This window comes from Ruditapes philippinarum, unplaced genomic scaffold (genome assembly GCF_026571515.1).
Source record: "Ruditapes philippinarum isolate M1 unplaced genomic scaffold, ASM2657151v2 ctg9178_1_1_1_1, whole genome shotgun sequence".
Classification (NCBI taxonomy): Eukaryota; Metazoa; Mollusca; class Bivalvia; order Venerida; family Veneridae; genus Ruditapes; species Ruditapes philippinarum.
In genome coordinates, this window is record NW_026853810.1 from 27,987 (window position 1) to 94,514 (window position 66,528).

Genomic DNA, 66,528 nt, shown 5'->3' on the forward strand with positions numbered 1-66,528 from the left:
GAGGTGTATTGTTTTTTGTATGAATGGTTTTAAAGCAATTCAGCAAAAAGTATATTGATCTCTCAATAAATCAATTAACAATAGCTTTTTATATATCACCAATGTCAAGTAACTCTTATTTCTTTGACTCGCACGAACATGATGTTAGTGAATTTTCTCATACCTGCCTAAAATTCAGGTAACAGTCTTCTATCAGTATTGAAAGAAACCATTTTTTTAAAATTTGACATGAAAAAAAAAATGCATGTAATATTACTATATTAAAATATTAGTCCCTTTTGTTACTATTTGTATATTTGTAACAATTATAATAATAAAAAAAAAACAGACTTTGATATTTTTATCATCTTATGTTACTGACTACAGTAGTGACACAAACAGAACACAGTACAGTCATGTCACATAACATTTACAAGTCTTGTAAGTCTTGTTTGTATTCAATGGAATTACTTTCCTTACCAGGTAGGCATCAGTGAAAGCATTTTTTCAAATTAAATATCTGGCCCCTCTTATTAATTATGGACAATGCATAAGATAAGTCTAATTATGCAAATAATGGTTTACAAAACATTCGGAAAAAATCTACAATACAAGTAGTATTTTATCTGAATATAACATGACCTTTGCGTAGGAATAATTTGGTACGGTATCTGTAATGAGCACATATTTTGCGCGGAGCTTCTCAGTTGCTGCATTGCAGCAACATTTGTACTTGTTTTGTAACACAGTTTCGTGACAAAACACTGCAGTACAGCGTGCGCTTTTAAAGGCCAATTATGCCCCAAAAATATTATTATGTTTGTTTTCGAAAAGGTCCTTTACGGTTTTGACGTTCTGTTATAGTTTTCAAAAAGTAACTTATTGGCCAAATACCCGAACCATATTTTGCCTTTGTTATCTTCTGGCCATTAGTATATTTACTGTGATTAAGTATTACATGTATATCAAAATACTAAGTTGTTTAAAGTTTGCTACATTTATGACAAATAATGTCATATTCAGCGCTACTTTCTTCCAGTGATAAACATTTAACATGCTCTAAACCATTATATAAACGTAAAATAAAAACAATCTTTGCCCTTTCCATAGAAGAATTCTTATTTCAGTTTTGAGGCATAATATGTACCTCTTATGGTCAAGAAGGCAGCGCTAAATCCCATCTCCTCTTTTATTGGCTTGAAAATAAAATGTTCAAAAATGTTAGTTAACCCAATGAATTTGTGTATTTGCATTCTGATTAAGAACTACTGTATAAGAGTGAATTAGAATCTTAATGGATTTAAATTAAATAAAATAAAACTGAGCAGGCATTACTGTATTGAATTGGTTCAGACTGCTGGAAGGTGCAGACTAGCCCATGGCTTTGTACTAGTGATGTGATTATTAAACATCTTCTTGTAGATTTTATTAGATGCGTATATTAATGCGTATATTAATTTTTTGTAACCCGGTTCCGCCCTAGGAAAATTTAGCGCCGGAATCCGAGTTTTGGATTACCAAACACGGCTGAATGTCCCCGCATTGCATCCATGTTGAACATATCTCCGTCTATTTTTTCACCAAAACAAATAAACATCTTATCAATATGGCAGTTGGCGGTGAAATAAACGTTAGAAAGTCTAATTTGTCCCTCGTTAACCTCGCACTGACTAAGGGTTGGGTGAAGCCGTGTTTCAATTGACTGGTGCATATAAGAACAAAGAAGAATAAGAAATTCTTAAAATGTAGACATTGACATGCATGTAAAACAATACTATATTTCAAATTGTCACCATCCTTGAATAAACGAAAGTATATTATCAGTTGTGAAACTATATCGCGGTCATAACCTCATTAAAGTGGGGTCATCAAGTATCCATTGATTTGTGTTTCCTGTGTCAAACATGCCTCTTTCAATTTAATGTATATTCAGTTATTATTTCCAAAACATAAATGAAATTGTGAGTTTGTGGGTTGACATGTGAGTGAGTAAGATATATAATTCGAAACAAGAGGTTGTTAAACGCTGACCGGATCTGCAGTGTCAGCTGCACAGGCAATGGCACCATGCAAAACATGACAAATCTTTCTAGTCAATAATTATGTGTATTTTCAATTTATCAAATTAAAAGGATTTCAGTTTTTACTGTTAATATCAGTAATAAAAGTATACATTTTCCTTTCAGAATTAGCTTGACAATTCATTAAAAATCTATCGCGTTTATTATACGTAAATATATCGTTATTTATTACATCGTTATTTATTACGTAAATCTATCGCGTTTATTATTTATATCGCGTTCGTCACATGCTTTTTTCACTATATACTCATGCAGTGAATGGTTTAGTAAATTATCGCGTTTATTACCTAAATCTATGGCGTTTATTTCGAAAATCAATCGCGTTTATTACATAAATATCTACCGCTTTCTCTACGTTTCTTTGTTATTAACAAATATACTGATCACAGATAATATTCATATATTGTTTGCCGTATATTAATTAGCTAAAACAACCTGTTATATATACATTTAAATGCTATAATTCTTTTTATTTTTCAAGCGTCATAGGAAAAAAATCCAATTATCAAATACATCAAATACTAAGAAATAAGTTGGTGTGTGTTAACAATTACTATTAAATACATTTTAAAAATGCTTAAAAACGATTTCATTGTTGAAATGGTAAAACTTTATGTAATGTATTCAAAATGTTCATGCCTGTGAAAAGTTAACAAGGGGAAATACAATTGTTTTTTCCGACCATTTCGGATGCTTATAGAAGTAAGTCTTATCAACGAAGCCCTCCACCTCTACTCCTCGTCCTTCCCAGCCCGACTCAACCAATTACCAAACTACTTATTAAAGATACAATGTATATGCAAGATTTCATTTCTCTGAAAGAAAGTATAAACTTCGGTGATTAGTTATCTTCTTAAAGTAGCAAACACTTTAAACAGGCAGATACAATTTATCTGTACTATTATTTTAATTAAGATTTCACTCTAAAGCCAATTCCTGTTGCTTTAATGAATATTGGTACCGACCAAAAGGGCTGTCTTTGCATGTTTTGACCTTCATTTGGTCATTTTCTTGGTCTGAGCAATGTGTAAATTACATTCTTTGTTCACTTGACAATATTTTACTTTTAAAAACACTTTCAAAATTTTCATGAAAATTAGCATACATCTGGAGGCGTGCTTCTTTTTAAATAAAACATCAAACAGAAGCGATGTTTGTAAGTTGATGAAGCACATGATGTTTAAGCATGCTTTGGCCATTTTGGCTATACACTACGAGTAATAAGTCTGTTTGATTATACCAAATTATCCCCGGATTGCCGCACACAGCACTTAAAAGTTATGTGGTATTTGCATCTATAATTATCAATTATCAGAATTTTAACTGCTAAAGTTATAATACATTTAATTATTCAGATTTATTCAAAGTATTGAAATTATTGACATGGGCTTTCATTATTTTTAATTTTGTTTAAAATAAGATTGTCACTCATGAGCAACTTCGGCTTTTGAAATTCGATCCGATTGACGAATACCCTACAATAGTTACGAATATAATACAGAAATATGTCGTGGAAAAGTATGTATATTTAGTTCTGTTACCAATAATTTTTATTCCATAGAGAATTGTGTCATAACACATAAAGCAATACAATAACCCAACCATTTATTGCTGTCAATAATGGCATGTTATGTGAGGTATAGCTACAAAAAAAGCTACAATAAGGTTAACAGGTTTGCATAACCTATAACCATTGCCATGCAAAACAGGTTCTTCTCTTGCGAGCAGATTTTTTTTCCGAACAATTTTCCAATCACCAAATCCTCTGACTTAATTAAAAAGCATACCTTACATAACATGTTTCAGGATTATGACAAATACTCTTTTTTATATCAATATTCATAATGCTAAAACTTGTTTTAAATATGTTAATATATTATATCTTATCATCTACTTTGTCACAAGATAAACTTGAATTATAAATTATAGTTATTTAGTTTATTTTAGACTCTCACATAAATTTCAACACATTATTTATATGAATATACAGTTCATTTTGCAAGTACAAAACTTTTGCTCCTCTAAAATCGAAATGAAGTTGGAAATTCCAATTAATACACAAAACTGCACGCATGTTTTATTCAAAGATTCAGAAACGTTTCTATGTATTTCATTCTATAATGATAAAGAAATGTTGTAATCAAATGATGTACAAAATCTTCAAAGAACAATTTTAATAGCAATTTGTAGCTGTATAACTGTTAGCTTAACCAATTCCGTAAAGTAATGAATGATGTTTCTGAAATTTCATCAGCGCCAGAACAGTTAGCTGCATGCAATACAACTGTTTCAAATGAATGAGGCTTTTCACTTAAAATCAAATACTTTTAAAAAAAAAAAAAAAAAAAAAAAAAAAAAAAAAAAAAAAAAAAATTATCCGTCTCTTGAAAACGTTTGCGATTTCATTCCTTTTAATCGTATAAGTCACAATTGGGTATAACTTACTTATGAACATGTCATATGAAAAGTCTAGTTGAAATTTTCAAAAGTGATTACAATTCTATAAAATTCAATTACTTCAAAACATATGCCATCTATTTGAATATCAATGACTTTCATGTTAAAATGTTGAATTCTGCTTAAACCGGTGCTGGGGGGGGGGTGTGGACGGTAGTTTGCACTTTACAGTATCGTCCATGAACAGGCTCAATCAAACCGTTTAGGACTTTCTATAGGGATTCTTATTACCACATCAGCGTTCTTTCTACCGTGTAAATAGTCGCCCATAGATGTTATACATTGTATTTCCGATACTTTAAGGTCGTTCAACACGACACTATTGTTTTGTTCGACTATTTGGTTCATTCAATTTGGGTGGTTCGAATATTCCTACTTAAATAATGTTGAAACACCCTAAGGATATGTTGCCTTCTTTTTTAAACTTGTTTTTGACGTATTTCTGTGATATGCAGGCTTCATTACTTCTGATCCCCTTTCAAAATTCCATTTTATTTAGTTCTGCATATTGTTTTCACCTTTTCGGGCACACGCTTTCTATTACTTGGGGACCATACGCCGTTTTTCATGGAATAGCGCGGAAGTGTTCCATGCTAACCGCCGTATGAACACATCTGCGGATGTTTCTAAATTGAAAATTTTGCCATTTCAGGTTTTAAAGTTGAATCCTGCTTAAGTCGGGGCTAGGGGGTGTGGACGGTAGTTTGCACTTGACAGTACCGTCCACCAACAGGCTCAATCAAACCGAGCCTGCAACATTTTCAATTTAGCTGTTTTGGACTTTTTTTAGGGATTCTTATTTTCTTCATTTTATACCTGTTGTTAAAATGTTTATGAGAGTTTCTTTAAAAATATAATATTCAGCAGTTAAATGATTATTTAATGAAAAATACATAGAAATGGCTCTTCTCGTAAGAAATTAACTTCCTATATAAAAATGGTGTCACCTTAATTAGTGATACGTTTACGTTAATTGTTGTGGTTGTTTCCGTCGTCGTTGTCGTTAATTTCATTGTTACTGAGTCAAATACAATTTTCTTTCTTGCATGTTTTCGAACCGCTTCTTAAATTCAATATTCATCAGACGTCATATGCGAAAATATGTAAGCAATATTGTGACTTTTTATGATACAAACATATTTATAAGATCTGGTTAATAAATAATGTATTATGTTTTACATTACTTTTGCTATATAAGATCTTACAATTATCGAATCTCTTGAGAATGATGATAAAAATTTACAGCTTGTATCCAATAAAGTTACATTCCTATAAGTATACTATAAAGATATCATAAGAAACGTACAATTAAATTTCGTACTAATTTTCCTGCAATACCATAAATTAAGTGATCTTTAAAAACTAATTAATACTGTTCACCTAAAGTGAATTAGAATCTTAATGGATTTAAATAAAATAAAATAAAACTAAGCAGGCATAACTTTTGAATAGTTCAGATGTTAGATGCGTATATTAATGCGTAGTCAATTTGTTTTTGTAACCAGGTTTCGCGCTAGGAAAATTTAGCGCGTGAATCAGAGTTTTTGATTTCGAAAGACAGTTACCAACCTGGCTGGATGTCCCCGTACTGCATCCGTGTCTCCGTCTATTTTGTCACCAAAACAAAAAGCGTCTTATCAATATGCCAGTCGACGGTCAACCAAACGTTAAAAAGTCTGATTTTCACCCGTTAACCTCGCATTTCCTAAGAGTGGGTGAAGCGGTGTTTAAATTGTCTTGTGCATTATTATGATAAGTGGTTTCTTAACTTTTAAATGCGTACATATTGAAAAGCATGAGAAAAGCTTAAAATGGAGAAATTGATATACATGTAAAACAATACTATATTTCCAAATAGTCATCATACTTAAATATACGAAAGTATATTATCTGTTGTGAAAGTATATTATCTGTTGTGAAACTATAACCTAATTAAAGTTGGGTCATCAAGTATCCATTGATTTGTTTTTCCTGTGTCAAAAGTCCCTTTACAATTTAATGTATATTCAGGTAGTGTTTCCAGTTAGATGATTTGTCGATATGATAAAATATTTTGACAGTATATATAGAAATGCACTATGGCTGAAAATGTATAAATTAGGAATAAAAGGTAAATTGCTGCGTACAATAAGAGACATGTTTCAAAAAGTTAAATCTTGTTCGAATTATTCTGATTATTTTTAATATGCTATTGGATAACGTCAAGGGAGGTAATTTATTCTCTCTTTGTAGAGGATTTAGAGTTATATTTGCAAACTGGTAATGAATCAGGACTGTCAATTGATGATGTTATTTTGATGTAATTGTTATTTGCTGACGATATGGCCATCTAAGGAAAGTCACCATTGGAACTTACATTCATATTGCTCTAGATGGGGATTAAAAGTAAATACAAGCAAAACAAAAGTAATGGTTTTTCGAAAACGAGGGGGGTTATTACAAAATGAGAACTGGACTTATGATGGCCAAATTTTAGAAGTTGTGAATGATTTTAATCATTAAGGTACTGTCTTTAATTATACAGGCATTTTTTCGCTTAACCAGGAACACTTGGTAGGAAAAGCTTTAAAAGCTCTTAATGTTTTGTTTTACAATTGTAAAAAGTTTTATCTTAAACCTAGTAAAATTTTAAAATGTTTGATCTTAAACCTAAGATATTATGTCAATTATTTGATGCTTTCATTGGGTCTGAATTTAAATTTGGGGTTACACGAAATCTAAAGAACTGAAAAGAATCCACTTACAAATTTGTAAACGTTTGCTTAATGTTAAATTCTGCTGCAGTATATGGTGAGTTAGGGCGTAATCCGTTGTATGTGACTCGTTACGTAAGAATTGTCAAGTTTTGGTGTAAGTTGAAAAACACTGATAATAGTGTTTTAAAAACTATGTATGAAGATGGTATATTTGATTTAATAAAGGACACCGCAATTGAGTTTCAAACGTTAAAAGCTACTCTGTAATTATGGTTTGCTGAAATTTTCAATGAAAATGCGTTGATGCACTTGTGTTCCCTATCATTTTTAAACGTAGAGTTATAGCCACTTTTAAACAAGATTGGGCAGCTACGTTAGAACGTCGCCCTGTTTTGTTTAATTACAAGAATTTTAAGCTTAATTTTGGTTATGAAAGTTACCTTGATATTCTGCCTCGTAAATATAGATATTAGTTTTGCAGATTAAGATTATCTGTACATCCTTTAAGAATACAGACGGGAGTTATGTTGCAACACATTTGACATAGAAGTTGAATGTCATTTTATATGTGTATGCCCTAGTTTTAATAGTCTTCGAATGCAGTATCTTAAAAAATGTTATTATGTTAGACCATCTGTGATTAATTTAATAGATTTCCTTTCAACACAAAATAAAACTGTTTTAATTAAGTTATCAAAATATATCCAAGAATCTTTATCGTTGAGAAACACAATCATTAAATCTTAACATAATTGAATTGTTATTATCGTCTTGCATAATGTCTGTCCTCTTTAATCATTGGCTTTTTTTTAATTTAAAATGTTGTTTATAATTTGTATGTTTTCGCATGCCATTTGACTAAGTTTAATCAAATCTTTTATTAACAAGACGATGCACTTATGTATAAGTCTGTAAATAAAATTCTGTTCTGTTCTTTTCTATGAAACGTCTATAACACAATGTGTGAGTTAGTGTGATGATATATATGTGAGTGACTAATACACTTTAAAAATAACTCAAAAGAATATGGTGTTAAACGCTGGTCTGATCTACAATGTCAACTGTACTCAAAAGCAATGACATTTGAATAAAATTAAAAATGTTCACCGCAATGAATGAGCGAGTTTGCATATTGCTACAATGTACAGTGGACTGAACCAACTTTAATTGATATATCTAATGTGTTCTGATGTTGTTATTTTTCAGACAAAATGAACAAGACAGAAAGGTCAGAGGAAGAACAAGCGGCAACTTTACAGGATTTGAACAATGACGAGCTTGACAAGCTTATTCCTGCTGTAATATTTCTCTCCGTCATTTCACTGACTGGCATAGTCGGAAATAGTTTAGTTATTCACATTTACAGAACGCGATTCAAGTTTTCTAACGTTCAGTGTTTTGTTCTAACTTTGGCAGCTATAGATTTGTGTTCATGTTGTGTAGCTATTCCTCTTGAGACAGTCACTCTTCTAGACAAGTTTACATTTAAGCCTGGATGGCTCTGTAAATTGGCCAGATTCATAAATGGCGTTTGCACAAATGCCTCAACGTTTATGCTGATAATGATAGCTGTCGAAAGATTCCTGAAAATTTTGAAACCATTTGAATGGCAAATCAAAGCATCCGTCGCAAAGATGTTATGCGTTGCATCTGTGATCCTCGCAACGATGGTTTCATGGCCTGCTATCGTCATTTACGGAAAAGATACTTTCGATATCCCGAAATTCAATCTCACCGGAAGTGCATGTAAGACTGATAATAATGTAAAAGATACGCCATTTCCGGTTGTGTACACACTTGCTCTTGCGATTTTGTTTATTTGCAGCGTAATCTTATTGGTTATATTGTATTGCATGATTGGAAACAACGTGAGAAGCCGCGTTCGTAACATGAAGGACGGTCTAGTAAAAGCTGGTTCACAAGCTTACATCCGAAGAACCACTTTCGTCATGTATCTGGTTACTATAGCGTTCATTTGCAGTTTCCTCCCACATCTTATTGTGAGGCAATTCAAAAGCAAGTTTTCCGCAGACGGTTCTTCCAGCGGAAGTGAAGGTGTTTACAAAATTTTGACAAGATCCTACTTCCTGAACTGCGCAGTAAATCCTATTATTTACAGCATTTTTGACTCGCATTTCCGGCGTGCGTGTAAGAGAAAAGCATCTGGAGACTCAACCACATGTACAAAGGCAGGGGCGTAACTGAGTTATTTTGTTCTGTACTACTTAACTAGGTGGGTTCGGGGCCATGCTCCCCCGAGAAAATTTTTGAAAGAGGAAGCGATATATATCCTGGCATTTCGTGACTATCTAGAGGCTATATATTGAAAACAGATTGGTGATGATTTCAAACTCTTTTTATCAATTTTAAAATATGTAAAATAAACAAGTACGTTACATATACCATAAAACTTCTTATATCTGTAATTGATTTTTTTGGCAGCACAAATTTGTTATTTTGCAACCTTCTAACTGATGTTATAGCAACAAATCTCCCGTATTCAGTAAATTTTAAATTAAAAAAACAACAACAACAACAAAAACAACAACGTTAAAACAAACACTAGACGTCTGTTTCGTTGGTATGCAAACTTGTCTACTCGGCATTTACTACCCTATCCCTATAAACATTTATGATACCTAGACTAAACATACGCTCAGTCTCCATGCATATAGTCAAAATATATAAAATTGACGCGCCAAATCTTGATTCTGAGATATTTTAGTTCTGGGACAGAATCTCGCTAGATATTGCCCAGACACGAAAATAGCACAATATCTCGTCGCGCAGTACAATAAGTTGGACTTTGTTTAAGTTCAGTTGTTGCCGTTGACACTGGCATGACCACCAAAAGGGTCAAACAATGCCTCACGTTTGCGTACAGAGCCTTGCTTCCTTCAGAAAAGCCGGGGCCGTTGGACGGCAATTGTCAAGTTTACGTTTATCCACCACATAAGCCACAGCTAACACTGAGACTCTCGGACAAAGATGGGTTTATTCACATTTAGGCTTGTTTTTTAAATGCGAGGTACAATGCCCCAATGCTTTCTCAGGAAAGACCGTCATTCTGCACCTTCATATGTTGCAACTGTTGTAACAATATATTAAGAATGATAATAGTGTGAAAATTTTGATTAAGTTCAGTGAATGTTTTGGCCTGTTAAATATTTCATTACATTCAAATACAATTCTCAACCAGTACGGTATATAAAAATACCGCGTTATATTACACGCAAAAATATTTTAAAATCTCCAGTAAGAAATGTCAGTAAATTAATTAAAAATCGTTGCATATAACATAGATTATGTGGAGTTAAATATAGAACTCACGAATACATAAAAGGATTCATTTAAGATCTTTCTGTGATAATGTAAATTCATTAACAGATATATGACTTTAATAATGATTTAACTGCGCATGGATCTTGCTTGATGCTTTGTTGACCACAAAGAAATATTTCTAGAATCTGGCGATTCTTTTAAATAAATGCATTAAATTGAAATGGAATTGTGCACTCTTTGTCTTTTCCTGCCTTTTCGGCACGGCCAAGTAATTCTCTGCAGCAATCAATTGGTTAATATGTCATGAGAACTTTGCATGTCTTTCAACCATCTTTGAGAATTTTCACCAATTTGTGTTTTCTGATTAAAAGATGAGAATTAAGAAATAATATCGGTGTTAGCGATGTTTATCGGCTATTTAACACCGGTTTGGAGTTTGATGCGTATGAATTGACCACGAAGGCCGTAGGCCTGAGTGGTTAATTTTTTCGCATCAAAACGACAAAACCGATAAACACCGCTCAGACCGACACTATTTCAATTCTAACACGATAGAATAAGGAAGATCACTAATATGTTATTTTTTCAAACGGAAATAACTTCCGGTGCCGATTTTCGTATAACGCTGTTCGATTTTTGCACCCTACTGTTGCGAAGATATAGAAATGATTAAACAAAAGAAATAATAAGAAAAAACGTTATTTTATCAACTTTTCAACGTCGTATTGTGTTTACATCAGTGTCCCATTTATCATTCGTGTATGTATGAAATAACGTCCGCTTGTTTATGAATGAGTTGTTTACTTAGGATGATGTCATTACGCTGCTTACGGATTGGCGCCGTTTTGTCAAAATATTTATAACTGATATGGATCAAATATGTGGCGTTAGTGTATGTGAGATATTATTTCTATATTGTATGAAAAGAAAACATTATAAGAACTGAAAATTTAAATAAAAATGCTTTTTATTGTTGTTTCAAAAGGCTCTGTAAACTATAATATCGAGGGTGAAAACATAACAGCCGCATATACAAGTAGTCCCTAACCAGTGTTTATTGGCAGTTTAACATCGGTTTTTTCCTTCTTTGTCTATAGTGACAAAATCACGTGGAGTGTTAGAATACAAATCAAACATACAAGGCGACGTTGACAGAACGCAACCCCCTACACAATCCAATCCAGCCACACCAGCAGGGTACCCAGAAGGCAACCAACCAGAGACAAAAGTGGACACAAAAGGGCCAATACGTGAAATAAAAGGTTTTGGGGAAAAAACATAAGAAGCACGGTGTGCAAAACATATGCCGCCAATGCTTGGGGAATATCATGGCCAAGAATCGATGCTGAACCAGGCACCTTATATTAAGATTTTTGTAACTTTCCTCCTCCGAATCTGTATAAGATATCGCAATATAGATCATTTTAAAAGATATTGATTAAAACTGTATATGTTTTGAATTTTCTATATAATGATATATGTGCCCCGACCACACTACCCCTTCTGTTTTTATCACTTTTAAAGAACTTTTAGCGCATGTGATTTTTTGGAATACAGGATTGATTTGTATGCCCAGTATTAAATCATTTTCCGGCATAAAAAAAAATAAAATAAAAAAAAATTGGACGGTAGCGGTTTTCTGCCAAACATGAAAGTGGAATAAGACAACGGATTCTTGACAATATGTATAACAATAAGTTTATCACGTGATTATGTTAAGTTTAATTTTCAGAGCCAATATTTATGCAATGAATATAGAATTCTGTTAGAAATACCCTGAACGAAAGTATTTTTAGCTTTCCATAACTGTAATAAAATAAATGCCATTTTATCACTGCTATATTTAACACTAAATAGAAAAGCAGACCAGATTGTGTAGAAAGCTTAAATGTGTTATAATATGTTTCATTTAAGTATTCAAATGATGAAATGCTAAATGGTAAGGTCATACTTATGGTGAATTTTTAAGCTTTCTTAGTTCCACATCAGCATTCTTAACGACCTCATAGTTTGAACCACAATACACGTCATATTTTTAAAAACAAACGATTGAGTTGTTAATGATAAGCTAATCCGTCATTATCTAATACATCGTAAAAAAGCATGTCATAATTTTTAGAGTGAAGGGAGATCATGAAGATGACTGATAAATCATGAGTACATGTTCTTAAAGCCCTGATGTATTAATTGCAACCTTAGAGTGCATCATCACACTCAACATTTACGCAAGGTCTGATAACTCTGTGATTTACTTAAAGAACAGTTAATTGAAGGGTTACAACTCTTATAATATTATTGGTAAATAAATTTAGCTGCGGTCTCACTTACTCCCGGCAGAGCCCAGGACCATCCCGGTAAGTTACCGGGGTGATCCGGGGTGAAATTATTGTAACGGTCACACTTACCCCGGCAGCACTACGGTAGTTCCCAACTAACCACCCAGGATGCGCTCCGGATCATCCAAGCAGAGCCTATGTGAAGCTATGGTTCATGCCAGTGCTTCCCCGGTCGTTCCCGGATGATGCCAGAAAAGCCCCGGTTGACCCAGGCAGAGCCCCGGCCGATCCAGGCAGAGCCCCGGCAGAGCCCAAGACGATCCAGGCAGAGCCCCGGTAGAACCCCGATGGATTGAAAACGCCCGAAAATGATAACATTGATACATAAATTTTATTTAATATAATATCTATTGTTCCAAAATAGTAATTCATGTTGATTTTCTGAAAAATCATTATGCCATACTGGATAGAAGAGAAATGGGAAGGGTTTTAATACAAACAAGTGTTATCATCGCAAATTGTCGTTATTCTTTTGAAATGATCCGGGCTTTGCGGGGGCTCTACCGGGATTAACCGTAGCTCTATCTTTATCCTCCGGGGCTCTGCCTATAGTTACCGGGGCTCTGCCGGCATATACCGGGACTCTACCGTACGTAGCTCTACCGGCTATATCATACCCCGGATCATTCCCGATTTGTGCCGGCAGAGCTACGGTGCTTCCCCGGTCGTTCCCGGCAGAGCTAAGGATGAAGCCGGCAAACATTTACCTTCCCGGATCACCCCGGTGATATTTATATTTTATTCCATCCGGGGTCGAATGCCGGATGTTCCCGGATCATATCCCGGACGTTGCCGGCAGAGTTATGGATGTACTCCGGTTGTTCCCGGTCGTTCCCGGACGTCTACCATTGCTCTGCCGGGACGTGAGACTGTAGCTTTACAGAAACTTGATTCCAGATATGTAACACATCATCCAAAATAAACTTGTGCAATTGGGTGTCATTTACAAAAGAAACAATGCATATATAAAACGTAATGTGTGACCAGATGAAAACTGAAACTCTAGGTTATTGTTTTCCGACAGATCTCATTCAAATAAAACATTTATGTAACGCTTGACCACTACCTTTAGATTACTCAAGTAACTGTGTATGCCACAAGGCCTTCAAGACGGACGGACATGTTTTAGGATGAAAATAGTTTTCTGGGTGAACATAGCTTTAACCATGGACATGGCTTTCACGGTGGACATGTTATTTTAGGGTGGACATGATTTTCATGGTGGAAATACATCTTTTTGTCAGCGGACATGGTTTACTCGATGAACATTGTTTTCACGATGGACATGGTTTTCAGAGTGGACATTGTTTTCACGATGGACATGGTTTTCAGATTGGACTTGGTTTTAGGGTGGAGATGGTTTTCAGAGTGGACATGATTTTCTGGTTGAACATGTTTTTCAAGATGAACTTGGTTTTCAGGGTAGAGGTGGTTTTTAGGGGGGCATAATGGTTTTCAGATTGGACATTTTTTTCAGAGTGGACAAGGTTTTCAGGTTGAACCTGGTGTTCAGGGTAGACTTTATTTTCAGACTGGAGCAGCGTGGAAATGGTTTTTTAGGGTGAACATTGTTTTTAGGGTGGCGTGGTTTTCAGGATGGACTTGTTTTCAGATTGAACATGTTTTCCTGGGTGTCCATGGTTTTTAGGTTGAACATTGTTTAAGGGTGGAGATGGTTTTTAGTTGAACATGGTGGGCAACGATATTGAGGGTAAACATGGCTTTCAAGATGGACGATAGTTTTTTTAGGGAGGAAGGACGAAAGCAAATCTCTGTTGAATTAAGGAATTATTTATTTACAGTGAAGTTGTGTTTATTTGTAGTAAAACATGAATAATATATTATATAGTTCCATTAAATTTTGCTCACAAATTACGAACACTCAATTGAATAGTCTGACATTAAAAATTGGTGGTGATAGGAATTTTATGGATAGGAACTCATGTGAGTATTTCTGTGGGTGCAGTATTATTTTTTAATTTTATTGAGCATATCTACTCAACAACCTTAGCCTTTTTGCATCCTGGGTAAAAGTAGCCAAAAATACGGCCACATTGAATTCCCGGAGGTACATCAACAAAAAAGACTAAACATTTTTTACTTATGTAAGACCTTACAGATGTCATGCAGATTATTTAAGCAACGTCAAAGGTTAAACAAGCAAATTCGTTGAATTTATATCCCCCGCCGAGTACTGGTTATTATTAACACAACAACTGAAGACATAAGGCTTTATTTATATATTAATTATGGCATAAACAGTAATATTCTTTGAACTTGATAAATATTCAGGGCAATAACAGGGCCATAACTTTGTGTTAAATAGTAATATCTGGAAATGCCAATGAGATGTATGCATACTACATAACTAATCAAGGGCCATAAATCTGAGTTATAAGTATCTGACTGGAACAAGGCGACTATATGCATATCTCCTCTTAGTATCCCATAAAGTTTCATTGAATTCCAGCCAGTAGTAGCAGAGAAGTAGCGAGGAAACAAATATTTTTCTATATGGATACTGCATAACTAATTAAGGGCCATAACTCTGAGTTAAAGTGTCTGACCGGTACAAGCCGACGATATGTGCATCTCCTCTTGATATTGATGATTCCCATAAAGTTTCGTTGAATTCCAGCCAGTAGTTGCAGAGAAGTAGTGCGGAAACAATTTTTACTCTATATGCATACTACATAACTAATCAAGGGCCATAACTCTGAGTTAAAGGGTCTGACTGGAACAAGCCGACGATATGCGTATCTCCTCTTGATATTGATGATTCCCATAAAGTTTTGTTAAATTCCAGCCAGTAGTTGCAGAGAACTACACCGGAAACGATTTTTACTCCATATGCATATTGCATAACTAATCAAGGGCTATAACTCTGAGTTAAGGTGTCTGACCGGAACAAGCCGACGATATGCCCATCTCCTCTTGGTATTGTTTATTCCCATAAAGTTTCGTTGAATTCCAGCCAGTAGTTGCAGAGAACTACTCCGGAAACGATTTTTACTCTATATGCATACTACATAACTAAGCAAGGGCCATAACTCTGAGTTAAAGTGTCTGACCGGAACAAGCCGACAATATGGGCATCTCCTCTTGATATTGATGATTCCCCTAAAGTTTCGTTAAATTCCAGCCAGTAGTTGCAGAGAACTACACTGGAAACAAAATTTTACTCTATATGCATTCTACATAACTTATCAAGGGCCATAACTCTGAGTTAAAGGGTCTGACCGGAACAAGCTGACGATATGCGCATCTCCTCTTGATATTGATGATTCCCATAAAGTTTTGTTGAATTCCAGCCAGTAGTTGCAGAGAACTACTCCAGAAACGAAATTTGGACGGACGGACAGACGGACAGATGCGCATCTCCTCTTGATATTGATGATTCCCATAAAGTTTCGTTGAATTCCAGCCAGTAGTTGCAGAGAACTACTCCGGAATGAAATTCGGACGGACAACGCCAAAACTATATCCCCCTCCCGATTCCATCGGCGGGGGATAATACTTAAGACAATTGAAATCAATGGAAAACAAAACAAAATAAATATATCAATGTAACAATATTTTATTTTTTAATTAATAATGCATCACTGTAAACATTCCACTTTGATATGAAGCATGTAACTATCTAAAGCAAGGAAATAAAAAGAACACAAAATGCACTCGCTCCCGACAAAATCATCAGGATTATTTAGCAGGTATATGAATTACACATTACAGGAGGGCAATCAATACAAAAATTACCCTTTCAAAGTGATACAAAACAGAGTATTTGAATCGCGAGCTTCAACACTACCTAAAAATTAAATACAAGTTTTATTATAACATTAATATAATAAAATGCAATTCTGACTTCATATAATATACGTAAAAATGTTGAAATATAAGCATAATATGAGCTGCGCCATGACAAAACCAACATAGTGGGTTTGCGACCAGCATGGATCCAGACCATTCTGCGCCTCCGCGCAGTCTGATCAGGATCAATGCTGTTCGCTCACAAAGTAGAGAAACTGATAGCGAACAGCATGGATCCTGATCAGACAGCACGGATGCGCAGGCTGGTCTGGTTTCATGCTGGCCGCAAACCCATTATGTTGGTTTTGTCGTGACGCGGCTCATATGTTTTTCACAATCCTATATAAACAGGTAACATGTATAGCAAAACAACATCAAACAACATCGGCCAGTTGGACAGCACACACAACTATAATTATTTGCGCTTGTCAGTAACAAGAAGGCCATATATTTAAGACTTTCATAAAGGGGTGAATACCTTTTGTAGTCATGGGGATTATCATGCATACAAAAATCAATAATGCTCAACAATGAACATATTTTTTCTGACTTAACTTATTATAAGGTCTCAGAAATTGACCATCATATTCTATCTGGCAAAGACATGGGATAAGTTTTCATTTAACACCTTCACCTACTTTAATGCATAGATCCCTGATTTATCTTATTTTTAGTATCAGATTAGTGGATACAATAACAATTTCACCACAAACTATTTGTTAACAAAAGAGCACATGTCAATGTCTGTGGTTAAATCTGTTGTTATTCAAATAAAAGGTCTGAGTAGGGATCTATCAATAAGGAGGGCAGATTTAAGGTTGTGCTCTTGCGTACATCATGTGTCTTTGTCTTTTAGTTAATTTCTTAGTCATTTTTATCCATTGACGCTAATAAGTCTGTCTTCCTCTTTCAGTCATTTGTAGTCACGAATATCCCTTAACCCTATTTATGGCAACTTTTCTTGAGGGGGAAGACTTCAGATGCCATTCAATGCATTATTTCAGAGTGCCCCTATAGGTACACTAACCTGAATCGCTTTCTTACATGAAATAATCTAATGTAGAAACGCCAGCAGTCTCTAACTCAGGTATAACGATTCCTCACATGAAATAACTGAAATTTCTATAGTAGCAGTGAAGGGACAAATGGTTTTTGTCTGTAACTTTAACCACTGGTCACAATTTGCTTCAAAATTTGAGCTAGTCTAATAGTTTTTAAACGAAATTCTGACCAGATGTCTGGCACAATTTATCTCAAGCAATGAAAAAAAAACAGGGTTTGTCTGAGAAATAGAATATCATGAAAATATGTTTTATATACTTGGCTTATTTTTTTTCAAATTCACAAAACTCGAGGAAATAAAAAAAGAAAATAAATATTGACATTGAAAATAGTCCAACCTTGGCTTGTGATTTTATGGTAAATTCACAAATCTGATCAAATTTTGGCTGATCAATCTTTTGGCTTGTGGCTAACATCATGAATGGTATAGTATATAATGGAAGACTTGTTTATGCTAATATGATGGATAATTGGATATAACACATAAATCCAATATAACATATACATGCATTTATATAGTAGATAATAAATTATTCTAAAACAAAAAAAAATATTATTCATGTAAATGTTCATACTAAATCACATAGAACTTTATCAACAACTTTCTTAAGCAATATTTTATAAGAATATCCAAATGATACATTTCTATTGACAATATTTGTAATTCTTAAGGAAAACGTGCCCATTGTAGGCCAATCCACTTTCATACCATTTCACAAAATTTAACATACAACTTGTTCTTGTATCAGCATAAACTGACATTTACTTTCAGTTATATTTGCTAGGTCATTTAATATGTGTCCATTAACAAAATTCCATGCATGTTACTGATTTTATTACTTGCTGGTATTATATGCAACCACAATAAATATGATATTATTCCAAATGTTCGCTATAGCAATCAACAACGGAACGAGTTGACGCTCAGAAGTATATTAAGCTTGCAACATTTTAGGTTCAATCATTACAGTTTTTATATATGAACAAAATAAGTTATTTCAAGAGCATCATGAGCAGAATGTTTTACAACCTTTGATAGCCATAAACTGCTTGCTTTAAAGGCACATTATGCCTCAGAAATCTATATTTTTAATTCTATAGAAATGTCAAACATGTGCTTAAATATGTTTCAATAATAGATTCAGAGAATGTTACATGTTTTAATATTGAAGGAAGTAGCAATTAACACGCAGTAATGTGTTGTAAAGGTAGCAATATGGAAACAAAGTAGTACTGCTGATATAATACAAATACATAAAATATCATGAAAATATGTTTTACATACTTGGCATATTTTTTTTCAAATCCACAAAAATGGGAAAAAAGACAAATCCATTATGTAAATTCAGCAGTTTACAATGACAATTTCAGTTTTTGTTAAAATCTGAAATCCTTTTTGATACTGATTTTACTTAGGTAAAATGTTTATTGAAGACTGTTATCTGAAATGCATGGTAATTTCTGGGTGTTTTTTTTTTATTGAATAACAAGTTTATACTTAGAAAAAAAATATTTTACAATTCAATAACTTTGTCTATTCATACATTAACCTATTAAAGACACTAACAAAAATATGATAATTACAGTGATTCAGAATTTTTTATTTAGATAAAAAATTCCTTGGCAGTTGTTTATTTAATTCTTTTTTTTTTGATACTGAAATTGTCAGAAATTATATTTTCCCCCCAAATTTTTAAAGATTATTTATAAGGATACTTTAAAGTTGCACACCTCCAGATGAAAATTAGCATGAGTCACCTTTAAAACAGTCACAGCAATTCTTCGACATTTTCCTCCCGCAAGAATAATAGAAAAACTCCCAATCAGATACAACTTTACTAGCACATTTTAAATTTCAAAGATTTTCAGTGTACAGTCAAACCTGTAAACATACTAGGTCATCCAAGAAAGAGATTGATTGAACATTGCCATTATAGACAAGTGGACTTTATTTGCAGGTTACTCAGTTCCTTACAATTAATGAAGGGTTGTCAAAGAGTGGCCTTTATATACAAGCTCTCTGCAGTCAGAGATAGTCATAACACAGGTTTGACTGTACATACTTCATTTACTCATTTCATTAACTTAACTAAATCTGAATCTTATCAAGTAAATAACATTGAGAATATACTCAACCTTAATAATGAAAAAGCATGGCAATTAAGTGAAAATCACTCATTTTATGACATGTTGGTTTGCTTTTTGTCTAGCTTTTTGTCTAGTTTCTATTTCAATTTTTCTAAGAGTGACAAAATACTAGACCTACATTCTGATTCAGCTGTAATAGACAAATGACCATTGGACTCAATCTTCTCAAGATTAATTGTCACAGAGAAAATTTACCTGGCCCATGAATCAAACCAACAATTCCCCAGTGGACTACAAACCCTATGCTCTCCTTACTGAGCTAAGCATTGACAATCAATACAAAAATTAAAATTGGTTTTCACAGAGACATAGATAACTATGTCTCTGGTTTTTATAATAAGATATTAAGTATTAAAAATATAACACACTGCATATCATTCACAGAATAATATGTTTACATACACAAAGTACAAATGTATATGGTATTATGTGTTTATAGTATAGATGTGTATGAAGAGACAGTAAAAATGTGTTTAAATATGAAAGCCATGTGTTAACAGACACAGTATCTTGTAAACATGCAAGTCATGTGTATAAAGACACAGTATGTGTTTACAAACATGACACAATTTATTTACACACATGGCATTACATGTTAACTAAATAATGATATGTAGCAGTCAGTTGTAACCTTAGCCCCCCACCCCTGTTGCAGCATGGGGGATATCCATGAAAATGAACAAATTTTGTGATTTTTGATCCGTCCTAAACTGTCAAAGTAGTGGGGATCATGGGAGGTAATGGGGTCCAATTAGCAGGGTCGGGCATTTAGTAGGGACTTTTAACATTTGTTTTTTGCTGCAGTGTGGGACATTGGGGTTGGAAAATGCAAAAGATGATGTACCCACTATTCATTGGGATATTGGGTTACAACCGAGTGCTGCAGTTATTAACATGAAATAACTAGTTTACATAGACAATATTTTATGTATACAAAATGACAGTATATATTAAGAAACACAGCTTCTTGTGTTTACAAACACAGCAGTATGTGTTAACAGAACACAGCTTCTAGTGTTAACAAACATGACAAACACAATTGTATTTATAAACACATATTTTTAAAATAAAGTTTCTTCACAAACACAGCTTTTAGTGTTTACAAGCATGGCAGAATTGGCATGTGTTCCAAAAGAAAACACACTCAACTAATATACTGGTAAGTACTTTATAGTGGAATAAGAACAGGTCCTAAAAAGTTTTACTCGATATGATAATAGGCCTTGAAAAGGGCAAAATCTCAAATGGTGTAGGAAATGATTTGGGTGATATAAAAACTTTACCAAAAATACTAGATAAACAAGCAATTATCATAGTATTGCAAGCAATCCATAAGTCCCCTACCGGTTAGAACCCAAGCAACATTCTAATGGGCCATTTGCCATTCAATTTTACCAGTGAATGAATGACATGAATGAACTTAAATCTTTGGAGTTCTAAGTTTGTCTATATCACAGTAATGTGTTAAGTTTCCATGCCTAGTAAGGAAATTATTTTTATACAACCTTGTCATATTATTACAATGTGGGATTTTAAAGTAAATTCCTATAAGGAATGAAGAAGTTGGAGTGAAAATACCAGTTTCTTCTCGAAAAAAATCTAATTAATTAAGTTCAAGGGGGACATAATTCTGGAAATAGTCTTGCTAGAGTATTTAACCTTCTCAAAAATGTTGAGTGATAATAAGAAACATATATATGAAGTTTGAAGTAGATACATTAGGAAATAAAGAAGTTATTTAAAAAAAGACAACATTTTTTCCCTCTAAAAATCTAAGTTCAAGGATGTAGTACTGATAATTTTTGTGCTAGAGTTATAAACCTTGTCACATATGATGCGGTTGATGACCAGAAACTTATATTTAAAGTTTGAAGTAAACACCTTTAAGAAATAAAGAACATATAGTGAAAAAGCTGAAAAAATTTAAATCAGAAATCTTGAAATTCAGGCTATTTGTTGCCATAGCAACCAGAATTTTCAACATAGGAAGAAAAGAAAAAAGATGTGCATAATCTCCAGACTGCCAATCTACCCATATTTCAAGTTTCATAAAAATATTTTCAGTACTTTTTGAGTTATCACTGGATCCAGTTTATGTGTTAAATTTGCCATATTTTCAGACTATTTGTTGCCATAGCAACCAGAATTTTCAACATAGGAAGAAAAAAAAAGACGTGCATAATCTCCATACTGCCATCTATCCATATATCAAGTTTCATAAAAATATTTTCAGTACTTATTACGTTATCGCGGGATCCAGTTTTGTGGACAGACGGACTGACGGACAGACAGACGGACGGAGGGTAAACCTAAAGTCCCCTCCGGTTAAACCGGTAGGGGACTAATAAGGGTCACCATATTTTCAAAATGTCATCTTGTATAAAGTTGAGATGATGGTTACTAACAAATATTCTATGCTTCAAACCAATACCTCAAAGACATAGAAAACAAGTGAGGTAGGAAGAAAAAACCTAACCTAAAGCATGAGGCAGATGCCAACACCTGGTTGAGTAGGATAACTCACAATACAGTATATTTATATATAATAGTCGAGCTAACAAGTTCAGCTTAAAATGCTTACAAACATGGCAGTATGTGTCCAAAACACAATTATCAAAATTGTAGTCAAAGATATTATGTTTAAAGACCAATCATAATGAATTTTGTTCACAGAATCTTGTGTTTACAAACAGGTAACAATAAACTACAAGCCTTTACTACACATCACTGACATCATCTTCTTCTCTCCCCTTTCTGTGTACGTTTTTTCTCACCCTCTTTTCTTTCTTTTTGTTTTTCTTTTTGCGTCTCTCTATCCTGTTTATCCTTTTCCCTTTTCTTTTCTGCTTCCAGTCTAGATTTTTCTCGCATCTCAAGCTCAGTTTTCTTAACAGACTCTGCATTTACATTCTTAAAATTAAGTACTGAATAATTGTTAAGCAAAATTTGTTATCAAAATATGTACAAGAAAGTTCAGCATTCAACTCATTGCAAACTGTTCTGTGAAAGAAAGCAAGGATGGCTTAAATGTACTGTGAAAGAAAGCAACAATTGCTTGTCATAGTCAAATGTATTATTTGAGACAGCTCGACAGACAAGCTACAGGTTAAGTAACTTTAAGCACTTTTCAAGGACTTTTTTAAGGCCAATTTTGCATTTTCAAGGACAGTCTGACACGTCCCGCAATAGAGTTCTTGCAAACAATCCAAGTGTCAAGCAAAGATTTCTATCTAAAAGCAAATAGTACACTTCAGGCACCTTATCACGGTCATTCATCCTGCATTTTCCTTCAGGGTGTTTCCTCTATTACATTGTATTGCTTCTCTAATACTTGATGCACTTTCACTTTCTCCTATACATGTATATAGTATTACCATTTATTTCAATTATCTTCATGCATATCTGCCAGCACTCTGCAATGGGCTTTTCAAACATTGCTTTTAGGGGTGTCATTGATAAGGATTTTTGTATCGATATATCGGTAATGAATTATCGGCGATACAGCGATATATCGATTGCCAGACAAAATTAAGCTTTCAAGTCTTTTTCATTTGTTTTAATATGCAGTTACATTTAAACACATGCAAAAAATAAATATAAACTATGAAAAATGGACAATTTGTTTCTTCTTTATCATTATAACTTTTAATGACAACTAATGACTAGTAACTATAATGTTTCAAGCCTTTTCCATTTTACTTTTGTTGTTGTTGCTATTACACAGTTACAGATTATGCTAAATCCCGTCCTTGACATTCTATTACTTAGTCGGGGTTTAATTAGCAAATTATAGTGTTTAGAACTGGAATAATTATTAAAGTTTAACATAATATTATGTAATAATAATTTTTACAAAGAAACACTTAAAAACAATTTTCTTAGCATTTTCCCTCTTAAAAATCTGAATTTGGGGGTCTTGAACCCCTCTTATCAGACATGCGAGGTAACAACGAAATTCGGCAGCATTTGTTATGGACACTGGGAGATTACTCTGGTGTTGATTTTCGTTTTCGAAAAAAAAAATGTTTGGAATATGTCAGTTCTGGCTTCCTTAACTTTATATTTCGCTTTTATTTTGACGTTTGGTCTATCAGTACTATAAGACCTATTTGCTGAAGTGTCTTTAGCTAGAAACATGTGTGCATTCGATATACTATATTTAAAAAAATGGAATCGATATCGAATCGGATAACAAAGATTGTTGATACACCGATATCGACTGAATCGATTACACCCCTAATTGCTTTATATGATAACTGATGGATAATCTTGAAGCAACGTGAGCAAGAATTTACAATTTTTTCCATTCTTAGACTTTTTTATCCATGATTTTCAAAGTTTACTTTTTGTTTATACTTGTGAAAACCGGTAATGCAAAAAGTGAAGATGTTGTACACATGTATACCTTTACCGATGAAGTAGAACACATTTTCTGTTCATTTTGTACTCATAATCATTTGTAACATAAATAAGTATGGGTAAAGTAAAATTTTCGGCAAAGTTTTCCTTTCCATTTGAACAAAAATGGTTTAAATTTCCTTGTTAATTGATGATCACTTTTATTTTTACGCGAATCAGAGATTTGCTTATAAGTAAAGTATTGCAGTAAAGTGAATTTATTTCTTAAATATTGACACGTGTAAACATATTTTACATTTCAAATTATATGTTTTGAACATTTTCCTAAAACAGATGAATGGTTTCGTCCAAAACGAAAGAATGGCAAATCTACTTAAAATATATAGCCAGGTTATGAATAATGTCTTGCTTTATTTACTGGAACTGAATGAACAAGAGCTGTCCGTAAGACAGCGCGCTCGACTTTTTTATTGCTTGCCAATAAAAAAAGTTTTTGCAGTAAAAGGCAATACAAGAATCTCTGTATTTTTAAAGTGAACAATGGCCATGAGCATTAAGATATTTAGTGAAGAATTATTTTACTGAATTGTGTGATACCCTTGAACACTGCAGCAAAGTTTGAAATGTTTAAGTCAAAAGAGGGCTGGTAAGAAAGAAAAAAAAACTGAGTTGAGCCTTAAATAAATTTAATAGTATTAAACCCACTTTGAGAGTGAACAAGTGGATAGGAATGATTTTTTTTAGATTTTTTAAGTTTTTTAGTGCTTGCCTATAATACAAAACATTGACAGTTAAGGGCCATAATTCAAATAAAATCTTTGACAGAATTACCTTCTCCTGGACATGTTTGGGAATCATGATTGTAAACAAGTATTCCAACTTTCAAATTAATATCTCAAACAGTTCAGTCAAAAAGTGGACTGGTACTAAAAACTTAACCAAGATTCTAAGTCGATAAAAGGCCTTAATTTTTTAAAACAAATCCTTGACAGAGTTACCTTCTCTTGCGTACAGATGGGGGTAATGATGTGAAATAGCATTAAAAGTTTCAAAGCAATATCTCAAAGGGTTAAGGCAATAAGTGGATTTTACCCATATTCAATGTATTTTCTAAGTCAAAAAGGGGCATAATTCTGTCAAAAACCTTGACAGAGTTATGTCCTCTTGTCTGTTGATGAAGGTCGTGATGGTAAACAAGTATGGTCAGTTTCAAAGCAATACCTCCAATGGTTTTGAAATAAAGTGAGGTGGTACAAAAAACTTAACCAAGATTCTAAGTCGATAAAAGGCCTTAATTTTTAAAAACAAATCCTTGACAGAGTTACCTTCTCTTGCGTACAGATGGGGGTAATGATGTGAAATAGCATTAAAAGTTTCAAAGCAATATCTCAAAGGGTTAAGGCAATAAGTGGATTTTACCCATATTCAATGTATTTTCTAAGTCAAAAAGGGGCATAATTCTGTCAAAAACCTTGACAGAGTTATGTCCTCTTGTCTGTTGATGAAGGTCGTGATGGTAAACAAGTATGGTCAGTTTCAAAGCAATACCTCCAATGGTTTTGAAATAAAGTGAGGTGGTACAAAAAACTTAACCAAGCTCAATACACTTTCTAAGTCAAAAAAGGGCCATAATTCTGTCAAAAACCTTGACAGAGTTATGTACTCTTGTCTGTAGATGGAGGTTATGATGGTGAACAAGTATGGTAAGTTTCAAAGCCATACTTGTAATACTTCTGAAATAAAGTGGGGTGGTACGAAAAACTTAACCAAGGTGTGACGCCGACGCCGACGCCGGGGCGAGTAGGATAGCTCCCCTTTTCATAGAAAAGTCGAGCTAAAAATGTATGTTTACAAAAAGAAGAAAATCATGCACTGTAAACATGTTGGTTTTTTTTGGGCAAAGGGAGGTAATAAGAAAGGATACAGTCACTATCTTGTACAGAGTTATCTCCATCTTGATCGTCAGCATCATCTCTAATATTGTTGTCAAGGAAAAAAAATGTTGTTGACAACAGCTATAACATCAATTAAGTACATACATATAATACATGTTAATGAAAATTAACATGTACATTCAAATTTCTTTGTACTTTATAGCACAAGAAATCTGCACTGAAAGACACTTTAAACACAGTGTATTTTTCCATTAAAAATGTCCATTCTTTTGTGAATGGGTCTGTGTCAATTTAAAATGTGAAAATTAGCTTCAAATTGCCATTATTTGTGAAAATAGTTCTATCATGTGTTTGAAAATGCCTTATTTAATGAAAAACACCTTTTTAAATAAAGTCCCATAGTATGTTGTCTTTTTTTCTCAAGTTTGTAAGTCATGCATGATTTCTTAAAAACACATTTTTAAAAAAAATAAGTCCCATTGTATTTTGTCACTTTTTCTCAAGTTTTTAGGTCACTTATGAGTTTCTCAAAAATGACAATTTTACAATTGTTAATATTCATTAAACAATTGTGAAATAAGATACTTTTATGCTGCCCTATTTCGGCCCAAAAAATATGTGGGAAAAAAAACAACACTTTTTAATTCTAATAGTCCACAAGACCATGCTACATGGCAAATATCTAAGTTCTAGGCATTGCAGTTTTACACAAGAAATCTTATATCCTGTGTTTTCTAAAGAAGATTATTAAATAAGTGACATCGGGGCCAAGCCATTTTATCCCTAGGGGCATGATTTATTAAAATTTAGTACAGGACAACAAGGTGATGCTAAATATCTGTAGTCTGGAAAAAGTTGTTTCTGAGAATTTTCGAGTTTTTATCGTAAAAGTATATATTTACCTGTTGTGACCTACTAACATTTAAGCATAATTGGAACTATTTATAATTTATAAAACTTTTCTAAAAGGTCACCTAAGGATAATTCCTGTGAACTTTAGTCAAAAAATGTATATTGGGACTAAAGAAATTGCGGATATTCCGGGATAATCATGAAGAACTGATGACAGACACATTGCCACCACAAAAGCTCATGTCTGTGCCCTGGTGAACTGTGTTTTTTTTTCTGTTTTGTTTCACAAATGCCCATAATTTTGTGGAATTTTCAATATTAAAATGTGAATTTACAACAGTGGAATTTACCCCACTGGAAAAAAGGCTTTCAATCTCTTAATATGCAGAAAAAAAACGCCACAGCAAAGGATACTCCTCCCCACTGGAAACGTGAGCATACTGTGCTAAAATCGCCGCCTTTCTGGCAACCTCCTCCGCCGTCTTCTCTCGTGTTTTCACAGTCTCGATCTTCTGTTTCTCTAGTATAACAGCTAAATGATCCGTCAGCTCAGCTGAAAAGTTCAAAATATGAATATCCATACTTTATAATAATTATTAATAATATTTATCACAGGGATTTAATTTAATTTAACATGATTTTGTTTTTATGGCAATATTTTGTTTGGTTTGGTTTTATGTCAAACCAACACTTTCAGTTTTATTGGTAAAGGAAGACCTCAGGTGCTACTCAGTGCATTATTTCTGACACAAGCTGGCACCTGTGAGTATGGATACAAATGTATATGAAACATACATTAAAATGATTAATTTTAAAAGACTAAAGGAACATGGTTTTAAAATATGCTGATTTGCAATGAAACAAATTCAATTCTAGAATAAAATTAGGCAATAACAATAAAATAAATTACAATAACACTAAGATCAATTTTTGAATTATCTTTTAAATGTTCTTATCAAGGTAATATTGATTTTATTTTAAATTTTCACTTAATATTAAATATCAAATAATATACATGTATACAATGTAATACAGTAGACAAAAAAGAAATTTTGAATTATTAATTTTTATCCTGATTATTAAATCTATGTGAACATACATTTTATGGCCTTAAAATGAATAACAGATAATAATGTGCCTCTTTTTTAGTGCATTTACATCTGCAAAAGCATTCCAATTTAAGCCTGAGCCAGTGGTCCGAGGGCTTTTGCAGTGCAGGAAGAAAGGTGCATTAGCGCTATGCTTGCATAAAAGTATATGACATCTTAAGCAGCTTTTCCATGTTCCTATTAAAAAAAACCCAAAAAACATCGATTATGTTATGCTTCCCACGTGCCAGTGCAATGTCATTTGACACATGATTTGACAATAAAATTACTGAGGCTGTTATTGCATTTGGCTGTTGTGTAGCGAGTCATGCAGATTAAAACACATGCAACACCTGCATGTGGTCATGAGAATTTATCCCTTAAAGCATGTTTTTTTTGTCTTTATAATGTATACCTTTGTGAGTGATATTATGCAAGAATGTACTTTTACATACCCGAATGACCTTTTTCATTTTCCTGTGATTTAGATCCATGGATTTCTTCCCATTTATCACATATTTCATCACAAGCATTCTGTTGACCATCCTCCTATAAAATTGGAGAAAAAACATGATACATTCTGGTTATACTAAAGCATTCTTCTGTGCAAGTTTATCATAACTGTACATGTAAGTCTTGTACCTTCCCAAACCATTATTAGTTTTCAAATCTGACAACAAATATGCATACATATTTCTAACCATGCTAAATGCATTTTGTATCTTTCAATTTTGACAAAACCATTTTCATCATTATTTTGGAAAAAAAAAATCAAAATAATAACAAGAGGGCCATCATATGGCCCTGAGGTCGCTCACCTGTATATAGGCCCCCCCCCCCCACCCCTGGGCCAATTTTTACCCAAGGGCTTTTATTTGTTTATTTGAACAGACTTGGTAGACACCCATAAGAGAATGTTTCATGCTAAACATTTAAGTTCTAGCTCATTGGGTTTTTTAAAAGAAGATTTTTAAAGTTTTTACTATACACATATAGTTAAAAACAATGACACCCTGGGGCAGGGCCAGTTTTGACCCCCGGGCTTTTATTTGAACAAACTTTGTAGATATTTACTTAAAGATGTTTCATGCTTAATATCTAAACTCTAGCTATTTGGGTTTTTTCATAGAAGATTTTTAAGTTTTTGCTATACACATATAAGGAAAATCAATGACCCCCCCCCCCGGGCGGGGCCAGTTTTGACCCCAGGGCTTTTATTTGAACATACTTGGTAGACACCCATTAGAACATGTTTCATGCTAAATATCTTAGCTCTAGCTCTTTGAGTTCTTTAAAAGAAGATTTTTTAAGTTTTTACTATATGCATATAGGGAAAGTCAATGACCCCCTGGGGCGGGGTCAATTTTGACCCCAGGGCTTTTATTTGATCAAACTTGGTAGACATCCATTAGAAGATGTTTCATGCTAAATATCTTAGCTCTAGCTCTTTGGGTTCTTTAAAAGAAGATTTTTTAAGTTTTTACTATATGCATATAGGGAAAATCTATGACCCCCTGGGGCGGGGCCAGTTTTGACCCCAGGGCTTTTATTTGAACAAACTTGGTAGACATTCACTAGAAGATGTTTCATGCCAAATATCTAAGCTCTAGCTATTATGGTTCTTTAAAAGAAGATTTTTTAAGTTTTTACTATATGCATATAGGGAAAATCAATGACCCCCCGGGGTGGTGCCAATTTTGACCACAGGGCTTTAATTTGAACAAACTTGGTAGAGACTCACTAGAAGATGTTTCATGCTTAATATCTTAGCTCTAGCTCTTTGGGTTCTTTAAAAGAAGATTTTTTAAGTTTTTACTATATGCATATAGGGAAAATCAATGACCCCCTGGGGCGGGGCCAATTTTGACCCCAGGGCTTTTATTTGAACAAACTTGGTAGACATTCACTAGAAGATGTTTCATGCTTAATATCTAAGCTCTAGCTCTTACGGTTCTTTAAAAGAAGATTTTTTAAGTTTTTACTATATGCATATAGGGAAAATCAATGACCCCCCTGGGCGGGGCCAATTTTGACCCCAGGGCTTTTATTTGAACAAACTTGGTAGACACTCACTAGAAGATGTTTCATGCCAAATATCTAAGCTCTAGCTCTTAGGGTTGTTTAAAAGAAGATATTTAAAGATTTCTCTTTCGGTTGCCATGGCAACTAGAGTTCTGCATGGAATTAAATTCTTTGAACAATTTTTAAAGGTGACCACCAAAGGAACATTCCTGTGAAGTTTGGATGAAATTGGCTCAGTGGTTAATGAGGAGATGTCATTTAAAGCAAAAGTTTACGGACGGACGACGGACGGACGGACGCCGGACGAAAAGCGATCACAAAAGCTCACCCTGTCACTTTGTGACAGGTGAGCAAAAAACTAGACCTATCACTGAAGGTGATTAATACCCCCACCAGCAACTTTTTGAAAAATAAGTAGTCTGAAGAAAAATTTCAACACAAACTATCAACTGTGTACAAAGAAATATTTCAATTAATTGTAATCCCAACTGGGGTCTCCAAATAAGCTTGCTTTTCACAAAGTTTGATTACAATATCTCATTCCTAACTCTAGTTATTGTCCGGAAACCATTTTTCTATTTTAAGGAATGGTGACCTTGACCTAGACCCCAGGGGGTCCAAATGCAATACCAACCCAGGTCTTCATATAAGCTTGCTATACACCAAGTTTGATAACAATATCTCATTCCTAACTCTAGTTATTGTCCGGAAACCATTTTTCTATTTTTAGTAACGGTGACCTTGACCTTGACCCCAGGGGGTCCAAAAACAATACCAACCCAGGTCTTCATATAAGCTTGCTATACACCAAGTTTGATTACAATATCTCATTCCTAACTCAAGTTATTGTCCGGAAACCATTTTTAGTAACGGTGACCTTGACCCCAGGGGGTCCAAATGCAATACCAACCCAGGTCTTCATATAAGCTTGCTATACACCAAGTTTGATAACAATATCTCATTCCTAACTCAAGTTATTGTCCGGAAACCATTTTTCTATTTTTAGTAACGGTGACCTTGACCTTGACCCCAGGGGGTCCAAATGCAATACCAACCGGAGTTTCCACATAAGGTTGCTATATACCAAGTTTGATTACAATACCTCATTCCAAACTCTAGTTATTGTCCGGAAACCATGATGTGGACCGACCGACGGACCGACCGACCGACAAGCTGACTCCTATATACCCCCCCTAAACTTCGTTTGTGGGGGTATAATTATATGAAAGAAAGAAGTGCCCGCTGATCTTGGTCTGCACTGGTTGGTGTGTAGAATCAGTTCCTGTTAGCATGCTCAGGTTGGTGGACAGTGTAATCAGCAGAATGTTTTCTTTTTATCATTCTTGATATAAATCATTCTTATACTGGTAACTGTAAGTGGTCCGAAGTCGAAAACCTTAACCACTGCTGATGCTTAATTTAGCCATATTTATATGTCTCATAATTATAAACTAAAGTACAGTGTGTCAAAACTGACCCATACTTCTTAAGTATTTTTATAGAATTGGAGTATTCTTTAAAGCTTTCAAAGATTTATTGGAGCAAAGCATTTTTATGATAAATATAACATCTTGCTAACTGTTTCTCATTAATAGCAGCAATTAGCCCTTAACTTCTGAAATTCTTATTTATAATAATAAATGGACATGTCCATCTAACATTTTTGGAACTGAACTAGGTTGTACACCCCCACAGTATAGAAAATGAAAAGTTTAACATGCATAATATTATTAAGATATAATATTATATATATATTTGAATGTGACATTATATTTGAATTTTCGCCGAAAAAATTATAAGTGTAATTCACAGATGAGTTTCCTAAAAGTAGTACATACAATTTTAATTTTTATGCGAAAAAAAAAAAAGGAATATGATACTCTATTATGGCAATAGTGTTTTTGTACGGCTAGAACTTTTGGCTTATAGCCCGAACTGATAGCCACTTTCTATAATCAAAATAACTTCATCAAATCATTATACACAAGAAATTGTTTACATACTTCAACAGAATAACTGAATTTAATCAAATCCTTATATTTCTTATTTTCAATTGTTTTTCAGTCTTTTTGTTTTTTAGTGTTTTTCAGCTTTCCCATGCTCTGTAACTGTAACGTAACATTTATAAATTAGGCAGTGGCTAGATGTACGGGCCAGTATTGCTTAACAAAAGTTCTAGCCATACATCATTACATGTACTTGAGTCATGTACCAATAGCCCAGTGATTTTTTTTCCAATTTTCAAAACAACCTGTGGCTTTCTGTAGCGCGATAAATCAGAAAAGGGGAAAATCAAATTCCAACAACTGAGAATGGAATTTACCCACACATTTTATAAAAATCTTAATTTCAATTCAATTTAACACGCATGGTACACAGCAGAGGCTATAGGGACAGCTTTCTGTCTAACTCTTCTAGCTGATATAATAAGTCAGATGCTGTTTAGTAATGGTTCTGGTAAAGAAGTGCACAGGGCATTACAGGGTAAAATATTAACTGTTTTAGGGGAATATATACCTATTTTGAGCTAGGGGAAACAGCCTTTATTCGGCTGTAAAATACAGGAAAAAAAACTGTAGCCTATAACCACTGTTGAGGCTAGTTATACAGCATTTTTAAAATGAAATAGAAGGGTTTTTGTCACAAAAACATATGTCTCCCAAAACTATGTATGGTCACTCCAGACCTGTGAATTTTGCTTGAAATCCCAACAGCAGTTTAACCTGTGATAGCACAGGCCTAGACATTAACTTTTGAATCAGGTTGTCCTGTCGGGCAAGTAGTTTTTAAAACTACTTGCCCGTGACCTAAGACTTACTTGTCCTGACCTAAAAATGGTAAAAATGTATAAATCAGAAAAACATGCATTTTGTCAATGATGCTTTTTATTTTCACTTGCCCTGTCGGACAAGTGCTTTTCAAAATAACTTGCCCGGACCAAACTTTTAGTTGTCCCGGGCAGTCGGACAACCGTTAATGTCAAGCCCTGTAGCAGGACAGGATTTTTTCCATTTTAAGCTCCGACAGCCATTTTGTGCAGTGATGCACTGCAGAACATGCCAGCGATATGCACAACTAGGGATGGTAATATGATCACTCATGTTATGTTTCATTGAAATCCCACCTGCTGTTTGACCTGTGAAAACAGGACAACATTTTTCTATTTATAGCTCTGGCAGCCATTTTTTGCAACAAAAAGAAACATATTATGGTGATATGCACAACTAAGGATGGTACTAATCATTCCTGTGAAGTTTAATTGAAATCCAACATGCAGCTTGACCTGTGAAAGCCAGAAAAGATTTTCTATTTATATCTATGGCGGCCAATTTGTGCAGCAAGTCATAATGTGCCATGATATGTACAACTAGGGATAGTATTGAACCGTTCTGTGCAATTTTCATTGAAATCCTACCAGCAGCTTGACTTGTGAATGCTGGACAAGATTTTCTATTTTTAGCTCTGGCGGCCATTTGTGCAGCGAAAAGGAACATGCTGGGGATATGCACAACTAGGGATATGCACAACTAGGGATAGTACTGATCACTCCTGTAAAGTTTGGGGGGCGGGGGAATGGGGAACTTGGAACTTGATTTATGCCACTTGCAATAACACAGAAATATTTTTAATCAAGTTAAATGGTTTTTGCGCAAGTTAACCGGGGTTAATGTACCGACTTGAAGCAGATTTTACAGAGGTCAGAAATCAGAAATTATAATCAGCCGTTTCTGGTTTTAACATGTCGCGAAATGCCAAGTATTATGTCCTTTTTTTCACAATATTATGAAATATCACGCTTTTTTTCCACAAAATGAACAGGCCCATTCACAATTTTGACAAAAAAATGCCCTGTGTGAAAGCTGAACAAGCTTAATGCTGACAGACAGACAGACAAACAATGGGACAGACAGGTGGCAGAGGCAAAACAATATGTCTCCCAAAATTTTGGAGGACATAATTACGTAAATCAAAATTAAATAAATGGACAACTGATGGATATGCAGTGATTTTTCAACTTATATAACAGACTTCAAAAAAAGGCCTCTTCCCAATTGAAATTTGTCTTTAAAATCATGCAGTTTTCCCACAAAACTGGACTTAAACCAGCTTTTTTACTTCCCAAAATCAGCGTTTTAAGCGTTAATTTTTCCCAAAATGAAGAGGCTAAGGTATTTCAATTTAGAAAAAATATGGGTTTGTTCATTCTTTGTGAAAATGTAATAAGATGTGCAAGTCATTGACTTCATCATTGCATTTTTTATTATTGAAAAAATGCTGTATGACTAGCGTATACAGTGTGCATAGTGACTCACATATGGCTAGAACATTTATTTGATAGAATTCATTAATTTACTGAAATGTTATAATTGTAGGAGACATGTTTAGTAAATCGTCTTCTGAAATACATGTTTTTTTGTAAATGTTGCCGATTTGGTAAAGGGCCGATATATCAGGGACCAAATTTAAACGTCTTGGGTAGTTTGTGGGCGAAAGTCGAAACGTCTTGAGGCCGAAACTATCCTAAATCATTACCACAACTTGTCCAATTAACTCGGTAATAGATTCCTTCTTTTCATCGCTAGAGCTATCTTCATCTAGAATACCAGTGATATACGATACAAAAACATCTGTATCTGTGTCAGGATTCAAGGAGAGTAGTTTTTCAGTTAACCAGCTTTCAAATGCTGCCGTGGAGGCTGCCATCTTTGTTGGTCACTAATTGACGTTGCGTACCGTTACTAAACCGGATGTTATGAGGATCTTCCAATATGAACAAAAGTAACAAAAGCTTTTCTTCAAACCATTAGACCACATAAAGTAATTTCTATTGGACAAAAACCTCTTGACAATACCTAATTACTCCACAAAATAGAGAAAAACAGGATCTACTTCACGTATTTATAACAATAATATCCCCCTAATATGTAGTCAAAATATATTGACGTGCCAAAGCTTGATTCTGAGATATTTTCGTTCTGGGGCAGAATCTCGCTTTAGAGGCCCAGACACGAAAATAGCACAATATCTCGTCACGGAGTACAATTAGTTGGACTATCTAATATGCAGACCCCCCCCCCCAAAAAAAAAAATAAAAAGAAAAAAAAAGATCCTTTATCATCCTTATTTGTTGTGTAAATTATGTTGAAAATGTGTACATAACACTTGATTGGTTCAATAGAGTAATCTTATTCTTGAGAACAATACTGATGCTATATATTGGACTCGTACACAGCTGCAAAACCTAGGGACTATCTAATATACATGTAGATTTCTCGTCCAACAGAATTCATTAAAAATATTGAACTCAACAATGTATAATGACCTCATATTATTATACGTACACAATGTACTATATAAAAAGTACAGGATTTTTCACCAGGCCCCGTGTTCACAAAGAAAAGATCAGGATCAAGTGATCCTAATTTTATTTTCATTGTTTAATGTTATCAAAATTAATTATGTTTTGCTAGAATTGATAGTAAATATTTAAAAATGTAAACAATTGCTGATTTACAAAGAAATCAAACTATTTTGGGATAAAATTAACAAATAACAAAACAAATACAAAAATATTCGGATCAAAATAAGGATCAATTTTAGGATCAAGATCAATATTTGGATCAACTGTAAAATGCCCGTATCTTGTAAAAATAACAATAAATTTATTCAAAAATTCATTAATTTGCTAGTGCACATCAAGTTTTATCAAATTAATATTACATATTTAATCTATAAGGATAAAAATGAAGAATATGAGAGTTTTTAAATTTGATCCTGATCTTGATCCTGATCCTTAAGTCTTTGTGAACACGGGGCCTGAGCTCGCTAGGGGGTCGCACAATTTTGACAAGTTACATATTTGCATATTACAAATGGGGTTTGACATTTACCATGCGATTTTACTAATAACGTGACTTTTGCTATTTAAAAGAGACGTAAGTTGATTCCAATATCTCAAAGGGGTTCCATATTACCCCCTATAATTAACCCTCCCCTGGATCCGCGCATGTATAACCTAATATTGCAATCTTCTTGCGAGTTTGCGACATCAGTCATTAATTGTTTTAACTACAATTTAGATATTTATGAACCCTAAATTGTATTATTTTAATTATCTAGCTTAATATCCTAATTATAAAGAACGGTCCAAAGTGACCCCAACCATTGCCATTTAATTTAGTTGTGTGCACCCTTTATTAACGTGTTTTTTGTGGCGACCGGTAGCTGATATTTCAGTGATTAAAAGAAAATGGTAAGAGTTTAAGTGTTGACAGTTTATTTGGATGTTGGCCTTTTAACAGAACTATGATAGCAAACATTCTTCTTATGTGGAAACCTCTTAAATTTAAGCCAGTAATATTATTTTTACGAAAATTGATGGGAGGTAACTATAACCGCTTCCATTCCGTGTTAGGTATCGGACCACCAATAGTTGTGTTATTGCTACTTTAAATTAATTAGAAATGGATAAAATGTGATTTTTTAAAAAAATTTACATTTTCTTTTCTCTATCAAGCATAAGGTCCCGAAATTAAGATCTAATTTACCCCCCCCCCCAAAGGTCTGTCTCTGACGCCAAACAACTAATCCAGAATGACAGCAAATTGTATTGCAAATTCATTACAGCGTGTAATTGAGTTGGGTTCGATGCAATTTACTAAAATTGCTGTCGTTGCTGGGTTATTGCCGTCCATGGAACTACTTATAGGATCCCGTGTGCCCTGAAGTATACTCGATCACATGCATACCCACTGTTGGGGGGGGGGGGGGTAGGGACAGCACGTACGTTACTCCTTGCTAAGAGATATATAGATAGTTTTATTCTGGTAAAAATACATGTCATAAAACAACTACAAATTCAATGTCAACATCAAGAGATACATGTAAACATTAAAGTGCATGTGTTGATGTCATATATTCAATTCCAAGGATGACACAAAAAGAAGGCAAAAACCGACTTATTTCCATTGTGGTCCTTAATTAGAATTGATCATATGACACCAGAAAGGCAAAATATTTACTAATTATGAAGTATTGCACATAAATTATTCGATCACAATTTCTTATATCAATTATTGCAGATAAGTATTTCCATCACACACAGAGCCTAAGAGCCTTAGCCTTTGTTTATTTTCAGTAACTGCTAACATATTAACTCTTTGTTTAAGCCATAATTTTGTTTTGATTAAATTTTTATGTGGATTAAAAACAACAACAACATAAATTTACTAAAAGACTGACTTGAATTGTTATTTCCATGACCTTAGGTCTATGTACATGTATTTTAAACATGCAGGCATTTCCCAAAGTTAATAAAAGAGAACAAATAAAAGGAAGAGTTTGGTACATGAATGCAAATGCGATGAAAGGTTAAAGTACTATCTGAAACATTTAAGTCCCAGGCACTATATATTAAAATTATATAACACATTTTGAACAAAAGAGATTAACAGGTATTTTTTTCTGAATTTCCATCTAACGATTGGGGGTAAAATGATAATAAAAATTTTCTGCTATTATCCAATTGCCCACTTAAAAGAAAGAATATTCAGTTGCCAGTTGAATAGAAATACTGTATACATGTAGGATCATTATCCGTTCATATCTCATAACAGAATAAAATGCGGATTGTTATCAATAAAAATATTGTTGCAATAAACATATTTTCCTGTAAAGTCTATCTTTCAATTCATTTAGAAAAAAAAATAAAAAAATATGCCCATTTTAATTACGGATTTTTCCTTTCAATTCATTTAGAAAAAAAAGAGTAAATATGCCCATTTTAATTACGGATTTTCTGCCGCTATCTTGATCACTGGATAAAAATAGTGTTTACAGTATCATTATCCGAGTGTCCAATTAGGAAAAAAAACATTGTTTTCTGTTATTTAAGCATTGCTTATTGTAACTATGTCTCCCATTGCAGACTAGAAGAATGAATATTATCGTCTGCCATTATTCTGTTATTGTCTGCCATAATTCCATCACTGAGATAAATGTCACAGGGTGAGAATAATGTGTAAGCAGCCTGACAGGGACTCGAACCCGGGACCCTCGGAATACCGTTCCGCGGCTCTACCGACTGAGCTATCCGGCCGCTTACACATCTTCTCCCGTAAATTGTGAACAGTAATGAACCGTGACAGGCCCCCCCCCGCAATATTGAAATTCGTCCTTGATTTTCATAATGCTACAGAGCAATGCTAATTAAACTCTGAGCTATAAGCAGTCACGGCCCCACGTTGGGCGCCAAATGTCACATGATGAGAAAAATGTGCAGGCCGGGACCTTCGGAATTCCGTACCGCGGCTCTACCGACTGAGCTATCTGGCTACACATCTTCTCCCCTAAATAGTGAACAGTTCTGAACCGTGACATAAAAATAAAGATTAGTGTCAAGATTAATAACCTACTGGTAGAATATCTGAAAAAATGAAAACTATTTTGTGCCATTATGCCCTTAGAAAAATTTATTCTGTTTACAGACGAGGACGGACATTACTTTCAAATCTGAAAATGCGAAAGGAGATTGCCCCGGTGTTCTTCAAGGAACGGGTCAGAATAGAACAAAAGGACTGATAGTCTTACAGGTAAATACATGTATTTGTTGTTTGTAATTCCCAAAATATTTATTATATTATTCTTTAGTAGTATTATGAACCATGACCTTTTTGGACCTTTTGAGGACAGCTTTGCATAATAGGCTTTTTTGGGGTTGATTGAAACTATTATAATCTAGGTCGCCCATGAGAAAACCAACATAGCGCAGAAAAATGACGTCACCGAGAAGAGGTTAAGACGTCTAAATATGCACGCTTTTAATCAATTTAACGCGTACCTAATTCCAACTTGTAACATTCTATATACATGTTTATACGTTGCGCGTTGTGCGCACGAGAAAATTTTGCGAATACACGTATTAATGAAACGTTTTTATCAAACCGTTTTCTTATAATACGTTACATTTTATTATGGGTAGCTCTAACTAGAACGTTATGCTCGCTTGCACTGTCACATTTCGTGGTACAAAATGGCAAATTGTGATTTATTTAGAATATATCATGCGTTCGTTTATTTGCGATAACTTTACTTAGTTTATAAATGAATATTAATTTTAGTAGAATATTTGTTTCTGCCTTTTAATATAGAACGATCGACATTCACAATTCAGGTATATAAGTGCGAAGTAATTCATAACATGAAAGATAAATGTAAAACAGTTACGCATTTTGGCAATAAAACAAAATGTCAGTTTCTCATTTGTTTTTATATAATTTGAAGTACATGTAATTGTTTAGCTAATTTTTGTGTCGCCTTGAAAAGGCGACATATAGGGATTACTTTTGTCGGCGACGTCGTTGTCGGTGTCGGAGTCGGCGTTCCCTAAAGCTTGTCCGGAGCATAACTCAGTCACTATAAGTCTGATTGACTTCAAACTTGGTATGCGTGCTTCTTTCAATAACCCGAAGTGCAGTGTACAAGAATCGGTACTCTGCACATCTTATTTTTTGAGTTATTCCCCTTTGTTAATTTTAATACTTCATTTTTGTCCGGGCCATTTCTCCTAAAGTATAAAAGCTATGGACATGAAACTTCATAGGATGATAGATCTCATTCAGAAAAAGTGCATTGTACAAGAACCGGTACTCTGTATTTCTTATTTTTGAGTTATTACCCTTTATTAATTTTCATACTTTATTTTTGTCCTGGCCATTTCTCATAAATGATAAAAGCTATGGACTTGGTTTAAACATATTTTATTTAGAATATTTGTACATGTGTAAATAACAACATAACAATAATTATAGATTTTGGCCGAAAGCAGAAGCTTATAGCTATGGACTTGAAACTTCATAGGATAATATATCTTATTGATAAGAAGTGCAGTGCAAAGAAACTGCTGCTCTGCACTTCTTTTTTTTGAGTTATTGTCCTTTGTTAATTTTCTTGTCCTGGCCATATCTCCTAAACTATATTGTTCACAAGGCGACACATCCGACTCGCGGAGTTTTAGTCTAGTATGATATTTAGTGCTCGCCATTTTTTTTAAGCCAATCACCGACGAGGATTTTTCAAATTTTCAGGTTTCAAATCTTAATAGAACAGATTTTATATAAACTGGACGTTTTATATTATAAAACGCAAGTGGGCGGAGCTAAGTTTCGAAGAGCGCTAAAGTGAAATATACGCATGTGCAGAGATCTTGAAGTTTACTCCTACTAATCAATATTTATGCATCATGTTTTTTCCGTACACGCACATGTATATCGTCACTTCAGCATATAATTAAAAAAAAGAGGGGTTCGTTGAAATGAAAACAGGCAAAGAACAGTAAAAAAATGTTTTATTGCGACGGACGCGCCCTCAGGCGCGTTCAGAGCTAAGTCATCTACACATGGGATTTCGTTGGCTACACTCGCGCAATGTGTCCTAAACCGATTAACAGCCCAAGAAATAGTACATGAATTTGATCCTTCAAAACTCCCATACTTTGTCTGGATATCTTAATGTCTTCCATATTTAGCCTTTTCAATTTCAAATTAAGTTATCCAAGTTAAAATATGAACGTATATTATTGATAAAAACGTTGTAGTCCCGTAGTATTATTGCGCAATATGCAAATTACTGCTGAAACGATTTACCGCTGTCGAAAAAGTAGGACAGCAAATTATACTACAATAAAGGTGTAACCTCTGAGTTCCAAGACATTATTAGTAGGAAATAAATATTTCTACATCATACAAAACATTATTATTAACAAATCAAAAGTTTTTCGTGACTCTAGGATAACTCGCGCATTAATAAAAGAAGAACTATTTTCGTGACTCATACCGCGGGTTTAGCTGAATATTCAGCAGTTATTAATATATTAGATTCAGTACAATAGTTAATATCTATTTTTGAAAATGCATGTAAGAAGTGAGTTTTCAACACTTTACCGCCATGTAGTCTTTCATGGTAAGGAAGTTATAATATCAGTTCTACTTCCGATTCTTGTGGTTTGTTTACATATTTTTCTAGGTCATGATATGAATTAACCTTCGCTATTCTAAAAATAGATTCTGCTTCACCTGTTCTGATTTTTGGACAGGCGATTAGGTATGGAGGCTATTCGTTGCCAAAAATCCAGCCTTGTTGATCTGAGTTGAACAGTTTGTTAATGGAAAAAATACAATTGTATTTCTTTGTATGTAAACTCCAATGTTGCATACTTGGATTGAGTTTGCCGATTTAACATTGTAAACATGCATTTCAACAAAATACATTTTGTTAAACGACAAAACATTAACTGATAGTAGCAATACCAAGTGTTCGAATACTCAAAACAGAAGTTACATTCTTAGCTTTACATTGTCGAACCATCATGATTCAGATCAGCATAATCCAGCTTTACACGTTTTTCAATAGGAGATAAAATAAGCTCCGCCCATTTTCCCGCCCACTAAATCATCGTAAATAAACGTATTTTCCGCTCATTTTCGGTATTTACCGTCGGCGACAAGAAGCGGCGTAGTTTCCGTTTATCATACCTTTTAGGTGTTTAGTTACTAAACATAATTCACTTGCATGATTGCCTACAATCAACATCAGCGGACTGTAAAGGAATATAGGCATATAAGTTTTAAAACGTTGTAGACACCACATTTCCTGGAAAAAGAAACTTAAAAAAACCCCAAAAAGATCAGGTTACATAATGTCTGAGGTTAAATATTTTTCAAGGAAGTGAAAACTATTGAAAAGACTATATTCAACGACAAATAAATTTTACTGATGATATTTCAATTTGCATAGGAATGAGTAACATTTACAGTTAAGCTGCTACCTTACCACTTTCAAATTTTCAAGTCAACATCTGATAGAGATTTTGATACGACTAATTACTAATACAGACCAAATTCTGGCTGTTGTCTTTCCTAGTAGTACTATTATATTAGTAGCCTTAATTCTAGCGTATGACCTGACAAGAAAAAAACTTTTAACAATAGTAAAATTATAACCAAAGTTGTATGTACCCTTTCGTACATAACTTTTTATTTTACCATATATTTTCCCATTTTTCCCATTTTGTTTTTCAATAAGTAAAAATTAAAAGAGTCCAAATGTATGTATGTTGATTATCAATTTATGTATACTTTGTTTCAGTGATTCAGATTGGACACACTTTCCTTAGGACAGATGTCCTAAATGGGCATATTTTTTTAGGTCATTTGTCCTAAAGTACAAAAAAAACTTAAGACATTTTTTGTAACAGTCAAATGAATAATAAAACATTATTGACACTTTCAAGTTTACTTTATTAATATCCCTTTTGTTTGGAAAATATTTCATTCATTTCTATTTCAGTCAGTTAAACAATTTTCTAGGTACAGCTGCTTTCCATGCCTTTAAAGCATCTTCAAATGGGAAATCTTCCCTAGGCTTGCCATTTATCCTTATCCTCATGATTTGGTCCTGAGTGTCAGGATTGAGCCTGTTTCTCAAAGCTGTAAGAGTTTGATTTTGAACAGAAAACCCCCTCTCACAGCCTGCAGTGTTTACAGGACATATGATGGCAAGACTGGCCAATATCAAAAGGTTAGGGAACTGTTCACCATGAAACTTATTTATAAGATGCCACAGTTTAAAGAGATCATCACGGGGATACATTTCTGCTTTAACAAGTATCTTAATCTGTTTCCATTCATTTTTTGTTGCATCTGGATCTATGATTGGAGAGCTGGTCTTAGTGTGCTGCACCCCATCAACCTTCCATTTGTGACTTTTCTCCTCTCCAAAATGATTGACAAGAATGTCTATTTTTTCATCACCCCAGGTTTTCAGTTCAACATCTGACAGCAGTGTGATGGGCCTCATTGAGAGTACCCCAAATGAGGATAGAAGATCAGTATCTGGAAACCTGAAATTATACAAGAAAAACAGAATTATACTATTTTTTAATTTACCTATATGTTATGTTATGTATAAACAATTATAGTTTTTATATGTCATATGAAATAATAACATGTAAAAATACTATCTGCATTTTAGATACTTTATACTAGTGTGGAAAATGTCTTGGAATGCAATGAATTACCTTTTCTCAATATTATTAACAAGTGCAGTGATAAATTTCTCCTTGGCACTAGCTATGTCACTTTTTGGACACTGGGAGATAGTGTGCTCCTTGAAGCAAGTGTCTGTAATGACCTCAGCTAACTTCTGCTCATGGCATCCTGGAGTGCTTATCAACTGCTGTAGGTCTGACAATGTCTGGTCAATCTTCACCTGACAAAAATAATGTTTATTTATAATAATGTTTCTATTAATAAAGGTTTGATTCTTAAATAGTTTTATTGCATGGTTTTAAAGAATGAAGCAATCTGAATTATTTTTATGCTCACCAAGTATAAATCAATACTTCAAGCATTAGTAAGTTTTGTAAGTAACTTTTAAACGAATTTTACCTTGACTAATGCTACATCTGTAATTTCCTTTTGGAAGAAAAGATTCAACTGAGTCACAATTGGAATGATGTCCATCATTATGTAGGTAATAGATATGAACTTCAGTGTGGCAATCTGAAATAATTAAAGTTTCATTATTGTTTGTTGGTCAATTAAATCAACAAGATATTTTTCAGACAAAGTATTTTTATACAGAAAATTATCAATTAAATGTTTTAATTAACATGAAATTGAATTTAAAAATAATTTTGAAATCTTAGCTAGAAAATAAAACACACAGTTGCAATACAATAACATATATGTGAAAAGATATAAAGTTGTAACAAACTTACTGTAAAACAATGTGATTTCATCCAAAATAACTATAACAGCCAACAGCAGCAAACATCTATTAAATAACATACATTGAAATGTAAAATAAAATAGGAACATTCAAACTAAAATCTGTATAACAAAACAGCTAACTCTGAACATGTGGTTATTTTCAGCATTTTAATTTAATGTTTTTTTTGCATTTAAATCAATAAGGTCAATTCATAAATAATAATTTGAATATTGTTTATAGCATGAGCCACAAGATCAATGGCTTTATTCTGTCAGTTGTAAAAAAATGACTTCAAAACTGCTGAAAATATTTAGAAATCAAGTATATTTTATTTTATAACCTGTTTGCAACAGAAACAATTTGACAACCTTTTTTTTCAATCCTTGTGCTTTGGCATCACTCATTGGGGTGGCAGCTAGATAAGTAATCAATGGATCCAAGCCCCTGAAATTAAAAAAAAACATACATTTAAATTGCTGTAATTATGTTCTTTTATGCAAATGAACTTTGTGTTTTAGGATTTTCAAGGAATAAGTTGATATTAAAATAGGCTTGGTCTGTCTATAACTGAAATTGCTTTAAACAATCAAAGATTTTATTCACAATAGCAAACATAAAAATGCATATTGGAAAAAAACATCATGTTATATGTTTTAAATTGAAGTCTGTTTATGCACATTGGCAAAGATGATGATCATGTTATATGTTTAAATTTAAAGTTTTTAAATAGTTTACTTGTAAACTGCTTCAAGTGCAGAGAAGAACGACATCCACCGAACAGCATGGACCTCTTTAAATCTCAATCGGGGGGAGTCCAAGACATCCTGAATGGCCTGTAACTTTGCAACTCTTGCAGCAGAGAATTTGAAGTAGTAAAAGATAGCTGAAATGATTAATCAATTCTTAAATAACTTATTCTTCTTAAAATGTCATGTGCTATATACAAAATCAAAACTAAATACTTTGTTGATTGAAGTAAGCTTACATCAGACTTAGGAAACAAACAAGATTATAAAAATATCTTAGCATTGAATTTGACAGAATTTTTTATTTGTTGGTTTGAAAGAATTTTTTATTTGTTGGTTTATGCTTAGAATTTAATCAAAATTTAGTAAACTGCATAAAAAATGAGCTTATCGATAGTTATAATTATTACTTACATGTTATGACTTCCTGATATGCTTTCATTGGTGGCACAGAATCAGACGCCTGACTTGTACACAACGCTAGTCTGTGGGCAATGCAGTGTACATTCATGATATGTGGGTTTTGACGCAGCATCATGCCTGTAGTTCCTCTGTCTCTACCTGAAATTTTGTAGAATTGCTAAATATTACAAGTCACTATGTATTAGGAATAATCATTGCATTTCAAAGAAAAGTCAACTTTTTTTATAACAGCAATACCACCATGTGTCACATCATAAAAATTTAACTTTGATTTATTGTGCATTGAGTATTAACATTGGTCTCATTTTTATCAGTAAAATTTTGTGCTTAGTTGTAAAAAGTACCTGTCATTGCACTAGCTCCGTCTGTGCCAAGACCCATTATCTTTTCAGGACCAATTCCCCTTTTTTCCAACTCCTTGTATAGTGCAGAAGAAATAGCTGCACCTGTTCCTTCATCTAGGCGAATGTTGCATAAATATAATGTTTCAGGAAACATATCCTCCCCCAAAACCTGGCAATAAATGACTAGGCGGTGTGTAACAGTACGATCTGTTGATTCGTCACAAAGAAGTGTAACAAATGGGGACTTCTGTAGTTTTTGTACAGTATGTGTCTCCACAGTGTCGGATACAGCTTTCAAAAATTCATGACTAGCATAGTCCGACTCATAGCTTATACCGTCAGATACAGACAGATGATTGTAGCCACTCACACCAACACTTTTCTGAAACTCAACGAGTGATTTGAATTTACTGAGCGGTATATTTTCTTCAACCAGGTAATAAACTGTCTTTAAGGCAAGTAGAACCGCTTCTTCCTTGGCAGAGAAGTGCTTGTTCATCACACTTTTAAAGTCATCTTTACAAGCATTTGCCGCTAAAGATCTCTGGTGATCTTTTGATTTAACATGGTCACTAAAAGTACTTGTTCTAAAATTATTACAACCTTGCGTAAATATGTTGTCGCGTCCGTCGTTAATACAAAGGGTACAAAACATCAACTGCTTTTCTGTATTGAACTTAAGCCACTTGTGGGCCTGAAGCCATTTATTTTGAAATGAACGTGGTACTTTAGAATCAGATGAACTACCTTTTTCTTTGATAGGCGGCTGGTTTGATGATTTTTCACTATTAAAACCAACACTAAATAAAGATCGTTGTTTTGCATCAAAGAGAGGTTTTTTCGCCGCCATATTTTTCATACAACAACGATAAACATCGAAGCGTTCCGCACTACACTAAATCAATAAGCGCCGGGTACCGATAAGCGCCTGTATGACTCGGATTATTTTAAATAAACGATTCGTACTTTATCTTTTTAATCGCATAGATAGGGACGAAAATATCTGTTATAATCGAGGCTAAATTGTAAAATGAAGTTTTGACCGTTTGCTACAGAAATTTTTCGGTCAAATTGTCTGACAAACTGAATTTTTCTCGGCCCGATTGACGTACTGAATTTGTTTTTTCCGGTCATCTGTAGCTTTTATCGGCCATTGACCGAAGGGCCGATCCAATCTGAATCACTGTGTTTATTTTATCTCTTAGAAAGCCATCACTTACAAAACTTAATAAATATTCTGTGTAGTATTTCATGTACATAAAAGTAGTTCTCTGTTTTTGATCATATAGACAGCAAATCTAGACAACAAATCTAGGTAACAGCTAATGACAGCATGTATACACATATTTTAGAGGTGCTATTGATTCAGCACAATGCATAAAAAGACCTTAACCTACGTCAGCTTACATATATTTAACAATAAAAGGATAAATCACATCCTATGACTCAAAATACCTCCCAATGGAGGTAAACAGAGTTGCCAGGATACACTGAATATTTATTTCAACATTAAAATGGGACAAATTCACAAGTATTGGTTATACAACGGAATTATCGATAGTAAACTTTGCATTGTTTCGTGGTTATACACTTGGTCAAAAATATGAGTTTTTCTACAATCCAACATAGTCCTTCAAAGAAAGAAGGCACAGGCTTATTGTTCAGTTCTCTTTATTCGTGTTGCCAAAAGTGCCTTCCATGTATCGCATTCTAGTACTATTTGCTGAAGGTAAAAAAAAAGATATGCTTAAGAGTATTGCCGTGGCTCACAAAACCCTATCATTGTTATCAATGATTAGTGATGTGTGTCACTATATATGGGAAACATTTCCTTATTTTATTTCACCAACTTTAGTTTTTGCATATTATTATGCTCATTATCAGTATATACGTTGTTACATTTTTAGCTCGACTATTCGTAGAATAATCGAGCTAATGCAGTCACCCATTTGTCGGCGTCGGCGTCGGCGTCGGCGTCGGTGTCGGCGTCGGCGTCGGCGTCGGCGTCCCTGTGGTTAAGTTTTTGTATGTAAGCTGGTATCTCCATAACTACTGAAGGGAATGGATTGAAACTTCACACACTTGTTCTCTGTGATTATCTAAGATGATTGGCACAAGTCCCATAACTCTGATTTGCTTTTTTACATAATTATGCCCCTTTTTCGACTTAGAAATTCTTGGTTAAGTTTTTGTATGTAAGCTGGTATCTCCATAACTACTGAAGGGAATGGATTGAAACTTCACACACTTGTTCTCTGTGATTATCTAAGATGATTGGCACAAGTCCCATAACTCTTATTTGCTTTTTTACATAATTATTCCCCTTTTTCGACTTAGAAATTCTTGGTTAAGTTTTTGTATGTAAGCTGGTATCTCCATAACTACAGAAGGGAATGGATTGAAACTTCAAACACTTGTTCTCTGTGATTATCTAAGATGATTGGCACAAGTCCCATAACTCTGATTTGCTTTTTTACATAATTATGCCCCTTTTTCGACTTAGAAATTCTTGGTTAAGTTTTTGTATGTAAGCTGGTATCTCCATAACTACTGAAGGGAATGGATTGAAACTTCACACACTTGTTCTCTGTGATTATCTTAGATGATTGGCACAAGTCCCATAACTCTTATTTGCTTTTTTACATAATTATGCCCCTTTTTCGACTTAGAAATTCTTGGTTAAGTTTTTGTATGTAAGCTGGTATCTCCATAACTACTGAAGGGAATGGATTGAAACTTCACACACTTGTTCTCTGTGATTATCTAAGATGATTGGCACAAGTCCCATAACTCTTATTTGCTTTTTTACATAATTATGCCCCTTGACTTAGAAATTCTTGGTTAAGTTTTTGCGTGTAAGCTGGTATCTCCATAACTACTGAAGGGAATGGATTGAAACTTCACACACTTGGTCTCTGTGATTATCTAAGATGATTGGCACAAGTCCCATAACTCTGATTTGCTTTTTTGCATAATTATGCCCCTTTTTTATCTTAGAAATTCTTTATTAAGTTTTTGCGTGTAAGCTGGTATCTCCATAACTACTGAAGGGAATGGATTGAAACTTCACACACTTGATATCTGTGATTATCTAAGATGATTGGCACAAGTCCCATATTTCTGATTTACTTTTTCGCATAATTATTCCCCTTTTTTGATTCATAAATTCGTGGTTAAGTTTTTGTGTGTAAGCTGGTATCTCCATAACTACTGAAGGGAATGGATTGAAACTTCACACACTTGTTCTCTGTGATTGTATTGAAACTTGAAGGGTTTGTACCTTTTCGTACAATTTTATGTATTCATATAGGTAAGCATTATTATACTCAATGAAACACCCTTGTGACAAATTTTCGAATAGTCGAGCGTTTCTGTCCTCCGACAGTTCTTGTTACATTATATCTTAACCAATTTTGCATTACTTGAATATCCTGTACTAGAATACGTTTTAACAAAATCAGAGGATGTTCAAAGTCAAGATTGATGTAACAGTTTCTATATAATTTGAAATATTTTTGTACCAGCAAGAGTTACCTCTCTTTATATTCTGCTTTCGTGAAATTGGCTCCGCCTATTAATTTTCGTCTATTTCCGTGATAATTCCATATATGGAAGTAGCAAAATCGTTTACAAATGTTAATCGCGTTAGAATGTAAAAGGAAAGTGTGGTGTTGTAAACCTGAGTGTGTCAAGATGATGCAGTTACATTCACAACGTCATGGTGCACAGCATTAAACGTATTGTGTACGTTCTATCGTTTACATTTCTACATGTTGCAAATTTGAAATTATACATTTATAAATACAGTTTGCAATTTATCTAAGTTGCATGTTAACAGCTTTCATTTTATCAAATCGAGATAATCAAAATGCTTAATACCAGAGCAGTGTGTAACTCTCGGATCGACAATTAGATTTTTACTAATCTGTTTAGTAGAACCGAAGTATGCATTGTCAAGTTTCAAAGGCTGGATTTTTGGCAACGAATAGCCTCTATAATTAGGGAGTACACATTATACATGTAATTAATAAACCAGCGGATTACATGCAATACTTTTAGAAATTCTATACAATTGTAAGAAGCAAACAAGTTGAAAATGGAATTTAGTGTGAAATTGAAAAGGACAACTAAACACTGTAGTGCTTAAGTGACATTAAAATTAAAATAAAAACGATGTGCTCTGGCCTCTACATCTTTACCTTGTAAATAAAAAAATCTAAAAAATACACTATTAATTGCTGATGATTTTAACCAAATCTTTTTTAATGAGACATATGATGATTATCCAAGAGAAATAAAAATACAAATGACTTATATTTTATTGTCTATATGCCCACTATGATATAACACGAAGCAATTCTAAATAGCATTCTCAAATGTATAATGTATTATGTTTGAAGTTTATTTGCCTGGATTTATTTTAGAAATATTTCGTTGACAGTTTTTTTTCTATTTACATATCATTTCTTAGAATAAATCGAAAAGGACACTGATTTACAAGTTTGACCAGAGTTTTAGGCATGAATTTCATTCTGTATTTAAGTGCTTGAAAGTAGAAAATCTGAATTATATCAGTTTGGGACACAAAATATATTGCTCTACAAATCTCGAACTTGTATGGAACAAATTTTCTCTGTTATATATTTTGTGTTCTGTTTTTGTTTAAAAGAAGCCTTAATGTCTCTCCGGTTGCATGTCCGTCGCATTCAGTGCTGCAGCACTTTGATTACTTACGGTACCAGTATCATTCTATAATTTCCAAATAAAAAGTTCACTTTATTCCAACAAAGTATATGTATGTAATAGTTGTTACCTTTGGGTATTTGCAGTTAAATTAAAGTAACAACAAATCCAAATAGGTTTTGGTTCGTATGATATATAATTTATTAAAAGTCCACTGTCACTGTGTAATCTGATATTAAATCACATTAATATATAAAACCACTCTACTGTTATTCAAACCAGAAAGTTCCTTTCAGGTATACTGTCAATAACACAGTTCCACTTGTTGCTCAATCTCAAATGATCTGAATCAACAATAGTTAACAAGTCTGCACACTGAAATACACATTAAATGTCACTAAATGTATTATCATTTAATGTTATACATTTCCAAGGTTATCTCCCTTCAATCTACATTATTACATATAAAACACATCTCATCATAATATTCAATACACAGTATCTGATACTTATTATTAAGTGGTTCTAGTGGCGTTCATTATTACATATCTTATAGGATGCCTTAATAATAATATCATCAAGTTACATTAAAATACATGACACTTACATTATATACAATAATTACAATAAATATATGATTATCTTTAAAGTTACAATAATCACTTAGGCACAATAACATACTATTACAATATACAATTATGACTTACCAATTTGTGGAATTGTATGCTTTACAATCAACATATCAAACACCTAACTACAATGTACACCTGGCAATCAACACATCATTCACACAGTGACTGGGTGCTGTAAATTATGTAAAGAAAGAATGCATATTACATATAACAATGTGCATCATAGATATGAGTTAAGTGATGTTAAATAAGGAATGCTATTTCTGAACCATCTCAATTCTTTACACAAAAGGGATAATCTAAACACATGAGAATCATGAATTCACTTTCCAAATAACATAAATATTGTTTACATGGAATATAGAAGTTATTGTCCTACAATGATCTTTAAAACATACCATAATATTAATCCAATATCCTTAAAACATATTAAAATATATCTGGCCTCCAAAAATTCAACTTTTCTCAAACTTTAGACTTTTAACTCACTCAAAAGTCATGAACTCAATACACACTTGGAGGGAAATTCAAAACGATGATCTGATTGGCTAAAAATGATACAAGGGAAGTAACTGGAATGAACTCAACTTAGTTCAATGCACGAAAAGATGACCCTGTTACACACTTCCCCTCCTTGAAAAATGATGTCTCGTCATTTCGTAAGGTCTGTCCGAGTCATAGGTGAGCAACTGTGTCTTATATAATTACAAACTACATATCACTACATAGTTTAATTCTACTCTAATGTACATTAATCTCGAGCCAACTGTGACACTGTATAAATGACACACAACTCTTACTTGATGGACTTCATCCACAAGTATTAGCTTCATTTCCCATCATATTACACTCAATGTTTATTTTAGACCTTCATTTTTTTAAAGATATTTTAATATTAAGCTTATTTAATGATTGAACTTAAAAAAAATAGTTTTATCATCGATTATTACTTACGCAACAATCTTTAAGTTATGTTTTTATTTAAAATATAGTAAAAACTGGTTAAAATACATTATTTCTCCCCTCTCTCTGAATTGCATTCTTGCAATTATATATTATTTTTAAGAAAACATGACATACAGATAGATATATAGCCTCATTAATGACATATCTTTAATGCAAATGTACAATTCAATTCAATTCAAAATACAGTCATGATACAAAATTTCAAAATCATTTCATGATAGCGTCTATGAGTTTATGTGCAAATTCTGAGTCTACATCCTTCAGTATTCCTGATGTCATTAGCTTATTCAAAGCATGAAGCTTGGAATCAATAGGTCTCATTGTCACCATCTGATTCATTTGATATGAGTCAAACCATTTTGGTTGTCTTTTCTCTCTGCTAGATTTTCTTGGAGCAGGTTTTGGTACACATGCTTGTTCCCTATGTTCAGTTGTTATAACCTTTTCAGTTTCATCATGTGTTAGATGTTTTCTATTGGTTTCATCATTGTCTATTTCCATTGATTCAACATTTTTATTGGAATCCCCAACAAAGTCTATTGTCTGAATAGATTCAGTACTTATATTGTCTCCGTCTGTATGATGTATATGCTCCTCATTTGTATCTGTAAGTTCTTCTGTAATATCTATGAATTCATGTGTTTCTTCTTTTGGTTCTTCAGTATTATCAACATAAGTGTCTGTTAAAACACTAGTGTTTCCTACATCTCCTTCATTTTCTATCACTATCGTCTCTTTTTCCTTTTGATCTTCATGTTTTACTTCATCCTCCATTTGTATCTCATCTGTATCAGCTAGTCTATCTTTTACTTCAAACTGCAGAGTTCTATCAATTTCACTGTCCTTGGGAATATGGGCGTCCCCACTGCTGTATGTATGAACTACATTACTGCTTCCCGTCTCTGAATCAGAATATTCAGAATCCTCTGCTTCTGTTGTGACGTCACCTTTGTCCTTACCTTGATTTATATTTCTCTCCTCTGATCCATCTCTTTTTGAGTTGTCTTCTTTTGAAGGCTTCCTCTTCTTTGGAACAGGCCTGTCATCTATGTTTTCTTTCTCCCATTCTTTGTTTACCATTCTCCTTTTCTGTTCTTCAGAACCAAGTATGTTGTTTTCTTGCACTGGATACAAATGGTTTCTGTGGAGTGTTTTGATAATGCCGGTATTTTCAGATTTAACCTTAAATACCGGAATTTCTGGTCTTGGTTGATCTATGACGTCAAAAAGCTCTTGTTCAAATTTATCGGCGATTTTATGTTTGCCATCATGTTTTAATATCTTAACCATCACCTTGTCTCCTACTGTTATTGTTCCTGCTTTTGCTTTCCTATCAAAATATTTCTTCTGTTTCTCTTTTGCTTTTTGAGTGTGATCTTCTACTATCTTTCTTGTTGTCCTAATATAGTTCTTTAATTCATTTATGTATTCTATTGGTGTTGTTGATGTTGTTTCTTCTGTTGCTTGAGCAAATAGGGAATCAATTGGAAGTCTTGCTTTTCTGCCAAACATGAGTTCATATGGTGAGATTTTTGTACTTTCATGAGGTGTGCTGTTGTAGGCATAAACTAAAGATGGTATATGTTTTTTCCAGTCAGATTTTTGTGATGTTTCAAGAGTGCCTAACATGTCTAATAGTGTACGATTAAATCGTTCACAAACACCATTTCCCATTGGGTGATAAATTGAAGTCTTAGATTTCTTCATATCTGTAATAGCACAAAGTTCTTTAATGATTTCAGATTGAAAATTTGCCCCTTGATCGGAATGGATGGATGTTGGAATACCATAATGAACAATAAAATTATTGTAAAATGCTTCCGCAGTTGTTTTGGCAGTCTGATTTCTTGTAGGAATGGCCATAGCAAATTTTGTAAAGTGGTCTGTAATTACTAGGATATTTGCTATTCCTCCTTTGGAAGGCTCAAGAGTTAAGTAATCCATGCACACCATCTCCAGTGGATGCGTTGTTTCAATGTTAACTAATGGTGCGCGTATGCTGGTATTAGTCTTTCTTCGAAGACATCGATTACAATTGGATACCCAATTGTCAACATCAACTGACATTCTCGGCCAATAAAATCGTTCTCTAAGTAAGGCAAGAGTTCTTTCACGACCAGGGTGACCTACATTATCATGAAGACCTTTCAGTATGTCATATCTATAGCACTTTGGTACAACAAGTTGGTTGATGTTGTCTTTCTCTATATGTTTGTACAGGATGCCTCTTTTTAAATGTAATTTGTCGTAGACTCTTTTCATAATTGTATCATCTCTGTCCCAACTCTTAGGTGGTAATTTCTTATCAATTATTGCTCGTCGCCATTTTTCTATCATAGGATCTTGTCTCTGTTTTCTTCTTATCTCACGAAATTCTATCTGTGCCATGGGTTGGCTTGGATTGTCAGTAGCTTCAATTATATCAATGTCAGCTGGTATAGTTTCAAAATATGGGGGTGGTATTATACTACTGCAGATTGTTTTTACTATGTTGTTCTTAAGCTTTATCATTTCATTTCCATCTTCTTGTGTAACCTGTTGGTATGGATAGCGTGACATTCCATCAGCATCAGCATTATTTATTCCTGGTCTATATACCAAGTCAAAATCAAATTGACCTAAAGCTGAAGCCCATCGTTGGCCAGTTGCATCAAGCTTTGCTGATGTTAGAACATGTGTGAGGGGGTTGTTGTCTGTAACTACTGTGAAGTGCTTTAGTGCTAAATAGTCGGCAAATTTTTCTGTAACTGCCCATTTAAGAGCTAGGAACTCTAACTTGAATGCGGAGTAGTTCCTTTCTGATTTGGTAAGTGAACGACTTGCATAAGCAATAACTCTCTTGACGTTATCTTGTATCTGATAAAGAACACTTCCAAGAGCTTTGGTCGATGCGTCTGTGTGTAATTCAAACGGTAACTCGAAGTCAGGGAAGGCTAATATTGGTGGAGATGAAAGAATTATCTTGAGCTGATCAAATGTTTGTTGTTCTTTGTCTGTCCATATCCATTCTTTCATAGTTTTTCTTGATTTCTTTGGCGAAGTTGGTGGAAGAAGTTCTGATAATGGTCGAGTGATCTGAGAAAATCCTTTAATGAAGCGACGATAGTATGAAGCAAAAGCGAGAAAAGATCGAAGTTCATCCGCATTCTTTGGAGTAGGCCAGGCTTTTATCTTTTCTATTTTGGCTGGATCTGTTTCAATTCCTTGTTCGCTTACGACATGACCTAAGAAATTTACTTTCTGTTGAATGAAGAAACATTTTTCCGGTGATAATTTAAGATTACTTTCTTGAAGTTTGTTGAGTACTAGATCTAAATGGTGTAGATGTTCTTCAAAAGTTTTACTAAAAATAATCAAGTCATCCAGATAAATAATGCATATTTTCATATTTAAGTCTCCAAGGCATTCCTCCATTAATCTTTGGTAAGTTGCTGGTGTCATTGGAGCTGCATACAATGTGCTCCCTTCAGTAGGTGGTGTCATATATAATGGTTTCTTTTTCTTCGCTCCTCCATCTCCATAATCCTTCATGAATGAAATTAAATCTTCCGCAGATTCTATCTTTGACTTTAATTTCAAAGAATGAAATGCGTCAAGAATTTTTCTGTCTTCCTCAGACATAGTCATTTCCTTCACTGACTCTCCTCCAGATGCATTTTCTTTAATAGATGGATCACTCATGTTGAATAGAACAGACGTTAAATTTAAAAAGTCTCAATCTAAGTTGGTTATTTAACGCAATTGTTTTTATTATTTAATGATGTAGAATTGGCTAAGTCGACAACAATTCCCAATCACTATCACTGATCCTATCACTGATACACACAATCAGTATTGCGTTGACTCCTCTTTCGCTAATGTAGTATAGCATTAACTTATTCGATGCAATGTGTCACTATCATATCAACACATTTCAGATATTCTCTAAGTAGTTTCAACACTTAATTCAATATTGCGTCAAATTCACTATTTTCAATTCAACTCCTTTCCATATATGATTCATATGATATTTCAACTTCTTTCTTATATTATTTACTGTCTCCTCTCAACTATTTGTAGACTATTTTCATTCACTCTGAGTTAGATCACTTTGCTATCCACTTAATTTCAATCAATTGTCATTCACCTTTAGTTAATTCAGTCTGCTTCTAACTATCTTCAATCCAATTCTAATGTCTACCTCCAATCACTTTCATATACAAGTTTATTCAATACTGTTTTCTATCCAATGAAATCAAACCAATTTAATTTAATTCACTGAGTTAAGTCAGTATGTCGACAACTCACTTCGGTTTTAATTCAATTTCTAATAATAGTATCAATTTGTTAACTCAATTCTCATCTGTATAATTTTATTCAAAGTCAAAGTTACTGTAGAAATACAGCTGTGTTCACTTAATACAGTTTGCCGCTCACTTTCACACGAAGTTACTTTCTTTTGCCGCTATCTGATATATACTTAATTCAGTGTACCACTTAATACAGTTTGCCGCTCACTTTCACACGAAGTTACTTTCTTTTGCCGCTATCTGATATATACTTAATTCAGTGTACCACTGATATATTCACTTTAAAGTAGTTTGTCAATTACTTAACGCCACATATATGTCAACCTAACATTTAATTCAGTCTAGTCATAACTCAAAATATCTCTAAACACTTCTCGTTCAAATTAAGTTGACATTCACTAGCACATTTCACATCTATAAGACTCACTCTTATTCAAACTTATCATTCCATTCACTGTAATGTGTCTCACAACTCAAATAGTTACCTCTTTATTGCACTAACTATTCACTGTATGCAACATGTACATAAACTCCTTTAATATGATTTGTTATGTAATCTTCTGATCCTTTTTATTTCACTGTACATGTATCACAAAGTTCAACTTCACATAAGCTGAATAGATAAATATCTAGTTAATTCACTCTTGCATAAGTTCACCTATAACTTAACTGAATCTTCAAATTCAATTCCATTTACATTCAAGCTATTCTTCCGATCATGTATATCATTCATGTATAACTGATATATAACGGTTTCAGTTTTTCACTAGTAGTTTCACATAACACACTTTTGCATTAACTTTCACTTTCAATCTATCTATGGTACATATTTCAATTAACTACAACTTCCAACTTTCTTTCAATTCAACTATAAGGTCCCCCGTTGGGCGCCATTTGTTACCTTTGGGTATTTGCAGTTAAATTAAAGTAACAACAAATCCAAATAGGTTTTGGTTCGTATGATATATAATTTATTAAAAGTCTCCACTGTCACTGTGTAATCTGATATTAAAATCACAATTAATATAATAAAACCACTCTACTGTTATTCAAACCAGAAAGTTCCTTTCAGGTATACTGTCATAACACAGTTCCACCACTTGTTGCTCGCAATCTCAAATGATCTGAATCAACAATAGTTAACAAGTCTGCACACTGAAATATACATTAAATGGTCACTAAAATGTATATCATTTAATGTTATACTTTTCCAGGTTATCTCCCTTCAATCTACATTATTACATATAAAACACATCTTCATCATAATAATTCAATACACAGTATTGATACTTATTATTAAGTGGTTCTAGTGGCGTTCATGTATTACATATATTATGGATGCCTTAATAATAATATCATCAAGTTACATAAAATACATGACATTTACATTAATATACAATAATTACAATAAATATATGATTATCTTTAAAGTTTACAATAATCACTTAGGCACAATTACATACTATTACAATATACAATTATGACTTTACCAATTTGTGGAATTGTATGCTTTACAATCAACATATCAAAACACGCTAACTACAATGTACACCTGGCAATCAATACACATCATTGCACACAGTGACTGGTGCTGTAAATTATGTAAAGAAAGAATGCATATTATATATAACAATGTGCATCATAGATATGAGTTAAGTGATGTTAAATAAGGAATGCTATTTCTGAACCATCTCAATTCTTTACACAAAAGGGATAATCTAAACACATGAAAATCATGAATTTACTTTTTTCCAAATAACATAAAATATTGTTTTACATGGAATATAGAAGTTATTGTCCTACAATGATCTTTAAAACATACCATAAATATTAATCCAATATCCTTAAAACATATTAAAATATATCTGGCCTCCAAAATTCAACTTTTCTCAAACTTTAAACTTTTAACTCACTCAAAAGTCATGAACTCAATACACACTTGGAGGGAAATTCAAAACGATGATCTGATTGGCTAAAAATGATACAAGGGAAGTAACTGGAATGAACTCAACTTAGTTCAATGCACGAAAAGATGACCCTGTTACATAGTTCTTACTTTTTATGTAAATATTACAGCCCGTGCAGCTGCAAAACCGAAAGTAGAGTGTTTTTATGAATGTTACATTTATTTTTGACAATATACTGCCATTTGTCCGAAAATGACATGTATATGAACATAATAAATGTATGATGCATATATAATCAAGCCACAGGTTCATTTCAGCCCGAAAAATATGTCGAGGTGACGGGCGAGGCAAAACATGTCGACTTTTTGTAGCTTATTGTGAAGTTGCAGTACATGAAAATCGGGCACATGACAATTCAGCACATAAATAAAACATTCTAGTGCTCCGTGGTATACATCTTTCTCTACGTGTCATACCTCCTTTCCTTATTACAATGAAACTTTACTGCATTGTTATCCATCGCTGGTTTGTTTTTCAGAGAATGACCTGTGCATGTTCAAAGAGGGTACCGTTTAAGAATATTTCGCAAAGAGGGTACCAGTATGGATATGCACCGTGATATTGTCTGATTTACCTAGACAGAATGCGGGAATTAGCTATTGCAAAACACGTGACCCGAAAATGTGTACCGCTACCTCTTCCAAATATGGTTATACACATTTAGGCTATCGTGTGACGTCACGCAGTGTGTTGGGCGGAAAAAAAATGGGCGGAGCACTAAGCCGGTTAGAGTGCATATATTGGATGTTCTTCGTAAATAAGAAACCTACAGTCGCTTCGCAAGCTCCGCTCCTTTTTAGCTTTCTTATTTACGAAGAACACCCAATATGCACTCTAACCTATACTAAGCAGAGCGTCATTTACGGTGATTTATTTATTTATGTGTAATACATGCCACTGAAGAAGGTCTGTTCACAAGAAGCTATCATTTATAAGAATCTTATACATGATTAGTTAACATTTTAAACAGTAGTGTGTCAAGGAGAAAAATGGTTTATCAGGTAATAATCATCAAGATGAATGTAAAAAGATTAAAGATTTAGAAACTATATGATCGTATATAACTTTCTAGAACACCATTAGGAAAATAAAGAACCGCTCGAATAACCATTTATAGATGCTGGTAGTTAGTTATGAAAATTGTAAAAACATATCCACCACATAAATATATAACAAGAAATAATTCAATCAATTTTGCTATAAGAGAAATCACAAAGTGATAACGAACAATTGATAATGATTATGACTGTAGTGCATCTCAGTAAAACAGATGAAAGCAACACTTAAAAAGCGCCTCTTATGTACTCTATTTAGGCCAACAAATAGTACGATTAATAAATGCTACACTGATGTGGCAACAGACTATCGGTATATATTAAGAATTTCATTATGTACGCCCTGGCGGCCGGCAAAGTCAATTGTCCTTATTGCCGTGGTTGTCCCGTAGCCTGTACAGACAAGAATTAAGTATGTAAATATCATACAGACAAGTTAAAAAATGCTTCATATAAAAACGGACAAGTAAGTCAAAATCTGATTTTGCCGGCCCTGCACCGTGTAATTCGATGAACTATTGTCATTATCAGATCTTGATCTTAACATATAGTTGAGACCACTTTGCTAGGCATACGAGGACATTATGCCGGCAACGTCATTACGGACAAAATGGACTTTAATTCTTACTATCGGATCGTATATTTGTATATTTTGAACTTAAAGTATCAAAATATAATGTATGTTTTCTTCTCTAATTGTATAAAATATTTGATATTCACTTTTTAAATGCTTAGGTATTTTTATTTTGTCTCTTCAACAGGGATGTGTTCCTTTTTAACAAACTTAATGTTTCAGGACTTCCATTGTAAAATAATTATAAAAAATATTAAAAACACTGATGTTATTATTACATTAATTTTGATGGTGTTTTTTTTGTTTAATTGGGTTATTATAAGAATATCTTTATATGGAACTTTGTATTTGGCGAGATTTGAGACTTGATTTTAATAGGTAACGGTATTACAAGACCGATAATTGTAGTTAATTCCATGAAAGCCACATACATGTACAAGCAATTTGGCCATGACGTAATGGTATTATGGAAGAGGAGACCGTTGGCATTGTCCACTTTTTCTTTTTCTAAAACGGGATAGATATAAAACTCATTCTAATTATGTACTTTTGCACTTATACTTACACAATAACATTTGATTGAGTTCCGTTAATTTATTGCAAGGAATGGTGGGGAATGAATGATCAGATCAAACAGGAAGCAGAAGAAATTGGTGAGATGGGAAAGTTTGTTACATTGGTTCCCGACCTTTATAGGGGCAAGATAGCAACTGACACGGAGCAAGCTGGGCACTTGATGGGTGAACTTGATTGGCCAGGAGCTGTCAAGGATATCCAAGGAGCTGCCAAATATTTGTTAGAAAATGGATGTACCAAGGTGAGAAGGAGTCTAGCTTTTACATTGTAGTAAGCATTGCGTCTTTTCAATCTTAAAAATTACGTTTTTTCCTATTTTAGATTTGCCTTCATATATATCAGAACGGTATTATGAAATATAAGAAAAAAGCCGAAGTTGGGGAAAAAATGTAATAACATTTGTATTGTTTTCTTCTTGAGGGAGTGAATGTAGTCAGTAAAAACAAAACAGTATATGTTACAATGTCAAACGCTTTGTGTAACAAACGGAATTTGAAATAACTTGAAGATACTTTGATGGATACCCTTGTGGACTGTTTGCAGACTTTTTTTACTTTGTTAAGATGTATGGTTGTCATAAAGCTATGGAGGGCGATCGTTGCCAAAATTCCAGACATGTAATGTGTTCCTTTTGAAAACTACTTTTGAAAATGCGAACATGTATGTCTAGCATTTTTTATTGCATTCGTGCACAGCAAATGATATGCCTCTTAATCCAATCTTTTAATTGAAGGCACCCGCTTTTAAATAACACGTTTATATGTAAATCTTAACAACTGACCTAACATGGAGAACAACAACACATTTACAAGTTCGTATCTACAATTACATATAATACATAAGCATGTTTACACACTTGTAGATATATATCTGTACCTGAAAAACACAAATGAAATGTAAAACTCGAATGCAGAAAATATAATTTAATAAAACGTGTTCCAGTCGTAGAACTACAACAGTACGTTTACACAGTTACATGTTTAAAATGACAAAAGTAGATTCACAAAGTTAGACGATTCTAAGTCATGCATGACGCCCCGCCTCTCTCATGGTATTTGCGATCTTCTATCATGGAAATGTACGGACAGGTATAATACCCGTCGCCTCACTCCTATTTCTCAATAAAGTGAAGGAAAACACGGCGTCCATTCTAACTTTTTTATTTCTATAAAAAGTCCAATATTATTGGTATCAAATGAAAGATTACTCCATAAGCGTTTTATGAGTGCCTCGGAAATAAAAATGAATTAAATAGATGTATGGAATTTTTAGTTTTTTTTTACTCTGAAAATAACACTCTCGAGAATTGGTAAGAAAAACACGGCGTTCCCTCCAAACTTTTTTTTAAGTTCGTAATATATTTTTGATAATTTTGGATTGAAAATAAAAAGTGTGCTTTCATACGATTTATGATATATAATTATATAATGCCTAAAAAATAAAAATGAATTAAATCAAACTGAATTAACTTTCGTTAAAAAGTTTCATGTACTTTTTGTAAAATAGAGAAAATAAGAATCCCTAAAGAACGCTCACAAAACGACAAAATTGAGAATGTTGCAGGCCCGGTTTGATTGAGCCTGCTCATGGACGGTAATGGAAAGAGCAAGTTATCGTCCACGCCCCCTAGCACCGGCTTAAGCAAAATTCAACATGAACTGGTAAAATTTTGAAACATCCGCAGATGTGTTAATATGGCGATTATCATGGAGCCTTCAATGTGACACGTAAGTGCCATACCATGAAAAACGGCATATGATCCCCAAGTAAAAAAAATTACACTCTGAAATTCAGTAAGAAAAAAACATGGCGCCCCCTTCTTACTTTTTTTATTTCTTGGTCAATTTTGATAATAAACAAGATCATCAAGGAAAGGCGGCGGAAAATTACATAAGAATTGCAGATTCGGTTTGATTGAGTCTGCACATGAGGGATAATGAACAAGTGACGATTATCATGCAACCTTCAATGTGACACGTAAGTGACACGCCCCCTAGCACCGGCTTGAACGGTACTCAATTCTAAACACTTAATAGCGCTGGCATCAATGATCCCGAATGACCAGAAAAACACTGAAGTGAAGTACGGGGCAACTTTTTTACAACTGCCACACGCACTGGCAACCTGCTGTTGTGAAGTATTAAAATCTGGAAACAAAAAGATTTCCTCGGAGCATTAATCACTACAAAATTACGTAAGAATTGCAGACTCGGTTTTGATTGAGTCTGTACATGAGTGGATATATATAATGAACAAGTGCAAAAAGTTTTATTCATACTGAAAATACCGTATTAAAGATTGTACATATGTGCTACGGATAAGTATTTTCTTGATTTCGGAAAGGAAATCTCGGTGGCCGCTTTAAAATCCTATTTTTGCAATACTTGCATAGTTTTTGTTTGAAAGTGAGAGAAATGTTGGGCCAACACATTTTTTCAATGATACCAATAAGAGTATTGGATGTTTTAAATTATCAATAAAATTACTCCCTTGAAGTTGGTCATTGTTTCTCCTAAAAATTTCCAAATCGCCGATGTTTCTCAGGAATAGATGATAAACAAGATCAACAAGGAAAGGCGGCGCTCAATGAACGCAACCCTACATGACCAGCAACAAGAACTAGTGGCAAGAAGCCCAGGCGCGTCCCCAAACAAAACACATGGCCAGGGCACTAGGCATAGCACAGGGACAGGCTAATCACTAAAATGATAAATAATTTAATTGTAACTGATAAGAACACGATGTTAAATAATAAGGTAAAGCACAAGTTATCTTCATCATAAATGGTAAATCAGCAATTTTCAAGCGATGTTGCTAGTGACAAAACTTTTTGTAACAAATGCAACATATATATGTTTATGAAAAATGCCGTATGTTGTCCTTTAGTTTTATTTAAAAAAATATGGGAGAGGCGCCGTTTATACCTGTCCGCAATAGAAGGTCGTAAATACTCCGAGAGGGGCGGGGCGTTATGCTTGACTTAAAAATCGTTTTAACTTTGTGAATCTACTTTTGTCATTTTAAACATGTTACTGTGGTTAACGTACTCTTGTAGTTTTACAACTGGTAACACGTTTTCTTAAACTCTATTTTCCGTATTCGAGTTTTACATTTCATTTGTATATTACAGATCTATAAGTGTGCAAACATGCGTATGTATTGCATGCAGTGGAAGATACGAACTTGTAAATTTGTTGTCGTTTTAGATGTTAGGTCAGTTGTTACGATATATATGTAAACTTGTTATATAAAGGCGGTAACCTTCAATGAAAAGATTGAATTAAGAGGCATACAATAAAAATGGTAGGCATACAAGTTCGCATTTTCAAAAGTCATTTGAAAAAGGAACACTTTACATGTCTGGAATTTTGGCAACGAACGCCCTCCATATAAAGCAACATGTTTAATTGAAAATATACATACTGGGATCCTTGAAGACCCTGTATGTTGTAATTAAGGTTGTTACCACACTGAAGTGAAATTTTATATAATATGACTATGTATAAAGTTATGCTTCTTAAACAATAATCAAACATTGAAATATATGTAAAATGTGTACTGCAAATAATTGTTCACATTATACGTACTGATGTAATCATTAAAATATATGCATAAAATATATTCATTTCTTATTGAAAAACTTGATTTAGACTTAATAGAAAATTAACTCCTTTATTAACATAAAATGTAAATTCGGTAAATAAATATCTTTACAAATAATGCTTTTTGGAACTTACGCCATTGATAAATCTTCAACGCCATTGATAAATCTTCATTTGAGGATTATATTTATGCTATAAAACCATACAAAAATTGTGTTACAGGGTCTTTAAGTAATTTTTGAAAAGTGATTTTCCAGCGATAAAAAAAAAAAAAAAAAAAAAAAAAAAAAAAAAAAAAAAAAAAAAAAAAAAAAAAAAAAAAAAAAAAAAAAAAAAAAAAAAAAAAAAAAAACAGAGTGGAGATAATAATTTGTCATTCACGGGAACTCCAGTCACTTTTTACGGGAATTGTGGAACTGGAAGTTAATATTCAAGTTCTGCGTACCCATTTCATGAAAGGTCTGACCTAATAATTTGTATGCAAGATTTCTGATTATTCGCCTCATTCCCGTTTTCAAAAAAATGATCGTTAATTCCGTTTTTGCTGTTTACTTTTCTCCCGTTTTTCACTGTTTTTTGGTTTTACAGACACTCAGACTGCACTTTAAAGGCCATCAAAACAAACTCTGTATTTATTGTTTATAAAATATATATATTCATAAGAAACTCATGCATGGATATAATTTCATAAATTACATAAATTAAGCAAAAATGAAAATAATTTTAATTGTAAAGTTTGGGGATTTGTGGTTGCTGACAATAACAAACAAAACAAAAACAAAATAAAAATATATAAATAAACAAAACAACTATACAACCAAAAAACAAGTATTTTGTAAACGTCTTTATGTGACTTATGTCCCTTCCTCGATGATCTTTGTTTTCATTTTTTTTTTAAATATTTAATGCCACTTGTTAAATCATTAAAAATACCTTTACTGAGTATTTTAGCAATATCTGAGATACTCCTTTGTAAATAAAGAAAAGAAGGCAAATGTGTGAATTACAATGATCAAACTACAGGCCTGTCAGTAACTTATCGTTTCTTTCAAAATTGATAGAAAAGGCTGCGCTCTTCAGACTAATTTAAATAACCATGTCGATACCCATAATTTGTTACCCAAAAATCAATCAGCATACGGACGTCATCATTCATGTGAGACTGCTTTACTCAGACTTGTCAATGATCTTCTAGACGGTATGGAGAAGCAAGAGGTGACAGCTCTAATTGCAAATAGATCTAAGTGCAGCTTTCGACACCCTTGACCACAACATTCTACTCGACGTGTTACACAGTCAGTAGGGTGTCAATGGTACCGTGTTAGCAAGGGTGGACTCGTACCTGCGACATCGTAGTTGTCGCGTCAGTGTTAGTTCTACTGAATCGACACCACGATTGCTGGAATGCAGTGTACGTCAGGGGAGCTATCTTGGTCCGTGGCTCTATCTCACATATGCGGGAACCCTATTTGATGTGATACCAACAACCATATCTGTGTACGGCTTTGCTGATGACCACATTGCTAGTCAACGCTTTCGACCAACTTCAGTGACCAATGAACTTAACGCTCTAAAGCAACTTGAAGACAGTGCTGTAATCATCAATGACTGGATGAATGCCAATAAACTCAAAATGAACACCACTAAGACAGAATTCATTATGTTTGGTAGTAAAGCCCAACTTGGTAAATGTTCAATTAAAGAAATTGATATCGCCGGTGATAAAATTCAAAATGTCAGTGTCATAAGATACTTAGGTGCCTACTTAGACGAGGGCCTAAGATTCTCAACACATGTTAAGACCAATTGTAGAACTGCCATGTTAAATAACATGAGAATAAAGAGCATTCGCAAATATCTGACTTAGGACGCCACACAAATCCTAGTATTGTCGCTTGTAATCTCACATTTGGATTATTGCAACGCTATATTGTTTGGCTTTTCAGAAAGTGAGTTACAGAAATTACAGCGTATCCAGAATATGTGCGCTAAACTTGTTTTGCAACGCGGAAAATATGATAGTTCCAAAGACTCTTTGTTTGAACTGCATTGGTTACCATATAAAGCTAGAATCAATTTTAAAATACTATGTACAATGTATAACTGTTTTATGGGCAATGCTCCGGTTTATCTAACAGACTTGTTACACAAACCTGTCATAAAAAGACGAAATCTCAGATCTGTTGATAATATGGATTATTGTTTTGCTGTCCCCTTTAACAAAAGGAAAACATTTAACGACAGAAGTTTTAGTACCGTTGGTCCAACTCTCTGGAATAAATTGCCTCTATATTTAAGACAGTCGTCGACTTTGGACATGTTCAAGAAAAATGTCAAAACCAAAGATTGTGATTGGGCTGTAAACTTATCGAGATGTGGAAATGTATGTTGAAGATTTAACGAAAAATAACCATTAAGTTTTATTTTCTTTTTTTATTATTATTATTATTTATTATTTATTACTATTCTTTCTTTAAGGTTTAATACTTTATATTTACACGGCTGATTTCTTTTGCTTATTTTTTTTGTAATTCATTTATCATGCATATGTGATTTTATTATATATATGTACATACTTTTATTATCCTTTTGTAACTACGCCATTGAATATGTATATAGAAATAAGCGTTAATTAAATAAAACAGTTTCAGTTTCAGTGTGCGTTTATTTGACAAGGACATACTCGATGTTCTTGTCTTCCACTATTCAGGATAGCATGTGCAAGCTCTTGATTCATCCACCGGGACATCAAAATAGAAATTAATACGTTACAGAATTAATGAAAAAGCCCTTAGAAATATTATAAAAGAATAGTTTTAAAATTTTCGAATAGT

General features: G+C 33.6%; 4 protein-coding genes across 4 annotated transcripts; 2 read left to right on the forward strand and 2 right to left on the reverse strand.

The window, feature by feature from the left end:
* Positions 1-8,424: 8,424 nt before the first annotated feature.
* Positions 8,425-9,599, forward strand: LOC132737991 (neuropeptides capa receptor-like). The gene has a single exon (XM_060725403.1). The coding sequence runs from the start codon at positions 8,425-8,427 to the stop codon at positions 9,412-9,414; it is 990 nt and encodes a 329-aa protein (XP_060581386.1). The 3' UTR covers positions 9,415-9,599.
* Positions 9,600-21,849: 12,250 nt separating this feature from the next.
* Positions 21,850-34,808, reverse strand: LOC132737993 (coiled-coil domain-containing protein 43-like). Its single transcript, XM_060725409.1, has 5 exons — positions 34,601-34,808; positions 28,501-28,594; positions 27,372-27,510; positions 26,135-26,184; positions 21,850-22,775 (listed from the first exon to the last, which is right to left on the reverse strand). The coding sequence occupies exons 1-5, from the start codon at positions 34,769-34,771 to the stop codon at positions 22,585-22,587; spliced, it is 645 nt and encodes a 214-aa protein (XP_060581392.1). The 5' UTR covers positions 34,772-34,808; the 3' UTR covers positions 21,850-22,584.
* A 1,406-nt stretch (positions 34,809-36,214) lies between these two features.
* On the forward strand, positions 36,215-60,378 carry LOC132737995 (uncharacterized). The gene is made up of 3 exons (XM_060725411.1): positions 36,215-36,320; positions 38,554-38,658; positions 60,121-60,378. Exons 1-3 carry the CDS (start codon positions 36,318-36,320, stop codon positions 60,361-60,363), a joined length of 351 nt encoding a protein of 116 aa, XP_060581394.1. The 5' UTR covers positions 36,215-36,317; the 3' UTR covers positions 60,364-60,378.
* On the reverse strand, positions 42,321-46,535 carry LOC132737994 (zinc finger protein 862-like). The gene is made up of 7 exons (XM_060725410.1): positions 45,351-46,535; positions 44,998-45,144; positions 44,573-44,720; positions 44,206-44,281; positions 43,513-43,626; positions 43,143-43,333; positions 42,321-42,965 (listed from the first exon to the last, which is right to left on the reverse strand). Exons 1-7 carry the CDS (start codon positions 46,207-46,209, stop codon positions 42,413-42,415), a joined length of 2,088 nt encoding a protein of 695 aa, XP_060581393.1. The 5' UTR covers positions 46,210-46,535; the 3' UTR covers positions 42,321-42,412.
* Positions 60,379-66,528: the final 6,150 nt, after the last annotated feature.

What these genes read in the sequence shown, in the direction of transcription:
- LOC132737991 (XM_060725403.1), top strand. Translation starts at nt 8,425, where the DNA reads ATGAACAAGACAGAAAGGTCAGAGGAAGAACAAGCGGCAACTTTACAG.
- LOC132737993 (XM_060725409.1), bottom strand. Translation starts at nt 34,771, where the DNA reads ATGGCAGCCTCCACGGCAGCATTTGAAAGCTGGTTAACTGAAAAACTA. An exon ending in CACGTTTCCAGTGGGGAGGA is followed by an intron (nt 26,185 to 27,371) that starts GTATCCTTTGCT and finishes CAACAATATTAG; the next exon opens with AGATGATGCTGACGATCAAG. An exon ending in CTCTGTACAAGATAGTGACT is followed by an intron (nt 22,776 to 26,134) that starts GTATCCTTTCTT and finishes ACAATTATTCAG; the next exon opens with TACTTAATTTTAAGAATGTA.
- LOC132737995 (XM_060725411.1), top strand. An exon ending in AAGGACTGATAGTCTTACAG is followed by an intron (nt 38,659 to 60,120) that starts GTAAATACATGT and finishes ATTTATTGCAAG; the next exon opens with GAATGGTGGGGAATGAATGA.
- LOC132737994 (XM_060725410.1), bottom strand. Translation starts at nt 46,209, where the DNA reads ATGAAAAATATGGCGGCGAAAAAACCTCTCTTTGATGCAAAACAACGA. An exon ending in CACAAGGATTGAAAAAAAAG is followed by an intron (nt 43,627 to 44,205) that starts GTTGTCAAATTG and finishes TAATTATTTCAG; the next exon opens with ATTGCCACACTGAAGTTCAT. An exon ending in GTTAATAATATTGAGAAAAG is followed by an intron (nt 42,966 to 43,142) that starts GTAATTCATTGC and finishes GTATAATTTCAG; the next exon opens with GTTTCCAGATACTGATCTTC.